The 72,089-nt window shown below is 40.8% G+C and overlaps 1 protein-coding gene across 7 annotated transcripts; it reads right to left on the reverse strand.

The window, feature by feature from the left end:
- Positions 1-11,786: 11,786 nt before the first annotated feature.
- Positions 11,787-59,801, reverse strand: ZNF235 (zinc finger protein 235). Of its 7 annotated transcripts, none has more exons than XM_068528089.1 (6): positions 59,686-59,801; positions 59,308-59,347; positions 41,609-41,671; positions 38,228-38,354; positions 37,337-37,432; positions 11,787-14,646 (listed from the first exon to the last, which is right to left on the reverse strand). In XM_068528089.1, the coding sequence occupies exons 3-6, from the start codon at positions 41,621-41,623 to the stop codon at positions 12,677-12,679; spliced, it is 2,208 nt and encodes a 735-aa protein (XP_068384190.1). In that variant the 5' UTR covers positions 41,624-41,671; positions 59,308-59,347; positions 59,686-59,801; the 3' UTR covers positions 11,787-12,676. The 7 variants fall into 7 exon arrangements, with proteins under 7 accessions (XP_068384190.1, XP_068384189.1, XP_068384192.1 ...); XM_068528088.1 differs by having other exon boundaries at positions 59,272-59,347; XM_068528091.1 differs by lacking the exon at positions 59,308-59,347.
- Between the last annotated feature and the right edge of the window lie 12,288 nt (positions 59,802-72,089).

Below are 72,089 nucleotides of genomic sequence, written 5' to 3' on the forward strand. Positions count from 1 at the left end.
GCAGGCTCTTAGTTACGGCATGCGGGATCTAGTTCCCTGATCAGGGATCAAACCCGGGCCCCCTGCATTGGGAGCGCAGAGTCTTAACTGCTGGATCACCAGGGAAGTCGCTGGTTTTGGATAGTTTTTAAATTAAAAAAATTTTTAAAAATATTTGGTGTAGAATTAATACTTGCTATGTGTTGGAGTTTTGGTACAGTAGGAACTTACTTGGTCAACACATTTAAAATACAGACATGAACAGACTGGTAGGTGACTGTATGGAGAAGGAATGGTGGGTAGTTTGATGACATGAAAATTAATGCTGGGGGGGTGGGGGCTGGAATTTAGGGAGAAGAGGGAGATAATAGTTTGGAAGGGGAAATAAACAAGACACCCACCCCATGTCCAAGCCTAGTGGTACAAGGAGTGTGAGAGAGAACACAGGAGACCATTTGAAAGAGAGTCCTTGAGGGGGGAAGCAACTTTCTTCATTGAAATTTCAGAGTATTTATTAAGAATGCCTCACTTACAGGCAGGAATATATAATATATAGTATGAATAACATATAAGTACATACTATTTTTTTAAACATCTTTATTGAAGTATAATTGCCTTACAATGGTGTGTTAGCTTCTGCTTTATAACAAAGTGAATCAGTTATACATATACAATATGTTCCCATTTCTCTTCCCTCTTGCATCTCCCTCCCTCCCAACCTCCCCATCCCACCCCTCTAGGTGGTCACAAAGCACCGAGCTGATCTCCCTGTGCTATGCGGCTGCTTCCCACTAGTTATCTATTTTACATTTGGTAGTGTATATATGTCCATGACACTCTCTTACCCTGTCACATCTCACCCCACCCCCTCTCCATATCCTCAAGTCCATTCTCTAGTAGGTCTGTGTCTTTATTCCCGTCTTGCCACTAGGTTCTTCATGGCCTTTTTTTTTTTCCCCTTAGATTCCGTATATATGTGTTAGCATACTGTATTTGTTTTTCTCTTTCTGACTTACTTCACTCTGTATGACAGACTCTAACTCTATCCACCTCATTACAAATACCTCCATTTCATTTCTTTTTATGGCTGAGTAATATTCCATTGTATATATGTGCCACATCTTCTTTATCCATTCATCTGTCGATGGACATTTAGGTTGCTTCCATGTCCTGGCTATTGTAAATAGAGCTGCAATGAACATTTTGGTACATGACTCTTTTTGACCTATGGTTTTCTCAGGGTATATGCCCAGTAGTGGGATTGCTGGGTCGTATGGTAGTTCTATTTGTAGTTTTTTAAGGAACCTCCATACTGTTCTCCATAGTGGCTGTATCAATTTACATTCCCACCAACAGTGCAAGAGTGTTCCCTTTCCTCCACACCCTCTCCAGCATTTCTTGTTTCTGGATTTTTTGATGATGGCCATTCTGACTGGTGTGAGATGATATCTCATTGTAGTTTTGATTTGCATTTCTCTAATGATTAATGATGTTGAGCATTCTTTCATGTGTCTGTAGGCCATCTGTATATCTTCTTTAGAGAAATGTCTATTTAGGTCTTCTGCCCATTTTTGGATTGGGTTGTTGGTTTTTTTGTTATTGAGCTGCATGAGCTGCTTGTAAATCTTGGAGATTAATCCTTTGTCAGTTGCTTCATTTGCAAATATTTTCTCCCATTCTGATGGTTGTCTTTTGGTCTTGTTTATGGTTTCCTTTGCTGTGCAAAAGCTTTTAAGTTTCATTAGGTCCCATTTGTTTATTTGTGTTCTTATTTCCATTTCTCTGGGAGCTGGGTCAAAAAGAATCTTGCTGTGATGTATGTCATAGAGTGTTCTGCCTATGTTTTCCTCTGAGAGTTTGATAGTGTCTGCCCTTACACTTAGGTCTTTAATCCATTTTGAGTTTATTTTTGTGCATGGTGTCAGGGAGTGTTCTAATTTCATACTTTTACATGTACCTGTCCAATTTTCCCAGCACCACTTATTGAAGAGGCTGTCTTTTCTCCACTGTATATGCTTGCCTCCTTTATCAAAGATAAGGTGACCATATGTGTGTGGGTTTATCTCTGGGCTTTCTATCCTGTTCCATTGATCTATATTTCTGTTTTTGTGCCGGTACCAAACTGTCTTGATTACTGAAGCTTTGTAATATAGTCTGAAGTCAGGGAGCCTGATTCCCCCAGCTCCATTTTTCGTTCTCAAGATTGCTTTGGCTATTCGGGGTCTTTTGTGTTTCCATACAAATTGTGAAATTTTTTGTTCTAGTTCTGTGAAAAATGCCAGTGGTAGTTTGATAGGGATTGCATTGAATCTGTAGATTGCTTTGGGTAGTAGAGTCATTTTCACAATGTTGATTCTTCCAATCCAGGAACATGGTATATCTCTCCATCTATTTGTATCATCTTTAATTTCTTTCATCAGTGTCTTATAATTTTCTGCATACAGGTCTTTTGTCTCCTTAGGTAGGTTTATTCCTAGATATTTTATTCTTTTTGTTGCAATGGTAAATGGGAGTGTTTTCTTAATTTCACTTTCAGATTTTTCGTCATTAGTGTATAGAAATGCAAGAGATTTCTGTGCATTAATTTTGTATCCTGCTACTTTACCAAATTCATTGATTAGCTCTAGGAGTTTTCTGGTAGCATCTTTAGGATTCTCTATGTATAGTATCATGTCATCTGCAAATAGTGACAGCTTTACTTCTTCTTTTCCGATTTGGATTCCTTTTATTTCTTTGTCTTCTCTGATTGCTGTGGCTAACACTTCCAAAACTATGTTGAATAATAGTGGTGAGAGTGGGCAACCTTGTCTTGTTCCTGATCTTAGTGGAAATGGTTTCAGTTTTTCACCATTGAGGACAATGTTGGCTGTGGGTTTGTCATATATGGCCTTTATTATGTTGAGGAAAGTTCCCTCTATGCCTACTTTCTGCAGGGCTTTTATCATAAATGGGTGTTGAATTTTGTCAAAAGCTTTCTCTGCATCTATTGAGATGATCATATGGTTTTTCTCCTTCAATTTGTTGATATGGTGTATCACATTGATTGATTTGCGTATGTTGAAGAATCCTTGCATTCCTGGGATAAACCCCACTTGATCATGGTGTATGATCCTTTTAATGTGCTGTTGGATTCTGTCTGCTAGTATTTTGTTGAGGATTTTTGCATCTATGTTCATCAGTGATATTGGCCTGTAATTTTCTTTCTTTGTGACATCTTTGTCTGGTTTTGGTATCAGGGTGATGGTGGCCTCGTAGAATGAGTTTGGGAGTGTTCCTCCCTCTGCAATATTTTGGAAGAGTTTGAGAAGGATAGGTGTTAGCTCTTCTCTAAATGTTTGATAGAATTCGCCTGTGAAGCCATCTGGTCCTGGGCTTTTGTTTGTTGGAAGGTTTTTAATCACAGTTTCAATTTCAGTGCTTGTGATTGGTCTGTTCATATTTTCTATTTCTTCCTGGTTCAGTCTCGGCAGTTTGTGCATTTCTAAGAATCTGTCCATTTCTTCCAGGTTGTCCATTTTATTGGCATAGAGTTGCTTGTAGTAATCTCTCATGATCTTTTGTATTTCTGCAGTGTCAGTGGTTACTTCTCCTTTTTCATGTCTAATTCTATTGATTTGAGCCTTCTCCCTTTTTTTCTTCATGAGTCTGGCTAATGGTTTATCAATTTTGTTTATCTTCTCAAAGAACCAGCTTTTAGTTTCATTGATTTTTGCTATTGTTTCCTTCATTTCTTTTTCATTTATTTCTGACCTAATCTTTATGATTTCTTTCCTTCTGCTGGCTTTGGGGTTTTTTTGTTCTTCTTTCTCTAATTGCTTTAGGTGCAAGGTTAGGTTGTTTATTCGAGATGTTTCCTGTTTCTTGAGGTAGGCTTGTATTGCTATAAACTTCCCTCTTAGCACTGCTTTTGCTGCGTCCCATAGGTTTTGGGTCGTCGTATCTCCATTGTCATTTGTTTCTAGGTATTTTTTGATTTCCCCTTTGATTTCTTCAGTGATCACTTCGTTATTAAGTAGTGTATTGTGTAGCCTCCATGTGTTTGTATTTTTTACAGATCTTCCTGTAATTGATATCTAGTCTCATAGCGTTGTGGTCGGAAAAGATACTTGATACGATTTCAATTTTCTTAAATTTACCAAGGCTTGATTTGTGACCCAAGATATGATCTATCCTGGAGAATGTTCCATGAGCACTTGAGAAAAATGTGTATTCTGTTGTTTTTGGGTGGAATGTCCTATAAATATCAATTAAGTCCATCTTGTTTAATGTATCATTTAAAGCTTGTGCTTCCTTATTTATTTTCATTTTGGATGATCTGTCCATTGGTGAAAGTGGGGTGTTAAAGTCCCCTACTATGATTGTGTTGCTGTCGATTTCCCCTTTTATGGCTGTTAGTATTTGCCTTATGTATTGAGGTGCTCCTATGTTGGGTGCATAAATATTTACAATTGTTATACCTTCCTCTTGGATCGATCCCTTGATCATTATAGAGTGTCCTTCTTTGTCTCTTGTAATAGTCTTTATTTTAAAGTCTATTTTGTCTGATATGAGAATTGCTACTCCAGCTTTCTTTTGATTTCCATTTGCACGGAATATCTTTTTCCATCCCCTCACTTTCAGTCTGTATGTGTCTCTAGGTCTGAAGTGGGTCTCTTGTAGACAGCATATATATGGGTCTTGTTTTTGTATCCATTCAGCCAGCCTGTGTCTTTTGGTGGGAGCATTTAATCCATTTACATTCAAGGTAATCAATCAATATGTATGTTCCTATTCCCATTTTCTTAAATGTTTTGGGTTTGTTATTGTAGGTGTTTTCCTTCTCTTGTGTTTCTTGCCTAGAGAAGTTCCCTTAGCATTTGTTGTAAAGCTGGTTTGGTGGTGCTGAACTCTCTCAGCTTTTGCTTGTCTGTAAAGGTTTTAATTTCTCCATCACATCTGAATGAGATCCTTGCTGGGTAGAGTAATCTTGGTTGTAGGTTTTTCTCCTTCATCACTTTAAGTATATCCTGCCACTCCCTTCTGGCTTGCAGAGTTTCTGCTGAAAGATCAGATGTTAACCTTATGGGGATTCCCTTGTGTGTTATTTGTTGTTTTTCCCTTGCTGCCTTTAATATGTTTTCCTTATATTTAATTTTTGACAGTTTGATTAATATGTGTCTTGGCGTGTTTCTCCTTGGGTTTATCCTGTATGGGACTCTCTGTGCTTCCAGGACTTGATTGACTATTTCCTTTCCCATATTAGGGAAGTTTTCAACTATAATCTCTTCAAATATTTTCTCAGTCCCTTTCTTTTTCTCTTCTTCTTCTGGGACCCCTATAATTCGAATGTTGGTGCGTTTAATGTTGTCCCAGAGGTCTCTGAGACTGTCCTCAGTTCTTTTCATTCTTTTTTCTTTATCCTGCTCTGCAGTAGTTATTTCCACCATTTTATCTTCCAGGTCACTTATCCTTTCTTCTGCCTCAGTTATTCTGCTATTGATCCCATCTAGAGTATTTTTAATTTCATTTATTGTGTTTTTCATCATTGCTTGGTTCCTCTTTAGTTCTTCTACGTCCTTGTTAAATGTTTCTTGCATTTTGTCTATTCTGTTTCCAAGATTTTGGATCATCCTTACTATCATTATTCTGAATTCTTCTTCAGGTAGACTACCTATTTCCTCTTCATTTGTTAAGTCTGGTGTGTTTTGACCCTGCTCCTTCATCTGCTGTGTGTTTTTCTGTCGTCTCATTTTGCTTATCTTACTGTGTTTGGGGTCTCCTTTTCACAGGCTGCAGGTTCATAGTTCCCGTTGTTTTTGGTATCTGTCCCCAGTGGCTAAGGTTGGTTCAGTGGGTTGTGTAGGCTTCCTGGTGGAGGGAACTAGTGCCTGAGTTCTGTTGGATGAGGCTGGATCTTGTCTTTCTGGTGGGCACGTCCACGTCTGGTGGTGTATTTTGGGGTGTCTGTGGCCTTATTATGATTTTAGGCAGCCTCTCTGCTAATGGATGGGGCTGTGTTCCTGTCTTGCTAGTTGTTTGGCATAGGGTGTTCAGCACTGTAGCTTGCTGGTCATTGAGTGATGCTGGGTCTTGATGTTGAGATGGAGATCTCTGAGAGATTTTTGCCGTTTGGTATTACGTGGAGCTGGGAGGTCTCTTGTGGACCAGTGTCCTGAAGTTGGCTCTCCCACCTCAGAGGCACGGCCCTGATGCCTGGCTGTAGCACCAAGAGCCTTTCGTCCACATGGCTCAGAGTAAAAGGGAGAAAAAATAGAAAGAAAGAAAGAAAGAGGCTATAATATAGTGAAGTAAAATAAAGCTATTATAAAGCAAAGCTATACAGACAAAATCTCACCCAGAAGCATATACATATACACTCACAAAAAAAAAGGAAAAGGGGAAAAATTAATATATCCTGCTCCCAAAGTCCACCTCCTGAATTTAGGATGATTCGTTGTCTATTCAGGTATTCAACAGATGCAGGCATATCAAGTTGTTTGTGGAGTTTTAATCCGCTGCTTCTGAGGCTGCTGGGAGAGATTTCCCCTTCTCTTCTCTGTTCGCACAGCTCCTGGGGATCAGCTTTGGATTTGGACCCGCCTCTGCGTGTAGGTCGCCTGAGGGCGTCTGTTCCCCGCCCAGACAGGACGGGGTTAAAGGAGCAGCTGCTTCGGGGGCTCTGGCTCACCCAGGCCGCGGGGAGGGAGGGGTACGGAGGAGGCGGGGCGAGCCTGCGGCGGCAGAGGCCGGCGTGACGTTGCAGCAGCCTGAGGCGCGCCGCGCGTCCTCCCGGGAGAGTTGTCCCCGGATCACGGGAGCCTGGCCGTGGCGGGCTGCACAGGCTCCCGGGAGGGGCAGTGCGGAGAGTGACCTGTGCTCGCACACAGGATTTTTGGAGGCGGCAGCAGCAGCCCCAGCGTCTCACGCCCGTCTCTGGGGTCCGCGCTGATAGCCGTGGCTCGCGCCCGTCTCTGGAGCTCGTTTAGGCGGCACTCTGAATCCCCTCTCCTCGCGCGCCGTGAAACAAAGAGGCAAGAAAAAGTCTCTTGCCTCTTCGGCAGCTGCAGACTTTTTCCCGGACTCCCTCCCAGCCAGCTGTGGTGCGCTAACCCCTTCAGGCTGTGTTCACGCCGCCAACCCCAGTCCTCTCCCTGTGATCCGACCGAAGCCCGAGCCTCAGCTCCCAGCCCCGCCCGCCCCAGCAGGTGAGCAGACAAGCCTCTTGGGCTGGTGAGCGCTGCTCGGCGCCGAGCCTCCGTGCGGAATCTCTCCGTTTTTCCCTCTGCGCCCCTGTTGCTGTGGGATCCGCGCTGATAGCCGCGGCTCGCGCCCGTCTCTGAAGTTCGTTTAGGCGGTGCTCTGAATCCCCTCTCCTCGCGCACCAGGAAACAAAGAGGGAAGAAAAAGTCTCTTGCCTCTTCGGCAGCTGCAGACTTTTTCCTGGACTCCCTCCCGGCTAGCTGTGGTGCACTAACCCCTTCAGGCTGTGTTCACGCCGCCAACCCCAGTCCTCTCCCTGCGATCCGACCAAAGCCCGAGCCTCAGCTCCCAGCCCCGCCCGCCCCGGCAGGTGAGCAGACAAGCCTCTCGGGCTGGTGAGTGCTAGTCGGCACTGATCCTCCGTGCGGGAATCTCTCCGCTTTGCCCTCCGCACCCCTGTGGCTGCGCTCTCCTCCGTGGCTCCGAAGCTTCCCCCTCCGCCACCCGCAATCTCCGCCCGCGAAGGGGCTTCCTAGTGCATGGAAATCTTTCCTCCTTCACAGCTCCCTCCCACTGGTGCAGGTGCCGTCCCTATTCTTTTGTCTCTGTTATTTCTTTTTTCTTTTGCCCTACCCAAGTACGGGGGGAGTTTCTTGCCTTTTGGGAGGTCTGACGTTTTCTGCCAGCGTTCAGTGGGTGTTCTGTAGGAGCAGTTCCACGTGTAGATGTATTTCTACTGTATCTGTGGGAAGCAAGATGATCTCCGCGTCTTACTCTTCCGCCATCTTCCCACCTCCTCCAATAAGTACATACTATTAATATATACTAACATAAGTAAATATAATATTTATAAATATGTATATTAGTAAATTGTCCAAGTCTCAAAGCAAGCACATCAACTACAGAGCTCTGCCATAAATTTTCTGACCCTAAATGTCTATACTCACTAGCTCTTTCTCTTTTTATTTTATATATTTAAAGTTCCTGGCATATCTCAAATATAAAGAAATACATAAGGATAAAACAAATATCCTTTTATAAGCCATCCAGCTTTTGTAAATCCACCCAGTTTCCACCATGCATTATAATCTCTCCATTCCTGTGGTCTGTCTACTCAAAGGAATATAATGCAGTCATTAAAGATTAATTTCATGAAGGATGTGGAACAGTGAAAGGCACTTACTGTGTATTTCCAAGGAGGTAAATAGAATACTTTAAATATCTAAGGAATCAATGCAAATGAAATATATTAGGGAATTCTAGTTTCACCTTAATTTAATCCATTTCCCAATTTTTGTAAATCAAAAGATGGGAGGGATGGGAACCTGAAAGAGACTATAAACATAAAAAAGAATCTAACTTTATTTCTAAATGAATCATATAATTGGGTTGAATGGGGATAAAAAGAACTAGGTGATGTAACTTTTAAACAGAGTACTTCATCTCTACATATGATCTAAAAAGACCTGTAAAAAAAAAAAAATTCCTGAACACAACCATGTGTGTGCTTTGCAGTGACATTATTTAGCAACTCTAAAGCTACTTGCTGCGTATCGGAGGACTGAACAAATAAGTACGCAGATTGATGACTGGGAGCCTGCTTCCAACTATTGAAGACCTAAATATGGAATAGGGAAAGACCAGAAAGCAATAGTTACTTGAAATGGAAGCTATCAGTATTTTACACACACACATGAAGGACTGCTATCCCAGTAACAAGGAGAACATACAGCCCCTAGATCTTGGTTTCCCCAAAGGATTCAGGGCTCCATAGAATCTGTGGTTGCAGCAGACAATATACAAGATAAACCCAATATCTTATTGTACCAGAAAACAAGAGTTCATACTGATGATAGAGACGTGGGGGAGAAGGCAAAGCTCTTCTAACAGTAGAAAGCCAATTGCTAAATATAGAAGGGATGATGGAGCAAGAAAGTCATCCTTTTGCAATCATGACAGTAATAATTGATTCACAGAAGAATATCCATGAATGCTAAGACTAGTAGGTGAAGGTTATAATGAGGCAGTTATTACATAGTCTCCAAGATTTCCCCACAAATTAGTTACTAATTTCAAAGGCAAACAGCAATTCTACTGTGGAGAAATCTAGTAACTATCAGTGTATCCAAGTGATCAAAGCCACCATCACCAATGAAACAAATACATCTTTCCTGTTCTAATGCACTGAGAAGTATGCATCATTCATGGAACACTCATGCCACAAACAGTTAACTTGAATCTAATCATGATGAGTCAAACCCCCCATTTAGGGACACCCTACACAATAATTAGCTTGTGTTCTTCAAAATTACCAGTTTCATGAAAGACAAAGAAAGGCTGTGGAACTGATCCAGAATTAAAGACTAAAGAAACATGACAATCAAATGCAGGTTATGACACACCTTAAGAGTAGATCCTGATATAGGAAAAAAAAAATGCTACAAATATATATATTGGGACAACTGTGGAATTTGAATAAACTGTAGATTAGAAAATATCATAGCAACGTATGACAGTCTTAAAACATGTTTGCAAATTCTTTCACACTCCTCTCATGAAGTAGGGTCCACGTCCCCTCCCCTTGCTCCTGGATAGGATTTTGTGACTGTCTCAATAGACTGGCAGATTGACTGTTACTTCCAAGGTTAGATTAGCAAAGGCCACAGTACTTCCGCTGGTTTTTCTTGGCAGACTTTTGAGCCACCATGTAGTGTCCAGTTAGTATGAAGTTGTCATGCTGGAGGCCACACAGATTTGTAAAGACAGGCCAAGGCTGTCTGGGTTCTCAGTTCAGGTACTAGATAAACAGGTCTGCTTGTAATCACATTAGATACCCAAAGGATATAAAGGAATTCTATTATTCTTACATCTTTTCTGAGTGTTTAGAATGAACTGAAACACTCTAATAAAAGCATTTCAAAAAATTTAAAATTTACTGTAATGGGGAATTCCCTGGTGGTCCAGCGGTTAGGACTCCACACTTTTACTGCCACTGGCCCAGGTTCCATCCCTGGTCAGTGAACTAAGATCCTGCAAGCCACGAGGTGCAGCCAAAAAAAAAAATTACTATAATGCCCTTAGGTATCTGATACCTATATATCTGATATATATACCTATATATATATATATATATATAAAATGACATACATGTATGATATTATATGTATGGCTATGATCTGGTTACTTTTACAGGGAGGGCATCACAGTAAATTTTATATACCATTTCATAAAAAATTCTATGTCTCTGCCCACTTTCCTCAGCATATTCTGGATATCTACTAATGTCGGTAACTATGAACTTATCTTTTCTCATTTGATTCTGCATAGTATTCCATGAATGGCTAAGCCACAAATTATTTTTGTCAGATCCAACTGATGAATGCAAGGTGTGCTATCACCAATAATGCAATAGTGAACATGCTTTATGTACATCCGTAACACAAGTTTACAGGCCATGAGATAAGGCAGTTAAGATTTAGCTGTAAGGGATTTTCATTCAGTAATTTTATTGTCCCAGTTTTACTGCTTTGGTAAAATGGATAATGGCCACTGTAAATAATTTTTCAAAAAGGTAAAGAAAAATCATCCCAACCCTCTCTGCCAGAGTAAACCAGGTAGCATATTAATCAATATCTTTCCACCTGGGACTTCCCATCTGGCACAGTGATTGAGAATCCGCCTGCCAATGCACGGGACATGGGTTCGATCCCTGGTCCGGGAAGATCCCACATGCCGCAGAGCAACTAAGCCCGTGTGCCACAGCAACTGAGCCTGCACTCTAGAGCCTGAGAGCCACAACTACTGAACCCGCGTGCCGCAACTACTGAGCCTGCGTGCCTAGAGCCCATGCTCCGCAACAACAGAAGGCACCACGATGAGAAGCCCATGCACCGCAACGAAGAGTAGCCCCCGCTCACCACAACTAGAGAAAGCCCACACACAGCAACGAAGACCTAATGCAGACAAAAATATATATATATATATATATCTTTCCACCTATTAGTGCTATGCACATAATTGCATCTTCAGGTACACATCCCCTTATTACTTGAATTATACCAGGAAGGCTCTAACCTAGTTTTCTCGTGGATGACAATTTTTTTCCTGTCATTATACATCTATATCATATTTTTTCATGGCTATATAATACATTTATGTAAATATTTTGCTGATACTTATTTCCTTTTTAAAAAATTCAGTATAAACATCTTTGTGTACAGTCTTCCTTACTGTTGCTATAATCTCCTAAGCAAAAGCTCTAATGCTAGGATTTGCCAGGGCAGACTATTTTGATACATATTGACCAGCAAATGTTCACTCCTACTAATAGGTGTTGAACACAGAATGCTGTGTATATGACAATTAATCTAAACTGATAACTTTAATGAAATCTCAATCACAATCCAACAGGTTTTTTGTCTACCCCACCCCATTTTTAGAGGCGGAACAATGGGGGTGGAATGTGACAAAATTAATACCCTTTGTTTCTGCCAAAGCTCCTGCTTAAAGAGGTCTGGATGAAGGACCATGCATAGAAAAGGCAATGTGACCTGAGCCTGAATAGAAATAATGCAAAGAAACCGATTATTAACAATTCAAGTTTACTAAGAAACTTTCTGTTACTAGTAACTACTTTTAACACTTTCAGAGTTTCAGTAAAACCCTACCTTAAGGAATTAATTAGGGTTCAAAATTTCCAATCATATAAGTTGCAGTATGTTATTAGATTAATAAAAAAGTCTTTCAGTCTATAAAATACAAACTAATGATGCTAAATATTACACTGCACACAATGGGTGATTCTGTACACATAACTGGAGCTGGATGGAGGGTGGCAGCCATTCATAAGCCTTGTCCAAATCTGTACTATTGTGGATGGCGATATTACATGATTCTGCTTTTAGGAAATATTAACTGAAGTACAGTCTCATTAAGGCGACTTGCAGGATTCCTCTTGAGTATGTTATGAATTTAGGATAGGAAGCCTACCAGAATTTTCAAATGTTTGTCCTAATTAGAGAGATTTTTCTCCCCTTGGTTCAGTAATTGCCAGGCACCTATTAGGAGCCAAGCACAGTTCTACATGGTAGAGACAGAATGGTGAAAAACAGCCCGCCCTACGTGGAGGGTACACTGCAGTTGACATCAATTGTTTGTCCATCATTACACTTTTGTTCAAGCCCTGCCCATAACCTTCATGTATAAGCCTTCTCTCCTGGGTGGATGCCAATGATTCTTCTCTTGTGTCACATCTTGAGAATTGGGGCATTCAGAGCTCTGGTATAACCACTGACCATATTTATAGACTATGTTTTCTCTCCTCTGTGAAACCTGATGTTAGTAAAGAGTTCACCTCCCAACTGGATCTTTAAAAACACAGCATTTTATAGAACTTCTTTCCCATGAAGATTCCTTGATGTTTCCAAGTTCTGCAGGAACTTCCCACAACTACCAGCACAGACTTTCCAAGAGAGATGAAGACGTGGATTATCTGGAGGCCATTCCTCACCTTCCAGTTCTACAGGTTCCCTCCAGTGTGGACCCTCTGATGGTAAACAAGATGTGACCTCTGGCTGAAGCCCTTGCAACATATATCACATATGTAAGGCCTCTCTCCAGTGTGGACCCTCTGATGGGTGTGGAAATGCGAGGCCTGGCTGAAGCCCTTGCCGCACTGCTGACATGTATAGGGTTTCTCTCCTGTGTGGACCCTCTGATGAGCACTGAGCCCGGCACTCCAGCTGAATTCTTTCCCACACTCCTCGCATTTGAATGGTTTCTCTCCAGTGTGAATTATCTGATGGACTTGGAGATTCGACCTCTGGCTGAAGGCCTTACCACACGTATCACATTTATATGGTTTCTCTCCCGTGTGGACTCTCTGATGGGCTTGAAGATGGGAGGCCTGACTGAATCGCTTTTGACACGCATCACATTTGAAGGGCTTTTCCCCCGTGTGGACGCTCTGATGAGCTTGAAGATTTGAGGCCTGACTGAAGCCCTTCCCGCACTCCTCGCATTTATAGGGTTTCTCTCCCGTGTGGACCCTCTGATGGTTGTGAAGATTCAGGCTCCAATTGAAGCGCTTCCCACACACCTCACACTTGTAGGGTTTTTCTCCAGTGTGGACTCTCTGATGGGCTTGGAAATAGGAACTTTGGCTGAAGCCCTTCCCACACACACTGCATCGAAACGGCTTCTCTCCTGTGTGAACCCTCTGGTGGCTCTGGAAGCTTGAGGCCGAACTAAAACCCTTCCCACACTCTTCACATTTGTAGGGTTTCTCTCCCGTGTGGACGCGCTGGTGACTGTGAAGGTTGAAGCTCAGGCTGAAGCACTTGCCGCACTCCTCACATCTGTAGGGTTTCTCCTCAGTGTGGACGCGCTGGTGCGTGTGAAGATTTGAGCTACAGCTAAAGCGTTTCCCACAATCTGCACACTTGTATGGTTTCTCTCCAGTGTGGATTCTTTCGTGGGCCTGAAGGTGGGACCTCTGGGTGAAGCCCTTCCCGCACACCTCACACTTATATGGTTTCTCTCCCGTGTGGACTCTGCAGTGGATGTTGAGGTCTGTGCTACGACTGAAGCCCTTCCCGCAGCTCTCGCATCTGTAGGGCTTCTCTCCTGTGTGAATGGGCAGGTGGGCGTACAGGTGTGAGGTCTGATTAAAGCTCTTCCCGCACTCGTGGCATGAATAGGGCTTCTCCCCCGTGTGGACTCTCTGGTGAGTTTGCAGGTTTGAGCTCTGACTGAAGCCCTTCCCGCACTCGTGACACCAATAGCGTTTCTTCCCTGGGAGGACACCCTGTTGAATGGGAATAGCAGAGCTATAACCACTGTCCTTCTCATGTGTCCTGTATGTAGGGGACTTCCTGCCCAAGTGTACCTGCTGATGAAGTTCAAGGCTGGTGTGGTCACTGAATCCTTTCTCACGTTCGTTACACTGGTAGGTTTTCGGTCCAGTTTGAATAATACTGCACGGGGCCAGAGGTGATGCCTTTAAGAGATCTTTACCACACTCTCTGTTGCCGTGAGCTTTCTCTCTTTTGTGCACCGTGTCATCATCAAGGTGGGGGGAGATACAACTGAAAATATCAGCACATGGAACAAACATACAGAACTTGTTTTTCACTGGAGTCAGCTTACAACTTCTCCGATAATTCTGAGTCCCATTCAGATAGAGTTTATTCCAGGAATTCTGAGCTCTCCCAGTTGAAAATTCTTGATTTTCAATAACATTAGAATGATCCTCTAGAAGAGTCATTAAACAGCTGTCTTCCACAGAAGCCTGAATGGACACTCCTGCAGAGGAATTATGTTGTTTGGCAGACTGAGAATTCTTTCCATGAATATTTATCACGGAGTCCTGTCTTTTGGTTAATTTGCTCACAACGTGTCTCTTGATGTGCCAGCACGAAAGCTCTCCCAATGAAAGAAATCTTACTCCTGTTTCATGAAGAGTCTCCATCTCATTGTGATTCTTGGCTCCTGAAAGGAAAACAGTAAGGAATTAAGGACGGAGAGAGTGACAGCACCAAGATGTTGGACTAGGAAGCTCCAAGCCTTTGCTCCTGCCACGAAAACATTAAATAAACAACTAGAGAGTAGTGAAAATGACTTCATAGGAATTCTGAAAAACAAAGGTCTACAGCAACCAAGAGAATGTCCAATCAAGAAAAAGCCAAATTTGAAAAGGTGGGATATTTGGGATCAGTCCAGAGTGAGGTTGCCCATATCCCTGGCAGATCTCTTAAGGATACAGACACGGGAAAGACTAAGGGCCTGGACTGAAAAGCAGCAGCTAAAAGCCAGCAGAGGCATGGAAGTGTAATACCAAAATATATTTGATCTATCCGAAAGAACACAGAAAAGGACAGAGATGAACAAAATAGATGAGACCTCCCCCAACAAAAGTAATTGCAAATATACCCGTTTCAATAAGTATATTATGTGGAAGTGGACTCCCCTAAAATCAAAAGGCAGAGATTGGCAGAGAATATAAAAAGCAAGATTCAACTACATGCTGTCAACAAGGGATATATTTTAAATACAAGTAAGTAAAAGAAAAAGGGTAGGAAAAGACGTATCATACAAATATATCATGCAAAGCCTAAGAAAGCTGGAATGGCTAAACGAATATCAGACAAAAAGACTTTACAAAATAGAGCACTTGTATTAGATACAAAGGCATTTTATGACAAAAGGATTAGCAGATGTAACAATTACAAATGTGTATGTATCTAATAAAGGCTCCAAAATACATGAAACAAAAAGAGGGAACTAAAACGAGAAATGGACAAATCTACAGACTTGAAGATTTTTTACACACTTATTAGACCATTAAAAAAAAAGCAGCAAAGCCATACAAGATCTGAACCACTATAACCAAAACGAAACTCATAGGTCACTGCACCTAACTGCAGTACATACATTTTTTTTCCAAGTACATATGCAACATCCATCAAGATAAACCATACCCAGAGCTATAAAACAAATTTCGAAAGACTGCAAAAGATTGGAAAATTAAAGACCACAGTAGAATTAAATTCAAAACCCCAGAATTAAATTCAACACCCAGAAAACTCCTATAAGAAATCACAAGGGAAATTAGAAAATATTTCCAAATAATAATGAAAGAAAATACTATCACAATTTCTGGCACGCAGTTAAACAGCACTCAGATTACTTATAACTTTAAATATTTATATTAGAAAGCAAGAAAGGCCTAAAGTCAATAACCTAAGGTTCCATTTTAAGAAGCCATAAAAAGAAGAGGAAATTAAGAAGGAAGGAAATAGTGAAAAGCAATTAAACAAACAAGGGGGGAAAAATCAAGGAAAAAAAAACGGAATCAAGGAAAAAAATAGAAAAGACAAAACACACCACTGTAAAGCAATTATACTCCAATAAAGATGCTAAAAAAAAAGACAAAAACTATCAACATCAGGCATAAAAGATGGGATATTACTAAAGATCATAAGAGGCATTAGAATAAGGGGATATGTTCAACAACTTAGACAAAATATACCAATTCCCTGAAACATACAAATCTGTTACAAGAAAAGCAAAAAATGTAAGTAGTTCATGAACTGAAATCATAAATAAAAACATTCTCACAAAAGGACCAGACAACTTCACTGGTGAATTCCATTTAGCACATAGGAAAGGAATAATACCAGTCCTACACAAACCCTTGCAGAAGGCGGAAGAGGAGGGTATACTTTCTGAGGTATTGTGTATAATAAGGCCTTGATATCAAAATAGGCAAAGGCATTAAGTACAAAGAAAATTACAGATCAAAATCCCTACTTAATGTAGGTGCAAAAATCCTAAACAAAGAGAAAATCTTGTTTTTTATAGTACACAATAAAAGGGTACTACATAATAAATAAGTGGGGTTAATCCCAGGAATGAGAGGTGGTTTTAACATGTGAAATCATCAGTGCTTCATGCTCCTTTAATAGCATAAAGGAGAAGGAGGAAAAGATGGCAGAGTAGAAGGACTTGAGCTCACCTCCTCTCATGAAAACACCAAAAATCAATTACTTCTCAACAATCATTAACAAAAAAGACTGGGACCTATCAAAAAAGATATTCTACATCCAGAGACAAAGAAGAAGCCACAACGAGATGGTAGGAGGGGCGATTTTGTGATATAACCAAATCCATACCTGCCAGTTGGGTGACCCCCAAACTGGAAACTAATTATATCACAGAGGTTCTCCCACAGGAGTGAGTTCTGATCCCCATGGCAGGTTCCTCAGCCTGGGGGGTCTGGCATTAAGAGGAAGAGCCCCCAGAGCATTTGGCTTTGAAGGCCAGTGGGGCTTGATTTCAGGAGCTCCACAGGACTGGGGGAAACAGAGACTCCACTCTTGGTCGCATGTGCACTGGGACCCAGGGCAAAGCAGTGACTCCGTAGGAGCCTGGGCAAGACCTACCTGTGGGTCTTGGAGGGTCTCCTGGGGAGGCAGGGGTCAGCTGTGATCCACTGCAGGGGCAAGGACACTGGTGGGGGAGCCCCCAGGGAATATTCCTCAGCGTGAGCTCTCCTGGAGGTCATCATTTTGGCACCAAGACCTGGCCCCACCCAACAGCCTTCAGGCTCCAGTGCTGGGATGCCTCAGGCTAAACAACCAACAGGGTGGGAACACAGCCCCACCCATTGACAGACAGGCTGCCTAAAGTCATCCTGAGCCCACAGTCACCTTTTGACATGTCCCTGCCCACCAGAAAGCCTGCACAAGCCCCTGCACCAACCCCACCCACCAGGGGGCAGAAACCAGTTGCAAGAAGAACTACAATCTGCAGCCTGTGGAATGGAGACCACAAACACAAAAAGTTGGACAAAATGAGATGGAAGAGAAATATGTTGCAGATGAAGGAACAAGATACAACTCCAGAAGAACAACTAAGTGAAGTGGAGATAGACAACCTGCCTGAAAAAGAATTCAGAATAATGATAGTGAAGATAATCCAAGATCTTGGAAAAAGAATGGAGGCACAGACCAAGAAGATACAAGAAATTTTAAAGGACAAACAGATGAACAATAACTGAAATGAAAAATATACTATCAGGAATCAACAGCAGAATAATAGAGGCAGAAGAACCAATAAGTGAGCTGGAAGACAGAATGGTGGAAATCACTGCTGCGAAACAGAATAAAGAAAAAAGAATGAAAAGAAATGAGGACAGTCTGAGACCTCTGGGACAACATTAAATGCACCAACATTCGCATTATAGGAGTCCCAGAAGTAGAAGAGAGAGAGAAAGGGCCTGAGAAAATATCTGAAGAGATAAGAGACTTCCCTGGTGGCACAGTGGTTAAGAATCCGCCTGCCAATGCAGGGGACACAGGTTTGAGTCCTGGTCCGGGAAGATCCCACATGCTGTGGAGCAACTAAGCCCATGCGCCACAACTACTGAGCCCACATGCCACAACTACTGAAGCCCACGCTCTGCAACAAGAGAAGCCACTGCGATGAGAAGCCTGTGCACCATGACGAAGAGTAGCCCCCGCTTGCCACAACTAGAGAAAGCCCAGGCTCAGCAACGAAGACCCAATGCAGCCAAAAATAAATTAATTAAATAAATTTAAAAAAAGAGAGAATAGCCAGAAACTTCCCTAAAATGGGAAAGGAAACACTCAAGTCCAGGAAGTGCCGAGAGTCCCATACTGGATAAACACAAGGAGGAACAAGCCGAGACACATATTAATCAAACTGACAACAATTAAAGACAAAGACAAAATATTAAAAGCAACAAGGGAAAAGCAACAAATAACATACAAGGGAATTCCCATAAGGTTATCAGTTGATTTTTCAGCAGAAACTCTGCAGGCCAGAAGGGAGTGCCAGGATATATTTAAAGTGATGAAAGGAAAAAACTTACAACCAAGAATACTCTACCCGGCAAGGCTCTCGTTCAGATTCGATGGAGAAATCAAAAGCTTTACAGACAAGCAAAAGCTAAGATAATTCAGCACCACCAAACCAGCTTTACAACAAATGTTAAAGGACCTTGTCTAGGTGAAAAAGAAAAGCCCACAACTAGAAACAAGAAAACTACAAATGGAAAAGCTCACTGGTAAAGGCAAACATACAGTAAAGGTAGGATATCATCCACACACAAATATGATATCAAAACCAGCAATTGTGAAAAGAGGAGAGTACAAATGGAGAATATTGGAAAAGCATTTGAAACTAATAGACCAGCGACTTATAGCAGTCTGTGTATATATACAAGATTGTTTTATCAAAGCCTCATGGTAACCACAAACCAAAAAATCTACAATAGATACACAAAAAAAGAAAAAGAAATCCAAAAACAACACTAAAGATAGTCATCAAATCACAAGAAAAGAGAACAAAAGAGGAAGGGAAGCAAAAAGACCTACGAAAACAGTCCCAAAAGAATTAACAAAATGGCAATAAGAACATACATATCAGTAATTACCTTAAACCTAAATGGATTGAATACTCCAACCAAAAGACACAGACTGGCTGAATGGATACAAAAACAAGACCTGGATATCAATATATGTTGTCTCCAAGAGACCCAATTCACATCTAGGGACACATAAAGACTGAAAGTGAGGGGATGGAAAAAGATACTCCATGCAAATGGAGATCAAAAGAAAGCTGGAGCAGCAGTACTCATATCAGACAAAATAGACTTTAAAATAAAGACTGTTACAAGAGGTAAGGAAGGACACTACATAATGATTCAAGGGATCAATCCAAGAAGAAGATATAACAATTGTAAATATATATATATGCACCCAACATAGAAGCACCTCAATATATAAGGCAAATGCTAATAGCCATAAAAGGAGAAATTGACAGTAACATAATAATAGTGAGGGACTTTAACACCCCACTTACATCAATGGACAGATCACTCAGCCAGAAAATCAATAAGGACCAGATGGACTTAACTGATATTTTTAGGGCATTCCATCCCAAAGCAACAGAATACATATTCTTCTCAAGTGCACATGAAACAGTCTCTGGGATAGATCACAGGCTGGGCCACAAAGCAAGTCTCAGTAAATTTAAGAAAATTGAAATCTTATCAAGTATCTTTTCTGACAACAATGCTATGAGATTAGAAATCAACTACAAGAAAAAAAACTACAAATGAAAGTGAAAGCACAATGATCCAAAACCTATGGGACACAGCAAAAGCAGTTCTATGAGGAAGTTTATAGCAATACAATCTTACCTCAGGAAACAAGAAGAATCTCAAACAACCCAACTTTGCACCTAAAGCAACTAGAGAAAGAACAAACAAAACCCAAAGTTTGTAAAAGGAAAGAAATCATGAAGATCAGAGCAGAAATAAATGAAATAGAGACGAAGAAAACAAAAGATCAATGAAACTAAAATCTGGTTCTTTGAAAAGATAAACAAAATTGATAAGCCTTTAGCCCGACTCATCAAGAAAAAAAGGAAGAGGACTCAAATCAATAAAAATATTTACACAGAAAAAAAACAGCATAAAGGAGAAACCCTTACGATTGTCTGAAAAAATGAGAATAAGCATTTGACAAATTACCATACCCATTCATGATCAAAATGTGCATTAAATTAGGAAGAGAAAGTAACTCAGTCCATTAAGGACACTAAAAAATCACCTCCAGTTAACACCATGCTCAGTGAGGAAAGACTGAATGCTGTCTACCTGCATTCAGGCAGAAGGAAACAAGAGGCATACAGATTGGGAAGGAAAGTAAAATAATGTACTTGCAGAAGTTATGAATCTATATATAGAAAAATCTTTAGGAATGTACAAAAACACTTCTAGAACAAGTGAATATACGAAGATTGCAGGCTACAAGATTGATGTACAAAAATCAACTGTATTCCGACATAGAAGCAAGTAACTGAAAAACAGAATTAATTCCATTTATATAGCATCAAAAAAATAAAACACTTCTGAAAAATTAGAGATACAATTCCTATAGGCTACATGCTATAAAAGGTGACATTGTGATTTATAATAAATGTTTCGTCTTCTTCCATGGTTCCTGGCTCACAGCTCCCAAAACCCTTGGAATTTCCTGAGATAAGAGCAATCGGAGCATCTTTTGTTCTAATATTTAGTCTTTTATCCTCTGTTCCTGAAATGGCTTCAGAGCCCTAAGGGTGAAATGGGTGTCTTCTTATTCATGATGAGCCCCGGGATGCTGAACCTATGAATAAGGCCAACCAGATCTTCAAATTTACTCAGTTGAATTTTGTTTTTTTTTTTTATCAGATTGGTGGCAGTGACAAGATCCCAAGTGGAACTTCTGAGCGCATTCAGAAGAAATACAGGCACGGCGCCCTGGAGAACGATTCTGAGTTCAGTCTTTCTTGCCGTTTCTGAGGGCTGCTGGTATGTGTTATAAGTGTTTCAGAAATTGTGTGATATCTCCTGGCATAAAATGTTGTCTGTCACCAAAATTGAGGCTCACACCAAAAGGACCGAACCCTAGCATCAGGGAACTGCCCTCGCTCTCAGGCAAAGGCAGTGGCAGTAGAATCTACAGATTGTGGGGCATGTGGATGAAGTCCATTCTGCTTCTGCAAAGAAAGACCCCTCAATGCCAAACTTTTGCCACGCCGATGTCCTTGTCACCTGGCAACAGTCTGCTCCTGTATCAGATAAACTGAGACGGGTAAACAATGGCTGTAAATTCAACGAACAGTCGGGGCTCTGGGAAAACCAAGATATATGGCCACTTGGTTCTTCCCAGCTCCCTGGCAAGCTCCATTTTTTGGTGTTTGCATTCCTTCACCCACCACGGTGCATTTAAGAAAAACTTTTTTTTTTTTTTAAAGTCAAAACTCTCTGTACAGCATGGCGACTATACTTAATAATACTGTATTGCATATTTGAAAGCTGCTAAGAGTAGATTTTAGAAGTTCTCATTACGAGAAAAGAAATTATAACTGTGTGGCGACGGATGTTAAAGAGACTCATCATGGTGATCGTTTTGCGACGTACACAAATGTTGATTCATTACGTTGGACATCTGAAATTAATGTTATATGTTAATTATATCTCAATTTTAAAAATTAAAAGAAAAAGAAAAACTATCTTTGTCCCTGGAGGCGTCCTCTTTCTGGACCCCTTGAACACTTTGCAGCTGGACTTCATTCAAGTGCCACTCACTATGGGTCATCAGTCTGGATGTTTTCCAGATGGTAAAGCCTTTCCCTGCTGCAAGACCAATGCCCTCATGGTGGCAAAGAAACTATTAAAGAAGGTGTTTCCTGCTTGGGGTACACCTTCCACAATCTCCAGTGATCGAGGTACCCGCTTCACCGGGTATATCACACGGAAACCTTGTAAACTTCTTGGAATGATCACTGCCCTATCGGCTTCAATCATCAGGCAAGCTCGAGAGAACTAATGGGAAAAAACAGATTCAAGCAAAATGAGTGTTAATTATGTGGGACGACATGAACTGGGGAGGATGCTGTGATGTTTTCGTTTTCCAGTTTTAAGGAGACCTTTTCTCTTAAGTTATATATGACTTACAGAAATCTGGTAAAACATACCTTTGTGAGCAAAGATGAAACATCTACTTTTTCTCCCTACCTGATCCTTCCAGAATTCAGAAAGTCTCAGTTGAGTACCCTTATTTTCCTGACAGTATATTTGTTCACATAAGTTCAGTAAGAATCTGCTCTCCTTGTGACAGGACACAATTAGAAACACTGGCTGTATTACCGAGGCTTTGACTGAAATGTCATATTTGAGATACACGTAGACTCATATATGACCACACAGCTTCAAGGAACTGCTTGGAAAAATCGAACTGGTACCTTGCTTACACGGTTCCAGGAAACCAATCCTAAAAGAGAGTTTAAATAATCAGGCCAAATTTAATACAAACCTTTGTTTAAAAAAAAAAAAAAAAAAAAGGGAGGTGGAGTAATTGTAGAGAAAAAAAATTATCTTTCCACCTCTTGTAGATATTAGATTCTAGTCCTGCTAATTGTCTTGGAGGTTCTGTTATCTGTAAACTGGACTGGATTCTGAATTTTTTCTAGTTTCCTCAAATATCTGGCTCTGACTCACCAAACTAACACTTCCAATTTTCTCCTACCCTTCTGATTTGGAATCAGGAAGAAGGCAGGCAGCCCTCAAGCTCCATCAGAAGGGACCTCACCAAGTGCTCCTGCCCACTGACACTGCGGGGAAACTAGAAGGTACTGAACCCTGGATGTACATCCCACAGCTAAAAAGACACCCCACCTGACACCTGGTCCTATACAGACACTGGGGACCTCCAAATCAAGGTGACAGGGGCGAGAAGTAGCTGACACCAAGGTAGACTGCTTCTGCCCAAGAAGCCAGATCCAGACTTTAACTAACTAAACGTGAAACCCTTTCTTTCCTTTACTCTGGCATTGGCCTGGAGAGATTATGCCCTCATCTGCATCCCCCAGGCCACTGCTAAGGGGGTTAACCTCTGGAATTTAGAATAGATTTTCTCCCAGCCTGAAATATAAGTTAACTGACCCCTGGCTTGAATAGGCACAGGCAACAATTCTTACAAATGAATCCATTAACAGTGCCACCTTCATGGAAGTAGTTTGTGCCCTGACAAGACTTATCTTTGTCTGTGGTGGTTATGTTTCTCCTTGGGCCTATGGATGCCTAGATGGCTGGTGCACAGCCGGGCAATGCCTCTTGGTTATCTAACCGTGCCCCTACCTGTTCTAGAAAGGACCTACCAGGAGGCTTTTCCTGATTCAGGGTTCGCTTCCTTTGGTAGGGACCTACTTCCCTGATTAGGAGTAGATATAAATGAGACTGTCATCAGAAACCGCTCCTTAACTCTTGAAGAGATTGCAGATTCCATTGCTAAGACATTAGCTGCCCAGCAGAAATATGTGGACCCTCTGGCCAAGGCCATTCCTGATAACAGGACAGCCCCTGATTATCTTTTAGCTGAAGGAGGAGGTGCCTGTGCTGTGGCCAACACCATCTGTTGTACCTGGGTTAACACTTCTGGGGAAGCTGAAACTCAGGTACAGAAGTTCATTGAGGAGGCCACTTGGCTTAAGAAGATGACTCTTTTGATACTATACATAGAAAACCCTAAAGATGCTATCAGAGAACTACTAGAGTGCATCAATGAATTCGGTAAAGTTGCAGGATACAAAATTAATACACAGAAATCTCTTGCATTCCTATACGCTAACAATGAAAGATCAGGAAGAGAAATTAAGGAAATAATCCAATTTACCATCACATCAAAAAGAATAAAACACCAAGGAATAAACCTACCTAAGGAGGCCAAAGACCTGTACTCTGAAAACTATATTTAAGGCACTAATGAAAGAAACCAAAGATGACACAAACAGGTGGAAAGATATACCATGTTCTTGGATTGGAAGAATCAATATTGTCAAAATGACTGTACTACCCAAGGCAATCCACAGATTCAATGCAATCCCTATCAAATTACCAATGGCATTTTTCACAGAACTAGAACAAAAAATTTTTTAATTTGTATGGAAACACAAAAGACCCTGAATAGCCAAAGCAATCCTGACAAAGAAAAATGGAGGACTTCCCTGGTGTACAGTGGTTAAGAATCTGCCTGCCAATGCAGGGGACACGGGTTTGAGCCCTGGTCCAGGAAGATCCCACATGCCGCAGAGCAGCTAAGCCTGTGCACCACAACTACTGAGCCTGCGCTCTAGAGCCCGTGAGCCACAACTACTGAAGCCCGTGAGCCACAACTACTGAAGCCCGTGCACCTAGAGCCTGTGCTCCACAACAAGAGAAGCCACTGCAATGAGAAGCCCACGCACCGCAACGAAGAGTAGCCCCCGCTCGTCACAACTAGAGAAAGCCTGAGCACAGCAACGAAGACCCAATGCAGCCTAAAATAAATAAATAAAATAAATTAAAATCCAACAAACCTATGGTTACCAAAGGGGAAACATGGGGGGTGAGAGGGATAAAGTAGGAGCTTGGGATTAACGTACACACACTACTATATATAAAATAGATAACCAACAAGGACCTACTGTATAGCACAGGGAACTCTACTCAGTATTCTGTAATAACCTATATGGGTAAAGAATCTGAAAAAGAATGAATATATGTATATGTATAACCGACTCCCTTTGCTGTACACCTGAAGCTAACAACATGGTAAATCAACAATACTCCAATAAAATTTAAAAAAAGGGGGGGGGGAGCTTCAAGATGGTGGAGGAGTAAGACGTGGAGATCACCTTCCTCCCCACAAACGCATCAGAAATACATCTACATGCGGAACAACAACTACAGAAGACCTACTGAACGCTGCCAGGAGACCTCAGACTTCCCAAAAGGGTCTTGGTGCTCCGGCCAGGTGTCAGGCCTGTGCCTCTGAGGTGGGAGAGCTGAGTTCAGGACATTGGTCCACCAGAGACCTCTTGGCTCCACGTAATATCAAATGGCGAAAGCTCTCCCAGAGATCTCCATCTCAACACTAAGACCCAGCTAGCTCCACTCAACAACCAGCAAGCTACAGTGCTGGACACGCTATGCCAAACAACTAGCAAGACAGGAACACAACCCCACCCATTAGCAGAGAGGCTGCCTAAAATCATAATAAGTTCACAGACACCCCAAAACACACCACTGGATGCGGTCCTGCCCACCAGAAAGACAAGATCCAGCCTCATCCACCAGAACACAGGAACTAGTCCTCTCCACGAGGAAGCCTACACAACCCACTGAACCAACCTTACCCACTGGGGGCAGACACCAAAAACAACCAGAACTACGAATCTGCAGCCTATGAAAAGGAGACCCCAAACACAGTAAGTTAAGCAAAATGAGAAGACAGAGAAACACACAGCAGATGAAGGAGCAAGGTAAAAACCCACCAGACCAAACAAATGAAGAGGAAATAGGCAGTCTACCTGAAAAAGAATTCAGAGTAATGACAGTAAAGATGATCCAAAATCTTGGAAATAGAATGGAGAAAATACAAGAAACGTTTAACAAGGACCTAGAAGAACTAAAGAGCAAACAAACAATGATGAACAACACAATAAATGAAATTAAAAATTCTCTAGAAGGAATCAATAGCAGAATAACTGAGGCAGAAGAACAGATAAGTGACCTGGAAGATAAAATAGTGGAAATAGCTACTGCAGAGCAGAATAAAGAAAAAAGAATGAAAAGAATTGAGGACAGTCTTAGAGACCTCTGGGGCAACATTAAACGCACCAACATTCGAATTATAGAGGTCCCAGAAGAAGAAGAGAAAAAGAAAGGGACTGAGAAAATATTTGAAGAGATTATAGTTGAAAACTTCCCTAATATGGGAAAGGAAATAGTCAAGTCCAGGAAGTGCAGAGTCCCATACAGGATAAATCCAAGGAGAAATGCACCAAGACACATATTAATCAAACTATCAAAAATTAAATACAAAGAAAAAATAGTAAAAGCAGCAAGGGAAAAACAACAAATAACACACAAGGGAATCCCCATAAGGTTAAAAGCTGATCTTTCAGCAGAAACTCTGCAAGCCAGAAGGAAGTGGCAAGACGTATTTAAAGTGATGAAAGGGAAAAACCTACGACCCAGATTACACTACCCTGCAAGGATCTCATTCAGATTCGACGGAGAAATTAAAACCTTTACAGACAAGCAAAAGCTAAGAGAATTCAGCACCACCAAACCAACTTTACAACAAATGCTAAAGGAACTTCTCTAGACAGGAAACACAAGAGAAGGAAAAGACCTACAATAACAAACCCAAAACAATTAATAAAATGGTAATAGGAACATACATATCAATAATTACCTTAAATGTAAATGGACTAAATGCTCCCACCAAAAGACACAGACTGGCTGAATGGATACAAAAACAAGACCCATATATATGCTGTCTACAAGAAACCCACTTCAGACCTAGGGACACATACAGACTGAAAGTGAGGAGATGGAAAAAGATATTCCATGCAAATGGAAATCAAAAGAAAGGCGGAGTACCAATTCTCATATGAGACAAAACAGACTTTAAAGACTATTACAAGAGACAAAGAAGGACACTACGAAATGATCAAGGGATCAATCCAAGAAGATATAACAATTGTAAATATTTATGCACCCAACATAGGAGCACCTCAATACATAAGGCAAATGCTAACAGCCATAAAAGGGGAAATCGACAGTATCACAATCATAGTAGGGGACTTTAACACCCAACTTTCACCAATGGACAGATCATCCAAAATGAAAATAAATAAGGAAACACAAGCTTTAAATGATACATTAAACAAGATGGACTTAATTGATATTTATAGGACATTCGATCCAAAAACAACAGAATACACTTTCTTCTCAAGTGCTCATGGAACATTCTCCAGGATAGATCGTATCTTGGGTCACAAATCAAGTCTTGGTAAATTTAAGAAAATTGAAATCATATCAAGTATCTTTTCCGACCACAATGCTATGAGACTAGATATCAATTACAGGGAAAAAATCTGTAAAAAATACAAACACATGAAGCTAAACAATACACTACTTAATAACCGAGAGATCACTGAAGAAATCAAAGAGGAAATCAAAAAATACCTAGAAACAAATGACAATGAAAACATGACAACCCAAAACCGATGGGATGCAGCACAAGCAGCTCTAAGAGGGAAGTTTATAGCAATACAGTCCTAGCTCAAGAAACAAGAAACAGCTCAAACAACCTAAACTTACACCTGAAGCAATGAGAGAAAGAAGAACAAAAAAACTCCAAAGTTAGCAGAAGGAAAGAAATCATAAAGATCAGATCAGAAATAAGATGAAGGAAACAACAGCAAAGATCAATAAATCTAAAAGCTGGTTCTTTGAGAAGATAAAATTGATAAACCATTAGCCAGACTCATCAAGAAAAAAAGGGAGACGACTCAAATCAATAGAATTAGAAATGAAAAGGGAGAAGTAACAACTGACACTGTAGAAATACAAAGGATCATGAAAGACTACTACAAGCAACTATATGTCAATAAAATGGACAACCTGGAAAAAAAATGAATAAATTCTGAGAAAAGCACAACCTTCTGAGACTGAACCCGGAAGAAACAGAAAATATAAACATACCAATCACAAGCATTGAAATTGAGACTGTGATTAAAAATCTTCCAACAAACAAAAGCCCAGGACCAGATGTCTTCACAGGCGAATTCTATCAAACATTTAGAGAAGAGCTAACGCCTATCCTTCTCAAACTCTGCCAAAATGTAGCAGAGAGAGGAACACTCCCAAACTCATTCTACGAGGCCACCATCACCCTGATACCAGAACCAGACGAAGATGTCTCAAAGAAAGAAAAGTACAGGCCAATATCACTGATGAACATAGACGCAAAAATCCTCAACAAAATACTAGCAGACAGAATCCAACAGCACATTAAAAGGATCACACACCATGATCAAGTGGGGTTTATCCCAGGAAGGCAAGGATTCTTCAACATACGCAAATCAATCAATGTGATACACCATGTTAACAAATTGAAGGAGAAAGACCATATGATCATCTCAATAGATGCAGAAAAAGCTTCTGACAAAATTTAACACCAATTTATGATTTAAAAAACCCTCCAGAAAGTAGGCATAGAGGGAACTTACCTCAACATAATAGAGGCCATATATGACAAACCCACAGCCAACATCATTCTCAATGGTGAAAAACTGAAACCATTTCCTCCAAGATCAAGAACAAGACAAGGCTGTCCCCTCTCACCACTATTATTCAACATAGTTTTGGAAGTTTTAGCCACAGCAATCAGAGAAGAAAAAGAAAAAGGAATCCAAATCGGAAAAGAAGTAAAGCTGTCACTGTTTGCAGATGACATGATACTATACATAGAGAATCCTAAAGATGCTACCAGAAAACTACTAGGGCTAATCAATGAATTTGGTAAAGCAGCAGGATACAAAATTAATGCACAGAAATCTCTTGCATTCCTATACACTAACAAGGAAAGATCAGAAAGAGAAATTAAGGAAACACTCCCATTTACCATTGCAACAAAAAGAGTAAAATACCTAGGAATAAATCTACCCAAGGAGACAAAAGACCTGTATGCAGAAAACTATAAGACACTGGTGAAAGAAATTAAAGATGATACACACAGATGGAGAGATATACCATGTTCTTGGATTGGAAGAATCAACACTGTGAAAATGACTATACTACCCAAAGCAATCTACAGATCAATGCAATCCCTATCAAACTACTGATGGCATTTTTCACAGAACTAGAACAAAAAGTTTCACAATTTGTATGGAAACACAAAAGACCCCGAATAGCCAAAGCAATCTTGAGAAAGAAAAACGGAGCTGTAGGAATCAGGCTCCCAGACCTCAGACTATACTACACAGCTACAGTAATCAAGACAGTATGGTACTGGCACAAAAAACAGAAAAATAGATCAATGGAACAGGATAGAAAGCCCAGAGATAAGCCCATGCTCATATGGTCACCTTATTTTTGATAAAGGAGGGAAGAATATACAATGGAGAAAAGACAGCCTCTTCAATAAGTGGTGCTGGGAAAACTGGACAGCTACATGTAAAAGAATGAAATTAGGGGCTTCCTTGGTAGCTCAGTAGTTAAGAATCTGCCTGCCAATGCAGGGGACATGGGTTCGAGCCCTGGTCTTGGAAGATACCACATGCCGCGGAGCAACTAAGCCCTTGCGCCATAACAACCGAGCCTGTGCTCTAGAAGCCACGAGCCACAACTACTGAAGCCTGTGCACCTACAGCCTGTGCTCCGCAAAAAGAGAAGCCACCGCAATGAGAAGCCTGTGCACCGCAACGAACAGCAGCCCCTGCTCACCGTAACTAGAGAAAGCCCACGCACAGTAATAAAGACCCAATGCAGCCAAAAATAAAATAATTTTAAAAAAGAATTAAATTAGAACACTCCCTAACACCATACACAAAAATAAACTCAAAATGGATCAAAAACCTAAATGTAAGGCCAGACACTATAAAACTCTTAGAGGAAAACATAGGCAGAACACTCAATGACATAAATCACAGCAAGATCCTTTTTGACCCACCTCTTAGAGAAATGAAAATAAAAACAAAAATAAACAAGTGGGACCTAATGAAACTTAAAAGCTTTTGCACAGCAAAGGAAACCATAAACAAGACGAAAAGACAGCCCTCAGAATGGGAGAAAATAGTTGCAAATGAAGCAACTGACAAAGGATTAATCTCCAAGATTTACAAACAGCTCATGCAGCTCAAGATCAAAAAAGCAAACAACCTAATCCAAAAATGGGCCGAAGACCTGAACAGACAGTTCTCCAAGGAAGATATACAGATTGCCAACAAATACATGAAAAGGATGCTCAACATCACTAATCATTAGAGAAATGTAAATCAAAACTACAATGAGGTATCATCTCACACCAGTCAGAATGGCCATCATCAAAAAGTCTACAAACAATAAATGCTGGAGAGGGTGTGGAGAAAAGGGAACCCTCTTGCACTGTTGGTGGGAATGTAAACTGATACAGCCACTATGGAGAACAGTATGGAGGTTCCTTAAAAAACTAAAAATAGAACTACCACATGACCCAGCAATCCCACTACTGGGCATACACCCTGAGAAAACCATAATTCAAAAAGAGTCATGTACCAAAATGTTCATTGCAGCTCTATTTACAATAGCCAGGACATGGAAGCAACCTAAGTGTCCATCGACAGATGAATGGATAAAGAAGATGTGGCACATATATACGATGGAATATTACTCAGCCATAAAAAGAAACGAAATTGTTATTTGTAGTGAGGTGGATGGACCTAGAGACTGTCATACAGAGTGAAGTAAGTCAGAAAGAAAAAAATAAATACCGTATGCTGACACATATATATGGAATCTAAAGAAAAAAAAATGGTTCTGAAGAACCTAGGGGCAGGACAGGAATAAAGACGCAGACGTAGAGAATGGACTTGAGGACACGGGGAGGGGGAAGGGTAAGCTGGGACGAAGTGAGAGAGTGGCACGGACTTACATATACTACCAAATGTAAAACAGATAGCTAGTGGGAAGCAGCTGCCTAGCACAGGGAGATCAGCTCAGTGCTTTGTGACCACCTAGAGGGGTGGGATGGGGGGGGGGGTGGGAGGGAGACGCAAGAGAGAGGAGATATGGGGATATACGTATATGTATAGCTGATTCACTTTGTTATAAAGCAGAAACTAACACACCATTGTAAAGCAATTATACTCCAATAAAGATGTTAAAAAAATAATAATTTAGAAATTTTTTTAAAAAGAAAAAAAAAGAAGACCCTTTCAATGGCGTTTCTTTGACTTACTTGATTTTGACTGGTTTGAGTCTTGGGGACCATGGTTCCAAGCATATCCAAACAGAGGGAATTATCCTGCATATAGTTATAAAAAAAAAAAAATCACTCTGGCTCGTGGGATTCTCTCAAAAGCTTTAAATGCGTGTTCACAGCTGCTGACTGCCAAGCAAATGATTTCCGTAAGATGAGAACATCAGAAAGGGAAGAAGAGGGGCTTCCCTCGTGATGCAGTGGTTAAGAATCTGCCTGCCAATGCAGGGGACACGGGTTCAAGCCCTGGTCTGGGAAGATCCCACATGCCGCGGAGCAACTAAGTCCGTGCACCACAACTACTGAGCCTGTGCTCTAGAGCCCGTGAGCCACAACTACTGAGCCCGCATGCTAAAACTACTGAAGCCCACACGCCTAGAGCCTGTGCTCCACAACGAGAAGCCACCACAATAAGAAGGCCGTGCACCGCAACAAAGATCCAATGCAGCCAAAAATAAAATAAATACATTTTAAAAAAAATTTAAAAGGAAAAGGAAGAAGAGTGACTGACTTAAGGATTATGTACCTGGAACCCATGACCTGTGAATGTCACAGGGATTAAATAAAACCACGACCTATGGACCCCACGTCAGGGATCAACAAAGTTGCAAGAATCACAGGGCAGTAGCAGAGAATGGCATTAATGCCTTACATTTTGATGACATCTCTCAGATAAGTTGAGACTTTGATTAAAAGGGGGAAAGGTTAAGAAATAACAAGCCCCAAATGGGGTCATCTGCCCCCATGACAGCAAACCAAGAAATAACTGCAGTTTCAACCCCTCTCAGGAAGGTGACCTTTAAACAGACACTCTGAAATCTCCACATCAGCACCAGTGAGGTAACCTGCATAAGACGCATGCCTCCCTAAAACGATGAGCTGGCCTAACACATTTCTTTTCTTTTGCTAACAACTTCCTTCTCCCACCCCCTTTCTGCCTATAAGAAACCTTCCATTTTGTACAGCTCCTTGGGGTGCCCTTCTAATTGCTAGGTAGAATGCTGCTCTATTCAAGAACGGCTGCAAACTATTATACATAGGCTGGATAAACAACAAGGTCCTACTGTATAGCACAGGGAACTATATTCAGTATCCTGTGATAGACCATAATGAAAAAGAATGTATACATATAACTGAATCACTCTGCTGTACAGCAGAAATGAACATAACATTGTAAATCAACTCTACTTCAATAAATTTAAAAAATTAAAAAAGAATTGCTTGATAGGGCCAATTAGATTTTAAAAAGTATTATACCAACGTGAAATTTGTAGTTTTGACAAATTTACCACGGTCAGGTAAGGTGTTAACAATGGGCAAACCGGGTGAGGCATTTGCGGGAACTTTCTACACTATCTATGTACCATTTCTGTAACTCTCAAATTATAAATTTTCAAAAAGGGTGAATTTTACTTTACGTAAGTTGTTTCTCAATAAGGTTGATTAAGAAGCATTTTGACTAAAAAGCATTTTGATTAGTGCACAGATATTACACCATTCTCCACTAAAAGGAACCAGGAGTCCTTGGGCAGATGGCTGATTCCAAGGCTGGGTAAGAAAAATACAAGATGACAGGGAGGACTTTGTAGAGCCAGAAGGAAAGGAAACGCTCCAAAAACAAAAGGATGGGGCGCGGCACAAGGGTATAGGAGCCAACCTGAATAGAGCTCCCAATGGTCAAAGCAGGAACAATTTGACAGCAAAATGAACAATGCCACGTTGGATATAACCCAAAGTAAAAATAAATATACCCGCATCCATACTGATCATAGGATAGGCATGAGGTGAGTTCTTGCTGTGGACAGACATTGATGTATCTGTGGGTGATGTGACATACTCCAGCAAAAACAGGAGTCGGAGGATACATAAAACGGGAATAGCAGAAAGTGACAACCGTTGAGACGGTATGAATATACAGACTACGCTATACTATTTTCATTACTTTTGCATTTTAATATTTCCAAAATAAAACGTTTAAAGCCATGGAGAGGAGAAAAACCAGATCATCCAGATGGTGTGTGTATGTGGGGAGGGCGGAGAAGCAGAGAATTAACTTTTTAAATCGTCAGTTCAATTTTCAATAAAAGACATGATGATGAATGTTAAAACTGAACTCCACTGTGGGGTTACACATGGGATCCCATTAGATCATTTTTTTGTTTTATCATCACGTATGCCCCCAGGTTGGTGGTTTATTACGTGATTATCTTAATGAAGCACATACACAGTTTTAGGATTAACTAACTTTCTACGTTTTATACGTTTTTGAAATTCTTCCACTTCTGCAGTAGATGCTGCACTTGCAGGAAAATGGCAAATTGGCAGTTTGGGGGTCCACAAAAACGTTAACAGGTTTAAATCAGCGCCTCTACTAAGAGCAAACAGGCTTTAAGGCCTGACTCACCCACTTACAAGCTCTATGACATTTTCAAAGGCATAAATTTCATCCCATAAAAAACAGATAATCACCCAGGTGGTCAGGACTATTGAGAGGATTAAATGTATAAGGTACTTCGTCTTTTTTTTTTTTTTTTTTTTTTTTTTGCTGTGCTGGGCAGCTCGCAGGATCTTAGTTCCCCAACCAGGGATTGAACCCGGGCCCTCAGCAGAGAAAGTGCAGAGACCTAACCCTGGACTGCCGGGGAATTCCCAAGGTGTTTCTTCTAATACTTATGATAAATGAGTTAAGAGTAATACCAAATTACACAAATTAAACTTACTCAGAATTGCAAAAGGTTCATTTCAGTAATTTCTTCTCTTTTCCTACACAGATTCTCCTTGTCTACACAGCCACATCTGTGACGTCTATAAATATCACATTTGAAATGTCTACCAGAAAACTTCACCTAGGTCATGTGATTGTTTAAGTATCAGGGGAGAGGGGCAGAGAGGATAAGATAAATGGCAGAGAAGACGACTGCCTGGCTGGGAATATGGATTCCACACACAAAAAACTGTTAAAAACCAGTAAATGAATTAAAAGTAGCAAGATACAATGTCAACATACAAAAATTAGTTGCATTTCTAGCCACTGTGGAAAACAGTATGGAAGTTCCTCAGAAAACTAAAAACAGAGTTGCCATATGATCCAGCAACCCCACTCCTGCACATATATCCAGACAAAACTACAATTCAAAAAGATGCATGCACCCCTATATTCACAGCAGCACTATTCACAATAGCCAAGACATGGAAACAACCTAAATGTCCATCAACAGATGACTGGATAAAGAAGATGTGGTATATGTATACAATGGAACAGTACTCAGCCATAAAAAAGAACGAAATAGGGGCTTCCCTGGTGGCACAGTGGTTGAGAATCTGCCTGCCAATGCAGGGGACACGGGTTCGAGCCCTGGTCTGGGAAGATCCCACGTGCCGTGGAGCAACTGGGCCCGTGAGCCACAGCTACTGAGCCTGCGCGTCTGGAGCCTGTGCTCCGCAACAAGAGAGGCCGCGATAGTGAAAGGCCCGCGCACCACGATGAAGAGTGGCCCCCACTTGCCGCAACTAGAGAAAGCCCTTGCACAGAAACGAAGACCCAACACAGCCATAAATAAATAAATAAATAAATAAATAAAATTAAAAAAAAAAAAACACGAAATAATGCCATTTGCAGCAACGTGGATGGAACTAGAGATTATCATACTAAGTAAGTCAGAAGGAGAAAGACAAATACCATATGATATCACTTATATGTGGAATCTAAAAAATGACACAAATGAACCTATAAAAAAAAAAAAAAAGAACCTATCTATGAAACAGAATGACAGACACGGAGAACAGACTGGTGGTTGCCAAGGTGGAGGGGTGGGGAAGGGACGGAGTGGGAGGTTGGGATTAGCAGATGCAAACTATTATATATAGAATTGTAAACAGCAAGGTCCTACTATATAGCACAGAGAACTATTGATATATTCAGTACCCTGTGATAAACCATAATGGAAAAGAATATTTTCAAAAAAGAATGTACATACATGTATAACTGAATCACTTTGCTCTACAGCAGTAAATTAACATTGTAAACTATACTTCAATTAAAAAAAATTAATAGCATTTCTATACACAGTGAACAATTTGAAAACGAAATAAAACAATTCCATTTACAATAGCGTCAAAAAGAATAAAATACTTAGGAATGAACCAAGGAGGTGAAAGGCTTGTACACTGAAAGCTACAAAACACTGGTAAAAGAAATTAAAGACATTTAAAAAAATGGAGTGACATCTCATGTTCACGGACAGGGAGACCTAATATTACTTTGTCAATGCTACCCAAAGGGATCTACAGATTCAACTCAATCCCTGTCAAAATCCCAACACAGAAATAGGAAAACTCATCCTAAAGTTCATATGGAATCTCGAGGGAACCCAAATAGCCAAAACAAACAATCTTGAAAAATTAGAAAAAAGTTGGTGGACTCACACCCTGATTTTAAAACTTATAAAGCTAATCAAAACAGTGTGGTACTGGCATCAAGACAGACATACAAACAGACCAAGGGAACAGAGCAGAGAGCCCAGAAATAAACCACTGAATGGATGGTCAAATGATTTTGGACAAGGGGGCCAAGACCATTCAATGGGGAAAGGACCATCTTTTCAACAAATGGCTCTGGGAAAGCTGGATATTCACGTGCAGAAGAATGAGGTTGGACCCCTCCTTACACCATATACAAAAATCAACTCAAAATGCATCAGACCTAAACATAAGAGCTAAAACTATAAAATCCCTAGAAGAAAACAGTAAAAGCTGCATGACGTTGGAGTTGGCAATGGTTTCTTAGATATGACACCAAAGGCGCAGGCGACAACAAAAATAATTGACAAATTTCACGTCATGAAAATTAAAAACTTTTGTGCATTAAAAGACCTTCTCCATAAAGTAAAAAGGCCACACACAGAATGAGAGAAAATACTTGTAAATCATATACGTGATGAGGGATATTCAAAATACACAAAGAACTCCTAAAAACAACAAACACCCTGATTCAAAAACGAGCAAAAGACTTGCATAGACATTTCTCCAAAGAAGATAGACACGTGGCCAATAAGAATATAAAAAGATGCTAAACATCACGAATCGTTAGAAAAATGCAAATCAAAAACAATGGGATACCACTTCATACCCATTAGGATGGCTACTATAAAAAACAAACAAAAAAATAACAAGTATTGGCGAGGATGCTACAAACTGTAACCCTTCTGCATTCCTGGTGCGAATGTAAAATGCTGCAGCTACTATGGAAAAAAGTATGGCAGTGTCTCAAAAAATTAAGAGAATTACCACATGATCCAGCATTTCTACCCAGGGTATATACACGAAAGAATGAAAAGCAGAGACTTAGATATCTGTACACCCACGTTCACAGCAGCATTATTCACAATCACCAAAAGGCTGTGAACAACCCAAATGTCCATCGACAGATGAAGAAGATGTGCTATATACATACAATGCGGTATTATTCAGCCTTAAAAAAGGAAATTCTGACACACATTGTAACACGGACGAACCTCGAAGATACCATGCTAAGTGAAATACGCCAGACACAAAAGGACAAATACTGTATGACAGAGAGAGACAGAAGGTAGAACAGCGGTTACTAGGGCCTGGGGGTAAGGAGAGAACAAGGACTTGTTTAATGGGGACAGTTTCTGTTTGGGAAGATGAAAAAGTTCTGGAGATGAATAGTGTTGATGGTTGCACAACAGTGTGAATGTACTTAACGCCACTGAACTGTATACTTAAAAATGATTAAAATGATAAATTTTATGTTATGCATGGTTTGCCACAATTAAAAAATATACATATGCTAGGAAGTCTGGAGGTGTAGTACTTAGACACAAATGAAGGTGATGGAGCGAAGACGGTATTTTAAAAGGAGTGGTCAAGGAAGGCCGTGGGTGAGATGAACTCCCGAGCAGAGACACGAATGAATAAGAGAGAGGGGTTGGAGGTTTGTGGGGTAGCAGCCTCCCAGCCAGAGAGAAGAGAGGAAAAGGTCCTCACGCAGAAGCGTAATCCTCATATGTGAGGAACCAGTGAGGCTGGCAGAGGGCAAGGCAGGGGGAAATGACAGGAGAAAAATGCAGACCGTTAAGGCTGGGTGAACGGACACCACTACAGGCCCTCAGGGGCCCCTTAAATACACTGGATTTTATTCCGAGTGAAATGGGGAGCCAGGGGAGGGCCTGAAGTAGAGGAGTGTGACGTGACTGAGGTTTTCAAAGGGCCTCTTTGCCTGCTGTACAGAGAAGAGACAGGTGATCCAGAACAGAGGCAGGATAATGGGACTCTGGCGGCAAGGTCCTCCTCACCTGAATGCCCACCTCTCTGGGTCTGGACCTCCATCATCCAAAGCTTTTCCTCTCTCTCCAACTGGGATATCATATCTGGCTTGGAGGACTGGTGCCCTGAGAAAACATTAAAGGGAGAAAACGTATTGAACAATTTTGGTTCCAATCCCATGACGGAAGAAGGCCCCACCCCCTCCCCCAAAGTTTATTGAACATTTTTGATCAGACCTGTTGTGAGAAATACATTCTCATTAGAAACACGTGACTACCCCCACGAATCACTGAAACAAAAGACTAAATGACCTGTGTCATCACCTCCTCTGCAGAGTCTCACTATATTTACTGCAAGCGCTGCAGTTATTGCTACGACGTGCGCCGTTCTTGCTAAGGAGCTCTGACACTGCTACTTTCTTCTACATTATTACAAGACTTATTACTAAATTAATTTCATGCCCCACCAATTTAAAAAAGACATAATATGTAAAGCAACTATACTCCAATAAAAACTAATTTAAAAAAATAAAAAAAGATATGAAAGTGGGGGAGAGAGGGATAAATTAGGAGATTGGGATGAAAAAAAAAAAGATATAATATGAAATAAGGAGCCAGGTGCAGCCAAGCTCAACTGTTCACTTATAGTGCAGTTACAAAAGACGAATGTTTGCCTTGGAACAAAGACTAGAAACATCTTGTCTCTATGCTCCCAAGGGATTGGAAAACTCTGGTCTCTAAGGAGTCCCAAAGCCTGGAAGTCGTGGGCAGAGGCCAGGGATAATACTAAACATCCTATAATGCACAGGAGAGTCCCCATGACAAAGAAACCATCTGGCCCCAAAAGGCAGGAGTACCGAGGCTGGGAAACCCTGCCCATGGGGGATGAGGCCAAGTCACAGGGAGGGCGTCCGTCCTCACCCACTGAGAGCAGGTTCCGGAAGTTCTCCAGCATCACCTCTCGGTACAGCTTCCTCTGGGCGGAGTCCAGCAGCCCCAGCTCCTCCTCCGTGAAGGTCACGGCCACGTCCTTGAAGGTCACCGCCTCCTATGACACCAAAGACATGTAGCCTCAATCTTACAACCAACCTCCCCTGGGAGAAGGGCAGCACTGGGAAGGTGGAGGAGGCCCATGGGAGGCTGTTCCAGACTCTAAGCGACCTGAACCACCCTTTTCAGGACACCGTCTCCTCTTCCCCTTCCACAATCACACCAAAGATGCTGGAGTGGTGGGGGACGGTGGAGGAAGGAACGACAGGAAAAAATTTTAAAACCTTATATACATGCAATATGGTGCCCTTTATAGAGCTGTGTCTCTAAAACTGTCACGGTTACATCAAGGCATACACGCATTTTACAATTTCACTGAAAGTGCCAAATTTTGTAAGAAATGTTGAGTTAATTTAGTCCCAACGGTATTTACAATAATAGTGCCTATCTCCTTCTCTCACTGGGCAGTACCACTATTTTGTCAATGACTGCCAATCTAACCAGCCTTCGGTACCTCCGTGGGGGCAGGCAGGTAGTTCACTCTGTCTCAGGTACATGCTGTACCTGTCAACTGTGGCAGCATTCAGTGTCAAGTTTAAGAGCACAGGCTTTGGAGACTGACTGCCTCAGTTCACACTCTAAGGCTCTGTCCATTACTACCTTTGTGACCTTGGACAAGTCACCTAACTTCTCAATACCTCAATTTCCCCATCTGTACAAGGGCACAGCATCATAGGGTACTTGATGGGATTAAATGAGAATATGCGAAGGGTTTAGGATATTACCTGACACTTTTTTTTTTTCCCCACCTTGCTGCACAGCATGCAGGATCTTAGTTCCCCGACCAGGGATCGAACCCATGCCCCATTCAGTGGAAGCGTGGAGTCTTAACCACTGGACCTCCAGGGAGTATCACGTTAGATACTCAAAAAAATGTCAGCCATCACTATTACTATTTATCATCATTATTCACGGCTGCATGGTATTTCATAAAAGTGAAAAAAAATATACATTTAACCATTCCAAATAATTAAACAATACAATAATTTAAGATTTTAAACTTACTAATAATGCTGCAAAAAACGCATTTTCACATAGATCTTAGCCAACTTGTCTGGTTATTTCCTTAGGCTAAGTTCCAAGAAGCTGCAACTGCACTGTCAAAAAAATATGCACCTTTGCTAGTAAAATGGCAATTTTCCCAATTAACTCTTCCTGTCACAGATCAAAAGTGTTCCTGATTGTCCATACTCTGGCCCAAAGCGGACATTATCTTACTTCTTAAATCTTGGGTAATTTGGTAAGTGATAAAAACAGCTCTTTTTAAAAATTTCCATTTATTTAACTTCATCAAAACATCTCTTTCAGTATTTTCCCCCCACATATTGCTTGTTCATTTGCCCTGGTCGATAATCCTATTGAGGTAGCTGATGCATCAGTAAGATTCCTGTGAAGACTATTAAGCCTTTTCTAGCGTGTACAAATCCCCACCTTCACCCCTCACTCCTGTTTCCTGTGTCTCATGCCTTAGTATATGGTGTTTTCCTTTATGACAATGAAAATTATTTCCCTAGGGAATTTCCTGGCGGGCCAGTGGTTAGGGCTCGGGGCTTCCACTGCCAGGGTCCCGGGTTCGATCCCTGGGCAGGGAACTAAGATCCCACAAGCTGCTCAGCCAAAAAAAAAAAAACCAAAAGTTATTTCTCTAAAGACTTCGCCCATCTCTACATTTGTTCTGACTGGAGTCCTGAGCATATGTGTATTAAACAACCAGTTGACACATCTGGCAAAGAAGAGACAGGCACCTAGAGAAGGAACAAACTGAGGGCAGTGTCATTTTTGGAGTCCTCCGGCCACGCCAGGCATACACACAACGTGGCCGCAGGGCCCCAAGTGGAGCAGTCCCTTCTTCCGGGTCTCTCCACTCATCCTCACTGGGCACCTGCAAGTCCTGGCTCGGGCAATGGAGACTTTAGTGTCAGCTGAGGACTGAGTGGATTTTCACAGGTATCCGAAAGTTCACAAAATCTGTTTCTGTTAAAATGCACATAAGACCATCTATATCCTTACACAGCTGCTCCATGGAGTAAATGCCCGGCAAGTCCCTGCTGCTACTAGACTTTTCAAAATCAGTGTGTACCTCTTCAAAATACACTAACATGGCAGTGAACAAAACTTTTATAATACTTTTATAATACATCCGTGGTGTGACTTAGAATTAAAGAATCTAGTTCTTGTTTGAAAACAAAATATTTTCTCTTAGTTCAGCAGCAGCTGGACATTGTGGCCCGAAACCACGCTTTAGACATTCCAGCCACAAAACGTGAGGCTCCCCGTGAGAAAACAATTGAGTTCCCAAACTTTTAGGAAGAAAATGGCAGAGCTCTCAGAATTCCTGTTTGGGAAGAAAGGTTGTATGTAGGAAAACGGTCACTGCAAACATCTTAAAATGGGAAAATTCATAAACCACATAAATATGGACAATAGAAAAAAATACTAGGTAAACTATGGAAAATGATGTGACCATTTAAGTTGTGGGAGCTATACAATTTTAAAAATCCAAAATGTGGGGCTTCCCTGGTGGCACAGTGGTTAAGAATCCGCCTGCCAAGGCAGGGGACATGGGTTCAAGCCCTAGTCCAGGAAGATCCCACAAGCCGCGGAGCAACTAAGCCCGTGTACACAACTACTGAGCCTGCACTCTAGAGCCCGTGAGCCACAACTACTGAGCCCGTGCACCACAACCACTGAGCCTGCACGCCTACAGCCCGTGCTCCACAACAAGAGAAGCCACCGCAATGAGAAGCCCGCGCACCACCACGAAGAGCAGCCCCCGCTCGCCACAACTAGAGAAAGCTCACGCACAGCAACGAAGACCCAACGCAGCCAAAAAGCAAAATTAAATAAATTAAAAAAATAAAAATCCAAAATGGTATTGAAAACTGTGATTACAAATCAACACACGTAAACACTAATGAAAAGGAATGTGAGGAAGTGAAAACTGATTTGTAAACATGTTTATAATGTGGGAACTTTTTTTTTTTGGGTAATGAATTCATTTTTTATTTTATTTTTTTTAACTTTTTGTTTTATATTGGAGTATAATTGATTATGGGAACATTTTTAGTTTTAAAAATTATCTATTAATTTTCACATCCTTATGTGGAAATAAACAAAAAGCAAGGGGCCGCCATACAACAATTCCTCAAGTGACTTTGGCTCCCTTCACCCTTCCCGAGCAGGAGAAAAATATGTCCAGTCTTTGTGAAATGAGATGTCATTTTAAGAAACAGAAAAGCAAACCTGACTTACCTGGAATTTGGTCATTTTCTTCCTCTTCCTGCTGGGGAAAGGCCGAGTTCTGGGAAGGCAAAACTGGGGAAGGGAAAGAAAGCCATCATGAGAGAGACGCCGGGAACAGCGCTAGCCCACGTGGTACTTCATGTGATCTGGAAGAGGGGCCCCCTTCTCTAGGCAAATGCAGTGACAACATAACCCAGTGAGAACAGGGGCTGGATTCCAGCTTCCCCTGGGCCTCCTCGGCCAGCTGCCTTAGTTCATGAACAATCCATAAACAGCCCTTACCCACATGTTTCTTGTAGCTCCCAGAGTATTCCCGAGGCTGGCTATTAGAGGAAATGAGAGGCAGACAGGAAGTACCAACAACTTAATGGGGCTGATACCGAGCAGGGCCCTGTGGGGCTCCTGGGCACAAAGCCTCTCTGTGTCCCCCATTTCTTTGACTACAAGAAACTGCCTTCATTCAGCCTCCATGACCCTGAGTTCCAACAGGCAGATTCAAGCAGCTGTTCATTAGGGAAGGGAGGGGATGTGAGAAAAGGGAGAAACAAACAGTCGAGAGAAACAATAATGCAGCCTTGGGGCAAGGTCCTGGTTCCCCACCAATGGATACACACAACAATATCTTTGAGCTGTTTTGCAGATACTGAAACCCCCTCCAGGTGGGAGAAGTTAACGATGGTATGGTGCCCACAAGCATGTAGACCCCAGTCCAGTCGAAACCTGAAGGTTGATGATGCCGACTCCTACTTACCTCACCACCAACCCATCAGGAGAATGTCCACGAGCTGATCACGCCCTTCTGGAACAATTACTATAAAACTTCCCACTATCCTCTCCAAGTGGGGACACAGTTTTTCGAGGCAGGAGCCCACCATGTCCCCCTTTGCCTGGCAAAGTAATGAAGCTATCCTTTTCTACTTCACCCAAAATTCTGTCTCCAAGATTCAATTCCACACCCGTGTACAGAGAAGCTGAGCTTTCGACATCAGGGCCAAAATGCCTGGGTTCAAATTCTGGTGTTTCTACTTATCACGTTCTACTTACTAGTCGCATAAACCTTGAGCAAGTTATTAATCTCTCTGTGCCTCAGTCCAGTCTACCTGTAAATGGGTATAATAATGCCAGAATTCCCTCCTGCAGCTTCAGACAAGCAGGTGCTCTTAAGATTCATAAAACTGCCTTTGCGAATCTGCTTTACAGAAGATGAATCTTAGGAAACACAGAATTCAGAGATGATGACTGTCCCTTTACTTACCCTTACTCTCCAAAAAAAGCCTAATTCTAACTGGTGGGCTCACAGATGATTTGTGCTGTTGTTAATGAACGTTAAATTACCATGGATTTTTTTTTTCCCTTAATAGGTGTAACCACTTGCACGTGTTACTAAGCTGAAAGAACAAAGTTTCTTCTCGCATATGCATGAAGGTAAACAATGATTAATAAAAACCTAAGACTAAGAAATCGTGTTGCATTTCAATTAACAATACGGGGTTGTTATACAATACTGAACATTTTTAACTTAAGCCTGGCTACATCGCAGGCACTGTGCAAAGCCGTGACCACAATCATTTCTCTGTCTGGGATAAACCACAGAGGACTTTTCCCAGGATCCAGCTGAAGATAACTCTCCTTCCTAAACAAGCGTCCAGAAAGAATCCAGGAATCCAAGAACAAACCCACGTCAGTGATCAGGGAAGGGACAATGGGTCTGCAGCTGGAGCTCCGACCCCATCCCGGGCTCGCAGGAGCTTCCCAACAACAGGGCGCCTGAGTATTATCATTGAATTTATGGTAACATCCAACATTTTACCATGCACTAGGCACTGTTTTTAAGCTTTTAAAATATAATCTCACTTAATCCTCAAAAGAACATCATTGGGAAGGAACTAACTGCAAGAAACTGAGGCAGAGAGAGATTAAGCAACCTGCTCAATAATTTACCGCAAGAAACAGACAGAGCTGGCCCATAGTTGCGGTAGGAGGGCTGGGGGAGCAGAGAGCGCGGGAGACCGTCAAACTCAATGTAGGACGCGAGCCCGCCCCCGACGCGGGAGGTTCGCCGAGGGGATGCACACCGCCGCCGCTGCCCCCTCCCGCCCTCCGCCGCTCGCCGCGGCTTCCCTGCCCCAGGAGCGAGGACCGGGTGGCCCCACGCAGAGGCCGAGAAGGCTCGGAGGGATCACAGGGACGCTGGGTTAACTCACCGCCCTGGGAGTAATCTCGGCCCCGACCTCGCCTTCCCGGAGCGGAAGCGCCTCGGGCTACACACAGTTCCCGGACTACACTTCCCAGAATCCCCAGGGGGAAGCGTCTCGGATTTCACGAACCTCCTGGACTACATTTCCCAGAATGAAGTTCGCAGAACCGCTCTTCCCACCAGCTGTCTCGGGTTTTGACTGTGGAGCGGGCTCGGATTTAGTCACTGTTGGCGGAACTGTCAGATTCCTTTTGTTTTACTCATTTCTTAAAGCTCATGAGAAAATAACGTAAGCAGATAGTTTTTCGGGTACCAATTGCGAATTTTTAAAAAATGCGGCCGTATAAGAGAGAAAAGAGAGGCTTGTATTACGAAAGTAAGTTAAAACCTAACATTTTTAGGGGAGGCAAAGGGTAGACTAAAAAGTGGGAAACGTGAAAGTGACCTAGGCTGAACTGCCTAACACAGAACTTAAGGAACACTGGATTTCAAACTTGTTTTCAATGCTGACTCCCCAAATATCAGCAATAAGCCTTGTAATGAGACAAAAACGTAGTTTATTGCTACGTGGTGACACCATTTCCACAGAGCTTCCGCACCTTGACACTGTCCGCGGAGCCAGGAAGACAAGGCTGGAAGTCACTGAGAACTGGAAGTTTGGTTTAAGGCGGGGTCTTTCAGTGCAAAAGACGAATGGGACTGCATGGCGGTCATGATGCTGCAGTCCAGGATTGGTGGGAAGAGCAAGGATTTTTGTAGGCGAGGAGCCTACAGGTGCAAACTGCTGATGTTCTTTAAAGAGATGGAAGAGTTGATGGGTGCTTGTGGAAGTTCCTTTAATGAACAATCAAGCAATTTGTTTGGGCAGGAATCTTCTGGAATAGTAAAGGCATGCTAGTAAAACTGACCAGTTATGTTAATGTACACAGTAAGTTGTGGGAGGGAAGGTAGGTAGGTAGGAAGTCTCAGTCTTCAGTTTCCAAGCTGCCTTGGGGGGAGGGGAGAGGTTGGAATAAAGTGTTTTGACTCCTTTGCTTCCTTTATTCAGCAAGGCACCTAAGGGCTCTTGAGAGCGTTCTGTGGAATGAGCGGTTCATTCCAATATGCTAAGAATTTGCAAAAAGTCTATACCCACATCGATTAGGCTGTAAAAGCGAAGTATCTTGAACTTCATTTAAAAAAAAATAGTGGTTGTTATGGCAAACAAAAGCAGCTCCATTGCAGGGAATGTAAAAAAATATTGTGATGTGTGCATATATAAAATCCTCAATTGTTTTCTAATTCATTTGGCTTCAGACATTTCAGTACATATTTCTATTCTGCTCCTGATATAAATAGTGTCTGGTGAGTAAATAAGCCAAGTGAACCAGGAAACCATGGTTTTTCTCCTAGGCAGGGAATATATTTTGTAGCTTTTTATTATGAAAGTTTTCCAAAATTGACAAAAGTAGGGGGGGATGGGGATGACAGAAAGGCATTTGTGCCCAGGAGGACCCCAGAGGGTCCTGCTCAGTTTCACTCCATTGTTCATTTTTTGTGTCATTAAATAATTTCTTCTTCTAGCCTATGTGTTTCCTATCAAGTAAAATTTAAATCTAAAGGCCTGATTAGACTTTTTTTTGGCAGTTCACATTTTGAAAAATATTTATTAAATGGCCTGATAAGAAATGTCCTAATTTTTTTTTAACATCTTTACTGGAGTATAATTGCTTTACAATGGTGTGTTCATTTCTGCTGTATAACAAAGTGAATCAGCTATACATATACATATATCCCCATATCTCCTCCCTCTTGCGTCTCCCTCCCACTTTCCCTATCCCACCTCTCTAGGTGGACACAAAGCACCGAGCTGATCTCCCTGTGCTATGCGGCTGCTTCCCACTAGCTATCTATTTTACATTTCGTAGTGTATATATGTCCATGCCACTCTCTCACTTCATCCCAGCTTACTGATTAGATTTAAGTTCATCTCTTTCGACAAAGAGACCACTTCATAGGTAGAACTGGAAACATCTGAACAAAGACCAAATGAAGCCAATACAAATCCTGGGTAAAACACCTTTGAATAGGAAAAAAAAAAAAAAACAGCAAATATGTGAAAAACAGTGGTCTTATTTTATTTTTTTGGCCACGCGGCTTGCACGATCTTAGTGACCGGCAGTGAAAGTGCCGAGTCCTAACCACTGGACGGCCAGGGAATTCCCTAAATTGGGACATTTTTGAAAGTGAAAACGGGTACAGTTCCTAATTACACTAAGGCAACAGATATAATTTGGCACTATTATACAGACAACTGGGAGATAGGGTCACCGCACTAATGGGGATTGATATAATTCTATTTTCTAGTACCTAGATGTCCACTGTCACCTAGGATGTCCCAATAACCAAGCCAGAAGACTAACTGGAACAAAAAACACACACCTGCAGAAACTGAGCTGCAAGAGGAGAGGGATGAAACTTGAATTTAAAAAAAATGATAATAGGATTATTTCAGGAAACTGAAGTTCAGCATGGTATGTGTGCATAAGTGCATGAGCAAGGGCCCACACACTCATCTAAGTCCCATCTCCAATTTACCAATTAAAAGTCTCAGTAGATGAATTTAAGGGGAGGATTACCAATGATAAGGGCAAAGATAGTAATCTCAAAGACTAAGTGAAAGAAATTTCTCAAAATACAGCACAGAAATACCATCAGTTGGAAATCAGTGATGGGAAGAGAGGAGATATGAAACGTATATCCTGGAAATCTATCATGTGAGTAAAAGGAACTCTGAAAATTGGAGAAGGAAACAACAGAGGCCAAGAAAATAATGAACTAGATAATGAACGAACATTTTCTTGATCTGAAGAAACAACGCTGCAGACTGATAAGGCTACCAAAGGTCATGCCTGGATTGACGAGAAAAGGAAAAATTCCCATCTTGGCAGAATTCTGGAATTCTAAGATTAAAGTGAAAATCTTAGAACCCTCCAAGCAGAAAGAACAAGCTACTCATAAAAGCAAAAGAATCCATTGATATTGAACTTTTCCTCTACAAAACAGGAACACAGAAGTAAGTAGAAGCACTTTCTACTTAGAATAGCAAGCCAACAGTTCTGTACTGAAGCTAGACATCACTTACTTGTCAGGGCAAAAGGAAGGATGAGCATGAATTCAGACAGTATTGCCCCACAGGAGGAAAATACTCAAAATGGAACAGAATTGCTAAGCAGCAAATGCTGTCGCTCCTAAGAGCTATAAGCCTAAAGAGAATGAGCAGCCTCATGACCTCGGTGGAACCAAGGTGCCCTCTGGTTCTGTGCTGGTTCCAGTTATTTCCATATCATCAGGAAGCAGCAACTCCAGAACATCGTTTTATCAACCAGGAGAGGCTGGCAAATAAGACCAGTGCAGTATCCTGCTCATCCAGCAGAGGTCGCACTCCATGAGAAGCGGGTCACTGTCCCAGCCCCCGATTCTAGGCAGTGGTGAGATTCTCCCCAGGAGGAGAGGCAGCCATAAGAACACAGCTCTGTAGCTCTAAGGGGGGATAACCTCACTTGAAAGAGTGTGGGTGAGTTTACTTGATCATTTCAGATATCCCATCTTACATAGATTTATTGCTTGAGTAAACTGACATTCACTGCAAAATCTAAAAAGTAGAAGAAACATTCCATAAAATCCTCCTTATCAGAACAAGTTGTTGTTTATACAAGGTGTCCTTCACATGCTATCTGATGCACATATACACACGTACATATGTTCATATGTTTTTGATATTAATCTGTAGACAGAACCTATTTTCCGTAAAGCCGATTATGTCCCGTCATGTTTGTGCCATCATTTTAACAGCTCCATGTTATTAAAAGCATATCAAAGCATATCAAATCTTACTCAAATTCTTATTGAGGAACACTCGTTATATCCATTTGTTGAAAACTTAGTGACATCATTCATGGTACTTATCTTTTCTATGCTTTAAATTTCCTAATTTAAATTTAAATTCCTGTTCTAAGATTTGCAGATCGAAGAGAGATACACATTAAACATTTCAAAATATACTAACTCCTCTCTGAAATTTATACATTTTTTTACAGCTACCCATAGAGAAAACTGTGTAAGAATGTCAAGCCTACACCAATAATGAAAACATCTGAAAATAAAATGACCACATGCAACAATTAAAAAAACATTTTTTTTTCTTGAGGATTAGGAGGGGGAACTTTGGATAGGGAACTTGACAAAATTAATATTCTTCAAATCCAACACAGCCCTACCTAACAAATGTTGATGGGAGAAATGCTATAGCACTCTGAATATAATCACATCAGAGCCTCAATGAAAAGATGAAGAATAAAAAAACTAATCACTTTAAAAGTTTACTGTGACAACTTTTGTCATTAGCAACTACTTTTGACACTTTCTAAGTGTTACAGAAAAATTCTACTTTAACACTCTAGTGGGGTCAAAAGATTTAAGTGTTACGGAGTATTCAGTTAGTGAAAGATTAACAAAAGTAATTTTTTAGCCAGGCTATACCATCACAAAAATCATAAAGGATAGCTGAATTCAGATTGTTTACAAGAGATGGAATATGAAACAGAGTCCCAAATACTAAGAACCCAATTTGAGAACTGTTTTGTAAATTAGCCAACGATAGCCCCTGTTTATTGGCCCTATGTTGTTTACTTTTTTTTTTTAATTTTGAGTTTATTCTTTTTTTAAAAAATTAATTAATTAATTAATTAATTTTTATGGCCGTGCTGGGTCTTCGTTTCTGTGCGAGGGCCTTCCCCAGCTGCGGCAAGCGGGGGCCACTCTTCATCGCGGTGCGCGGGCCTCTCACTATCGCGGCCTCTCCCGTTGCGGAGCACAGGCTCCAGACGCGCAGGCTCGGTAGTTGTGGCTCACGGGCCCAGCTGCTCCGCCGCATGTGGGATTTTCCCAGACCAGGGCTCGAACCCGTGTCCCCTGCATTGGCAGGCAGATTCTCAACCACTGCGCCACCAGGGAAGCCCCTTACGTTTTTTTTTAATTGAAGTATAGTTGATTTACAATGTTGTGTTAATTTCTGCTGTACAGCAAAGTGACTCATATATATATATATATATATATATATATATATATATATATATATATATATATATATATATATCTTCTTTTTCATATTCTTTTCCATTATGGTTTATCACAGGATATTGAATACAGTTCCCTGTGTTATACAGTAGGACCTTGTTGTTCTATGTTATTTACTTCTTTATAGCCGCCTGGGACCATGAGCTCAAAAGCCTGCTGGTGCCAAACTGAAATCCTCACGTAATCAATTATTTTAATACAGCCCAAATGAGCACATTTTAAGTCATTTGGAGCCTGCTTATTTTGTACACTCTGACAAATTGCATCCAACATCTGCTAGCCAGAGATTAAAACAAACCCTGGAGCTGTAACAGACCCTAAGCAGCTGCTGCCTTTCGGAGTTCTCTGACCCCAAGGCTCCGCCTTGTACTGCCAAGCGACATCACTTAGACCTGTAAGCCCCCCCCCCAACCCCGCTCCAATCCCCACCTCCCCCGGAAGTTCCCTTGCCCTCTTTCTCTTCTCAGTGGTGGTAGTGGCCACCTACTGTAGTCTCTGGAAGGTCTCATGCTCTGAGACTTCCCTTCACACATGCGATCTTATCAAAGCACCAACCCAATGAACCTGATTGGGTACCACTGCCACTTCCTGGTCCTATCTTTTTCCTTGATCAGCCCCGAAATCTTCTCACTCACTATAAGAACAAAGGCTGGGGAGAGAACAGGAGCCAATCACACACCAGTGTAAGACCAAATTAGATGATGAATTGTAGTACTATTGGTCTTCTGCATTTTGACTATCTACTTGAATTAGTTTTATTAAGACCATTGGATTCTTCTGAATATATTTTATATGAAAATTTTCAGATGAACTTAATATAATTTTCTCCCTTTTATATACATTTTCTCTCTTTAATCATAAAACAAACAAGTTCTGAGCACACCTACAAAGCACTAAGCAATGCTTAGTAAGGCTGTGTGGCTTCAGCAGTGAACAAAAGCTCTGCCCTCATGCAGCTTACATCCTAGTGGAAATCAATCTTGGCATGTCTATGATCACACTTTTAAGGACCTGATCATAGTCATCCTTTCTAAGGCCTCCCTCCTGAGTAATGTGTGATAAATGCCACCGTTCTGACTGACGTCCTTAGTGTACCACTTACGAGGGTTCTCTGCTGTGCGGGCTCTTAACCACTGGAATGTGTCGAGCTATGGCTGAAACACAGACTTTATTTTTTTTTTTGGCCATGCAGCATGCGGGATCTTAGTTCCCCGTCCACGGACTGAACCCGTGTCCCCTGCAGTGGAAGCGCAGAGTCTTAACCACTGGACCGCCAGGGAAGCCCCTGAAACACAGACTTTAATGAAAATATTTTCTCTTCTATTTGACCAGAGGATTAGATGAATTTAGACCTCACTGAAGTCTTTGACAGATACCATTTCATAGAACTGTTTCCCTACGTGGATCCTCTGATAAAGTTCCTCCCACTCTCATCACTTCTTCAAAATTCATCTTGGATAAATGTGATGATTTACAAAGTGAGATCTCCAACTGAAGCGCTGACCGCATAGCTCATAATGGTAAGGTTTCTCTCCTGTGTGAACAGTCTGATGATTCTGAAGTCACAAGAACCATCTGAAAACCATACTGTATACACTTTCATATTTGTACGGTTTCTCTCCAGAGTGGAGACTATGATGAAGTTGAAGTCTTGAGGTGTAACCGAAGCACTTAGTACACATCCCCTATTTATAGTGTTTCTCTTCCACGTGGATCCTCCAATTAATCCAGAGAAGACTTTCCCACACGCCTCACAATTTTATGGTTTTCTCCCCACGCCCCCAACCCCGAGTATGGGCTCTCTGGCAGGCTTGAGGCTGTAGATTCTGACATAGTCTTTACCCTTTACTTCTCACATCTGAACGTTTTCTCTTCACTGCTGTCTCTCTGATGGACCAGAATGGCCTGACTGAAGCCCTTTCCACAGTCCTTGCAATTACAGGGCTTCTGTCCTGTGTGGATCCTACAATGAATTTTAAGATCTTCGCTATGACTGAAGTCTTTTCCACACTCCTCACATTTGTATGGTTTCTCACCAGTAGAAAACTGAACCTGACATCACAAGCTCCAACTTCAAGCCCTGCCCATACTCCTCACGCTTACAAGGTTTCCTTCAATTGGGTGCCTTCTGATGAACTTTAAAATATGAATTGATAGAAGCAGCTCTTTTTTAAAAAATAGGGATTCTCTCCTGTATGGACTACCAGATGGATTTCAGAATGGGAGTTTCTCCCAAAGTTCTTCCCACATGCTCATATTTGTCTTGTTTCTCTCCAGTGTGGACTCCTTGACGGGCCTGAAGACTTGAAGACTGAAGCCCTCATCATGTACTTAGCATACACACGGTTGCTCTCCAGTGTGGATTTTATGATAGGCTTAGGAGTGTTAGAGCTGGCTGAGCCCTTACCAGATTCCTCACATTTACAGGGTTTCTATCCTGTGGGGAATCCCCTGATGAATGTAAAGATTTGAGCTACAGATGAAGCCTTTCCTGCTTTCCTCACATTTGGACAGTTTCTCTCCCACGTAAACTTTCCAGTAAGCATTCTGTGCGGGTGTACGATGGAAGCTCCTCCCACATACATCAGGGTTGATGGGTTTCTCCTCAGTGTGGATTCTCTAATGGCCCTGAGGATGCAAGGTGTGAATAAAGGCCCTACCGCACTCCTGACAGTTAATAGCGTTTCTCTCCTGTCTGGATTTTGCAATGAACACTAAGCGCTGATCTACAGCTGAAGCCTTTCCCATATTTGTGAGCTCTGAAAGAAGCCCTTGCCACACCTAAAGCATTTTCCTCCCATGTGAAGCCTCCAACAAATACAATGAGCTGAGCTGTAACAGAAGCCTCTCCCGCATTCATTACATGTGTAAAGCGTCTTTCTGAAGTCGACTCGCTGATGAAGATGAAAGTCGGAGACATTACTGAAGGCTTTTGCACACGCAGGACACTGGCAGCTTTTCTTTGCTGTGTGAATTATTCTACGTTGATCACTGGTTAATAGCTTCATTCTGGCTTTCCCATAATTACTGGAGTAATGAGATTTCTCTCTTTTGCAAACTCTCTGAATGTCATAGTGGTCTAAGATACAACCAAGCTGCCAACACACCAATCATACTTCGTGGTTCTTTTTTCATGGGAACTTGCTGACATCTACTCTGATTACCCTGTGCTTTGGTCAAATATGTTTTCCCCCAAGAATGCGAGCCTCATGAGGAGGGAAGCTGCATTTTTTACATTATTGGAACCACCCCCTTTATGGTTCAAGATATAATTTTTGTCTTCAGAAAACTGAGCTAGTGCTCCTGCCTATACTTACAGGAGGAATTGCCTCGTTTCTGGAAATGAGAACAATCTATCATAGACTTCTGACACCTGGTTAAATCACTGGCAATCTGTTGCTAGAATTGCTAGGAGGAAAGCTCTTCGTTTACACCTCACTTTCTTTGTTGCTTCCTATGAGGACAGAGAATTCAGAAATGTGGACAAGTGACTGCCTTGTTCAGAGATTTCAAGATTTCACACTTAGGACACAAAAGGAAGCTTTAATAAACTCTGGGAAGGTTCAGCTTACGTTTTTCACCATGTAACATGTTCTCTGATTTACAAGGCTTCAGAAACCAATAAGTGGTCCACTAGGCTCCACTCGGCATTAAGTGAGACCCATTGAAGACCAAATTAGAAATCAGTTGGCTGCAAAGTGACAAAAAAGACAACACTAACAAACAACTAAAAACCAAAACAAACAAATGAAAAAAAACCAACCAAAAAATTCCACCTCAATGAAGACTGAAACTTCACAAGTTTTGGCAAAAGAATTCACTCCTTATGGTAATGGAATTATAATGAGAAAAGCAGATGGAAATACCATGTATTTAGAGGTTGTGCTTCTTCATGGAGAATACTTTGAGGCAGAGTTTAGAAGAGTTTGTGTTATAGAAAAGATTAATCACAAGGGAGAATTAAGTATTATGTGTGTCAGTTTTAGACTGAGAGAGGTTTTGGGTTTGATACATACTGATAACTTGTTGCTTTTTTTTTTTAACTGAGTTTCACTAAAGTCTGTGTAGAATCTTACATAATAAATGATGTAGTTGCATTAAGTGGAAATTTTAAGGAAAACTAATAACATAGTCAATACTCTAGCACATTTGGGCTTATGTTATATAGTCTAAATATTCAATATTTAAAACTAGAAGTTTAAAATCTAGATATTTAAAACATGTCTGGAAATTTCTGCACAACCTAGATTTCTGGACACCTAATATTATTTTTCTAGATTGATATTGACTACGAGTTGTCTCACAACTATTTTGAGTTCTTGATAACCTCCAAAATAATTTTAGGTTTAGAAATTTCTAAACTGTTTATCGTTACTATGATTCCTAAGTTTCTAAATTTAGACAGACATCTAAACGTTTGAGATTTTTTTTTCAATTTTTCAATTCACTGTTACATGACTTCAGAGGAATTGTTTTGAGAACTTCACTTCCCTCCCTGTAAGAACAGTCAATTAAAAGTTGTCTCTCCTGGGGACTTTCCCAGTGGTGCAGTGGATAAGAATCTGCCTGCCAATGCAGGGGACACGGGTTCGAGCCCTGGTCCAGGAAGATCCCACGTGCCACGGAGCAACTAAGCCCATGAGCCACAACTACTGAGCCTGTGCTCTAGAGCCCGCGAGCCACAACTAATGAGCCCGTGTGCCACAACTACTGAAGCCCGCGTGCCTAGAGCCCATGCTCCGCAACAAGAGAAGCCACTGCAAGGAGAAGGCCGTGCACCGCAACAAAGAGTAGCCCCCGCTTGCCACGACTAGAGAAAGCCCGTGTGCAGCAATGAAGACCCAATGCAGCCCAAAATAAATAAAATTAAATCTTTTTAAAAAAAAAAAGTTGTCTCTTCTGGAACAGACTGGTGGTTGCCAAGGGGGAGGGGGTTGGGGGAGGGACGGAGTGAGAGGCTGGGGTTAGCAGATGTAAGCTTTTATATATAGAATGGATAAATGAGATCTTACTGTATAGCACAGAGAACTATATTCAATATCCTATGATAAACCATAATGGAAAAGAATATTTTAAAAAAGAATGTATATATAGGTACTACTGCACAGCAGTAATTAACGCAACATTGTAAATCAACTATACTTCAAAAAAAAAAAGTTGTCTCTTCTGTTGTCGTGGCAGGGTCTTGATGAACAGGCTCTACATAACTCTGCCGGGCTGAATGTTTCAGAATCAGGGCCACGCCGCCCAACCTACACACCTGGACATCAGGGCCCTACTCGAAATAGTTAACAAAATGTTCACAGATGGGATTAGCAGGGGATTTTTCAGACAGAGTTTAAAGTCATTTTTGCCTTAGAACATCACACTGGAGAGTTATGCTAATGTCTGAGGGGCTGTGAGGCCTTGGAATGGTTGGAATAACTCGCAAGCTTGGGAGAAAAGTATCTTTATCACCCACTGCCTGGAATGCAGTGTGAAAGCAGAGAGTGGTCCTTCAGCTCTTGCTGGGATATTTCGTCCATGAGAATTAAGAGGAAAGAAAGCTGATGTGGTAATATATGTGGTTTTAAAACCTAGCAGTAATTCAGAGCTCCATAAATTCTGGGAAAAAAAGAGTAAAAACCTGGAAGCTAATCTTTTACAACAGAGACAGAGCCTGGGAGAATGAGGAGAACAGGGCAAAACGCAAACTCTGAAAGCCAACCCTGGAAATGGATTTACAATGTGTCTGGAACCCTCGTATGGATGACCCTTCCCTTCCTTCAAGTTCCCCACTCAAATGTCAGCCCATCAATATAAAATTGGTTACTTTACATTGGATGGCCATATTCATCATTCAATGTAAAATAAGAAATCCTCCCCATACCCAACTGACTCCTGGTGGTCTCCATCCCATAATGAAATGTAGGCATTAACAAAATTCTGCCATTAATAATTACAGCAGCTGACATCTATTGAGGACTTATGCATATTAAGGCACTAATTTAAGCACTTTACATGTAATATCTGATTTAATCTTCACAACAGTTAAGACAGAGATAGGGACAATAAGGAAATTAAGACACAGAGTTAAGTAGCTTCTTCCTGATAATCCAGTAGCCAACAGAAAAACCAGGATTTTCACTCCAAGCCTTAACTTCCCAGATAGTAGCTCTCGACCCTGGCAGCATGTTAACATTGCAGGAGAGCTTTAAAAAATGCTTAGGCCCTGCTAAAACTAAATTAGAATCTGTCAAGGCATCCGTAATTTTGGAAAGCTCCCCAGGTGATTTCAGGATGCAGTCAGGGCTGAGAACCACTGCACTAGGTGATGAACCCAGATGATTTGTGGCCTGAGTCCTTGCTCCCAGCCCTTACACAACCTGCCTCACTAGGAGTAAGGGAACTAACTTCCCAAGGGCTCCCAGTGAGCCAGGAAGGGAGCTGAGCCCAGCATCCAGGCCTCCTGACTTCCACCTTCCCTCTTCTCTCCATTATAGATACCAGTGGAGCAATCTCTAAGAAGAAAGAGAAGCATCATGGTTTCTTAGTGCCACTGGAGGCAAATACCCAGAGTGGAAAGGCAGACCTGATTTTAGATCTACCAGATCAACTTTAAAAAAAAAAAATAGAGGCAATTCTTATAAGCCCCTCCCTGTGCCGAAACATTCTGAATTCAAAGGATAAAGGAATCATGTTAAACAGATTTTTTTTTTTTTTTTGGCCGTGCTGTGCAGCTTGCGGGATCTTAGTTCCCCAACCAGGGATTAAACCCGGGCCCTCGGCAGTGAAAGCGCAGAGTCCTAACCACTGGACCGCCGGGGAATTCCCAAGCAGATATTTAAAAAGTAGTCTTCAATAGGCAAGACATGGAAACAACCTAAATGTCCATCAACAGATGAACAGATAAAGAAGATGTAGTACATATATATACAGCGGAATATTACTCAGCCATAAAAAAGAATGAAATAATGCCATTTGCAGCAACACAGATGGACTTAGAGATTAACATACTAAGTGAAGTAAGTCAGACAGAGAAGACAAATACCATATATCACTTATATGTGAAATCTAAAATATGACACACATGATCTACAGAGACAGACTCACAGAGAGAACAGACTTGTGGTTGCCAATGGGGAGGGATGGATTGGGAGTTTGGGATTAGCACTTGCAAACTATTATATATAGAATGGATAAACAACAAGGTCCTACTGTATAGCACAGGGAACTATGTTCAATATCCTGTGATAAACCATAATAGAAAAGAATATGAAAAAGAATGTATATATGTATGTATGTATAACTGAATCACTTTGCTGTACAGCAGAAACTAACGCAACATTGCAAGTCAACTATACTTCAATTAAAAAAATAAAAGAAGCCTTCGTATAGAATATTGATGTTTGTTCAAAGGTAAGATAGCATCGAAGTTTCAAAGTGAAGGGGGTGAGAGAGAAGAGGATACCTTGAAATATCTCTATGTGCTCTACGTATTCCTTCTGAAAACTTCTTGCTTTTGTCATGCTTGATATTACAAAATAAAATGTCTTACATATATTTAGTTTTTGCCACACTCTAGCACTTATATATAATCCAACCGATGATATATAGTCTCTTTTAACCCATACAATAACCTCATGAAATATGTAATGATATTGTCTGTATTTTACATCTTTGACCCTGAGGCACAGAGAGATTAAGTAACTTGCCCAAGGTCACTGAGTAAGTGTTAGAGCTCAAAACTAGCGGTCTGGATCTGGAGTCTGAGCCTTAAGTGCTCAGAATATTATCCCTAATCAATTAGCTCTCCTTCTCGCTGTCAGGGTTCTGCCTAAGATGGAAATGTGGTTATGTTCTTGCATGACATACCTCCATGGCTCCCCTGTGCCTTTAAAATAAACACACAATTCACAGAAACTTTCCAGGTCAGACCTTTTCTCTCCCTCTCACCACACGAAATTTCTGGCCTTAGTATTCCACTTGCTTTCCCACAAAAGCCTCCAGGCCTCTCCTTGGGCTGTTCCTCTTCTACCATGGCCCCTTCCTGCTCATCTAGCTTTTAGACTTTAATTATTCTCAGTTTAAATATCCTCTGCTTCAATATGTTTTCTCCTGGTTTTGACCTCATCCTCAAAAACTTCTAAGCCTACTTGACATCCTAATGAAAGCAGAATGTGCTGGCCAAGAGCCCAGGCAATGGAACCAGGCTGCTGGGACTTAACTCTGGCTCTGCCATTTCCTGACTGTGTGACCCTCAGCATAAGCCACTGTTCAAGGAACCTCTCTGTGCCTCTGTTCCCTCATCTGTAAAACAATAGGGTCTTATGAGGAATACGCAAATTGATACGTGCAAAGCATTGGAGTCTCTGCCTGTTAATAAGTGCCCAATAGATGCTAATAATTATCATCATTATGATTAAAGTTACCATATGATACATATAGGACCACACATTAGTGCTGGTTTGTTTCTAAAGACATGTGTCTTAGACCATGAAAATATTATCAATAAATATATGTCAACTTTTGAATATTCTGAAGAAGTTGGCAGATGCTCCAAGAAATAAAGCAGCAGTTCTCAAGGGATAGCCTGTGGACTCCTGTGGGTCCCAGAGACCCCTTCAGAGAGTCCGTAGGGTCAAAACTATTTTCCTAATAATACCAAGGCACTGGTTGTCTTTTTCGCTGTCTGTAATCACAATGATGGTGCAAAAGAATGTTGTTGAAAATCGCTAGCACCTTGGCATAAATCACAGCAGTGACACCAAAAATGTAAGCAGTCACTGTATTCTTTATTGCTTTTCACTCATAGTAAAAACAGTGATAGTTTCACTTAAGAAAGTTCTTGATGAAACAGTAAAAGTTATTAATTAAAAAAAAAAGTTATTAATTTTACTGCATCTCAGTCCTGGGGTATACGTCCTTGTGATAGTCTGCAGTAAAATTTATGCTTACTTACTGCATATGCTTATGCTTACTGCATATGCTTACTGACAACAATGGTTGTCCCAAGAAAAGGCAGCTGTGGCCATTCTTGGAGTCACCAGGAATACTAGGCATTTCTTTCTGGAGAACATCCCTTTTCTTGAAAGAACAACTGACAAACTATGGTTGCTCAGATCTAGGTATCTGGCAGAACTTTTGGAAATGAGCAAAACAAGCCTGTCAATTCAAAGAAAATTACTGGCAGCAAAGTATCAGAATTTTGGAAAACTTGTATCACTGAGAGCTTGACAGACTTAAGGTCTTTAGAGACAGGACTTTTCTGATGAGACCGGTGATGGTATTGACAAATATGATTTTTTAAAATCTTGTAAAATCAAATGTGTCAATATTTGAAATATCTGTAAAACTCGGCCATTAATATTTTCCAAATGAGCGATGCATAATTTCATAAAACCATTAATGGATAAAAGACTCAAAGTACACAAAATACAAAACGGACCAAAGGGTTGTAATGTAATGTAGTACAAAAAGTACTCTGGGGGCTTCCTTGGTGGCGCAGTTGTTGAGAGTCTGCCTGCCAATGCAGGGGACACGGGTTCGAGCCCTGGTCTGGGAGGATCCCACATGCCGCGGAGCAACTAAGCCCGTGAGCCACAACTATTTAGCCTGCGCGTCTGGAGCCTGTGCTCCGCAACAAGAGAGGCCGCGACAGTGAGAGGCCCGTGCACCGTGATGAAGAGCGGCCCCCGCTCGCCGCAACTAGAGAAAGCCCTCGCACAGAAACGAAGACCCAACACAGCCAAAAATAAATTAATTAATTAATTAATTAATTTTAAAAAAAAAGTACTCTGATATGGTTTCAGATTCCACATTGCAATAACCTTAAGAAACTACCACTTGTGGATCTTGGGTGCAGTATCAAAGGAGAATATTATCTGTAAAGTCTATTAAAATAATCCTTTCTTTCCTAACTATAACTGTGGGAGGCTGGATTTTCTTCATTACTTCAACCAAAACAATATCTCACAACAGATAGCACAGAAGAGGATATGAAAATCCAGCTATTTTTCTTATAAAAAGTCAAGAATCAGAGATTTGCAAAAATGTAAAACATCGCTACTCTTCTCATTAAATATGTATATGGAAATACAGTTTTCTCATAAAAGCTAGTTCTGCTATACGTTTATTTTAAAAAATAGATTAATAAAAAATTTTAAAGTAATTTTTTAAAAGTATTACTATTCCTGAACAGTAAATACACTTTTCATAGGGCCACTCTAAATGTAATTTGTACAAAGCCCCTAGACTGGAACTTAACAACTAAGGCTTAATTACTGGCATCGCTCACAACCAAATAAATACACAACCTACCTTTTCTCCCATTTATGTGAATATCTTTTACAGAAGAAGAATGCCAAGTCCTACTCACGTGGGGCCCTGGGCCAGGAGCCAAGGGGTTACTTACTCCCTGCACTTCGGTGCAAGTCCTTCTTGTGAAGTCAGGGCTGGGGAAGGAAAGGAGGCTGTGAAATATCACCATCGCCCAAATGAACCACAGAGGACATTCCAAAGCTATTAGGAAGGTACTGCTATCAACCCATTTAACAGATGAGCATACAGAGGCACAGAGAGATTAAATAACTTGACCAATGTTATACTGCCAGAAAGTGGCTGACAGGTGTGGAAGGCGAATTGGGGGAGCTGAGCGCGGGAAAGACTGCAACCCGGGCCCGCGCCCAACTCCGGGACAGGAGAATCTCCCCAAACTCGAGACGACTTCGCCTAAGTGAACTAAAACTGTATTCCTTACACCTCAAATATCCGCTTTCCCCCTTAAACTCACAACCGGGTTGCTGTTGCTCGAGAGCAACTCGAGGAAGTTCCGGAAGGTTGCGGGACGCGAAGCTGACAATCATTACGAGAGAAAAGACGGTCATAACCTCGCCCACCTGGGCCGGAAGTGCCTGCAACTACCAGGAGCCCTAGATCAACATTTCCCAGAATTCCCCATCACGGCCCTTTGGGAACGGAAGTGCCTGGGACTACACGGCGTTCCTGGACTACACTTCCCAGAATGCCCGAGGAGGACAACATCCACAGCCCCGCCCACCGGGGCGGAAGTGCCTGCGAGTACTCGGAGCGCCCGAGCCGTGTTTCCCAGAATGCCGAGGGGGAGCGCTGTCCACGGTCCTGCCTGCTTGGGGCAGAAGTGCTTGCGGTCATTGGGAGCGCCTGGACCACACTTTCTACAGTTCCCTAGGGCAACAATGACTACAGCCTCGGCTTCCTGGGCGGAAATGTAGATTACTACACTGAGTACATAGATTAAATTTCCCAGAGTCCTGGAGGGGAAAATATTCTATAGGCATGTTGTTCTGGAGCCCAAATGTCTCCAAAAGAACCCAGAGCTTCAGTGGACTGAGCGCCACTGACCTGCTTGCCTGGACAGAAGTTTCTTTTTCTAGATCTGGATCTTCTACATTAGTTTCCAGAGTGGCTGCATGGTGGTGCTTCCTGCCATGCAGCCCTTTGGTGTTACCAATAATTGGGTTCAGTTTGGATGAATTCTGTGCCGCTGGTTGAGCCCAGTTTTCCCTTTTCTTTTTCTCACTTCCCCCGCCCCTTTCTCATATAACTATACTAATAAGCGGTTGTCAAGGAAATATGTTGTATAGGAGAGAAAAGTGAAGCTTGAAATATGGAAAGAAAATAAAAATCATCATAGAGTGGGAGCGACTTGTGGGTTAAAAACGGAGATCTTGAAAGAGAATTGGCCTGAACTGCACTGAACAAATTTAAGGAACAAAAGATCTCAGTCTTACCTTGACTGGATTGCCTTCTTTGTTCCATGTGTACCTGGATGCATCTGGAACTCTTAACGGTGTCAGCTGAGGTGGGCTGTTGATTCCGAAGTACCAAGAAATCACAAAAAGGCAAATGTTCATCAGGTCATAATGCAGAAACATTAAAAACTTCCAGCATTTCCTTGGTTTTAATTTCTCACTTTAAAAGTGAATGAAGGCTGCACTTGCAGGGAACTGGAATAAACACTGCAATATTGAAAGGGGTAAATCCTATATAAAATCTTGAGAATATTTCTTTTTTGAGTTTATCTTCAGATATTATATCACCTACTACCAACCTGCTCTTTGCACAGTAAATCCAATAAATTAATAACGTGCTTTAGTATTCCACAAGCCAGTTGAAATCAGAAAGGCCATGATTTATCCTGTGAGATATGGGCTCAAGTCCAGAAAAACTGTAGAACAACAAAAACTACCACCACCAAAACCAAAACCAAACCAAAACAAACAAAAAACCCCACAAAACCCCAAACCCAGAAAGGTTGTCCTGTCTACTTTTCTCTTGGATAAGAATGAAATATTCTATTATGAAAACTTTAAAAAAACACCAGTGGAGAAAAAAGTTAAATGTGCATAAACTCATCTTACAGATTAAACGTTATTGATGTGTTGCCCCACATGCTTCATCTAACACTTTTTTTCTTCCTTTTTTATTACTGAAATAAAGTACAAATCCATGACATCTTGTCATTTCTCCCTAAAATATTTTCATATATTTCTCAAAACATAAAGACATTTACTTGCATAACCACAATACTATTACCACACTGAACAAAATTAATAATACCTCCTTAATATTAACTTATTCTACCCTTATTTGAAGTTCCAAATTCTTTCAAAAGTCTTTCACACTTGGTTTGTTTGAATCAATATCAAAACACGTCCATTCATTGCATGATTGTTGCATAAGTCTCGTGACTCTCCTGCATCCTCTTGACCTACTGAAGAAATTTTATCAGTTGTCATGTAGGATTCCCATATAGTGGATCTGTCTGACAGCTTCCTGGGTCTGTCATTTAACTTTTTCCTCAATTGTTGTTTTGTGTGGAGGACTCCAAAGCAATGCACATTGAGAGTAAGAGTGAAAAGGGAAGTAGACTTTCAGCCCAACTCTGAGTCATCTTTATCCCCTGAGAGTGTATTAAGGAAATCCTGGATTGCTGACGGCCTCACAGCTAACTGTCGGAAGAAAATGACATTTTCTATGGAAGAAAGACATTATCATCCCTGGCTACAAATTATCACTACGTTAAAAACTACAACATAGGGACTTCCCTGGTGGTCCAGTGGTTAGACTCTGTGCTTCCACTGCAGGGGGCGCCAGTTCGATACCTGGTGGGGAAACTAAGATCCTGCATGCCGCATGGCAAACAAAACAAAACAAAAAGACAAAAACAAAAACACAAAAAAACTACAACATAAATAATGGACAAAGTAAATTTTAACACCAAAAAACTATGCTGGAACTACTATAGGATACATCATAGTGATAAAAGATTAAATTATCCAAGAACATAACACAAATATATATCTACATACATGTAACAAACATCCTCAAATATATTTTTAAACTGGCAAAACTAGAAGGAGAAATACTCTCTGATTACCTAATAAAATACACACACGCATACACACACACACACACACACACACACATACACACAGTAAAAAACAGTAAGTATATGGAAAAATTAACCCTATTAGGAAATTTGATCTAATTATATGTAGAATACACATCTGCTCAGGTACATATAGAATGTTTACAAAATTTGACCATATGCTGGACCATAAAGCATAAATAGCAAATTTCAAAACACTTTAAAAATATAAAGTATATTTTCTGGATAAGGTGCAATAAAGCTAGAAATCAGTAATGAAATCCTTACTAGACAATTGTAGCATGTCTGTAAATTAAGAAAATCAATCTTAACCATGAATTCTTTTTTCTTTTTAATTTTTAATTTTTGGCTGTGTTGGGTCTTCGTTGCTGCCCACAGGCTTTCTCTAGTTGTGGAGAGCGGGGTCTACTCTTCGTTGCGGTGCATGGGCTTCTCATTGTGGTGCCTTCTCTTGTGGAGCACGGGCTCTAGGCACGCAGGCTTCAGTAGCTGTGGCACGCAAGCTCAGTGGTTGTGGCTTGCAGGTTCTAGAGCGCAGGCTCAGTAGTTGTGGCACACGGGATTAGTTGCTCTGCAGTGTGTGGCATCTTCGTGGGCCAGGGCTCGAACCCATGTCCCCTGCATTGACAGGTGGATTCTTAACCACTGTGCCACCAGGGAAGTCCCAGGCTAAGCATATTCTACCCTATTCCCCCTCTATTTACAAGTAAAACCCCTACACAAAAAACATAGGTAAACTAATAAAATTCTGAAAGGTGGAAAGAAGATTCAGACTGGCTAGGGACATCAGGACTTGAGGAATAATCTGACGGTGAGTTCCGTGGTGTCTGTCGGTGTGCACATCCCTTGCAGGACAGAACCCTTTTGACTAAGTCCATTCTCCTTCAGGTAACCACAAAAAGCTGCACTACTTCCCCTCTTCACTCAGCCCTACTGTCCTGGAGACTGTGGGCAGAGCCTTGTTTTCCATTCCTGCCCTGCACTAATGAGGGGCTACAGTCCCCTTCCTACCAGGGATTTTGGAGACTGTGAGGTGGAGCCCTGTTGACTATCCTCCACATCATGCACATGCACTGAGTAAAAGTCAGCAAAGAGGCAGCACCTACCACATCCCAGCTAGAAAGGGAGAAGGATTTCAGAGAGGATGGAGCTGGAAAAGGGGACTTAAAGTACCTCAGGGGAAAAAAAAAGCTAAAGATATAAAGAAAGAAAATTAAGGGTAAGAAGGGATAGATTAAGCAAATGTGCAAATGTGGCAAAAATCTTTATCGTGGTGGAATCTGATGGGAACAGGAGAGTCCACTTTACTACTCTTTTTGAGTGTTGGAAAATTTTACAGCAAAAACTCAAAAAGTAATCAGAGCCCAATTAGTTCAAATTCTTCTATTTTTGTGAAATAAAGCAGCCATCTTTATCTCCCTCAGCCTGTTTTTTTCACTTCTGCAATCAGGATGTGTCCACTTCATGAGAATAGGAATACCGTATTCAGGAAAAATAAAGCAAATCCCAAGTTACCTGGAACTTGGTAACATATCCTATTTTTGAAGAAAAACATAGTTGAGGGAGAAGGAAAAACCCATGACATCACTGTTGCCTGCCCAACCCAGGTTAGTTAGGTAGGGTCTACACAGGTAGGATGAGAACATTTAACTAGCTGGGCCTATTTGATCTCTCTCATCTGTATAATTTCTTCACACATGCTTCTTCCCAAGTTTCCCTTTCCTCTTTTCTCACCTTCCAGCCACCTCATGCCCCTATCCTGGACTCTTACATGACTCTCACTTGCTACTGAGGCTTTCGGGTCATGTTCTTTCCCTTTTCTTAATTTCCCAAATGCCATGACATCAGCTAGTCGTAAACAACTTGAACAGGAGGCTACAGAATTGTTTTCTTAGAGACATCTCAGGGAAAATTCCTGTTAACAAAGAGTGGTGTCTTTTCTTGCTTTCATTTTCTAGAACTCTACTATTGTTCTGCTAGTTCTGTAGCCTGAGGAGAAGCTTTAAATTAGCTGAAATCTTAAATCTTGGCTTTCAAAAATCTCCACCAAAAATTTGATACTCAGGTTGTCTAAACTTTTTTTTAGAAGAGTGACAAACATTCATGAGTAGGACATAAGCAATAATACATAAACATAGTAGAATACTATGTATGCAGCCCTTAAAAGGATGTAGCAGATGGGACTTCCCTGGTGGTCTAGTGGTTAAGACTCCACGCTTCCAATGCAGGGGACCTGGATTTGATCCCTGGTCGGGGAACTAAGATCCCACATGCTGCACAGCGCAGCCAAAAAAAAAAAAAAAAAAACAAAGAAAAGAAAAGCAGAGGTTTTAAATTTTGATGAAGTCCAATTTATCAAATCTTCTTTTATGGATCATACTAAAAACTCCTTGCTTACTTAGGTGACAAAGAAAACTGTCCCATGTTTTCTTCAAGAACTTTTATTGTTTAGGATTGACTTTTAGGTTTAAGAACCATTTTGAGTTAATTTTTATATGGTGTGATGTATGTATAGGTTGAGATTCATTCTTTTGCACATTGATGTTTAATTATTCCTGCACACTTTAATGAAATACTATTTCTCTCATTGAATTACCTTGGCACGTTTTTCAAAAAACAATTAACCATACATGTGTGTCTATTTCTGGACTCTATCATGTTCTACTGTTCTATGTGTTTATCCTTTTAACAGTAACACATTGTCCTGATTTACGGTAACTTTGTAGTAAGTCTTTTTTTTAAATCATATGTTCTCTTTTCTTTAATCTACATGTACAATCTTTGATTCATGTTTGTTTATTTATTAATTTATGGCTGCATTGGGTCTTCATTGCGGTGCGTGGGCTTTCCCTAGTTGTGATGAGCGGGGGCTACTCTTTGTTGCGGTGGGTGGGCTTCTCATTGCAGTGGCTTCTCTTGTTGTGGAGCATGGGTAGCAGGCACGCATGCTTCAGCAGTTGTGGCCTATGGGCTCAGTAGCTGTGGTGCACAGGCTTAGTTGCTCTGCAGCATGTGGTATCTTCCTGGACCAGGGCTCAAACCCGTGTCCCCTGTATTGGCAGGCGGATTCTTAATCACTGCACCACCAGGGAAGTCCCCGTAGTAAGTCTTGAGATCAGATATTATGAGTCTTCTAACATTGTTCTTCATTTTAAAATATTTTTAAAGCTACTCATTTCATTGCTTTTTGTATAGATTTTAGAAATAGCTTGTCAACTTCTGCAGTAACTCCTGCTGGGATATTGAGTGGGACTATGTTGCACTTATAGATCAACTTAGGATAAATGGCTTAACAATATTGAGTCTTCCATTCCATGGAACAGGTCACATCTCTTTGAGTAGTCTCTTAAATCTTTCATCAGTATTTCATAGTATGCAGCATAGAGATCACACACACTCACCCCCACCCCACCTACCAACACACACACAAATTATATATTTGGGGCTACTGAACTGGTACTGCTTTTTTCTTTCACAATCTCAGTTTCCAGTAGTTTAAGACTAACATAGTGATTTTGTATATTGACCTTGTTTCCTATGACTTTGCTAAACTCACCATTTCTACTAGCTTTTCTGTTGATTCTTTGGACTTTTCTACATAGAGAATCTTGTCTTTTGCAAATAGTTTTATTTCTTCCTTTCCTATCTGTATATCTTTTCTTTTTCTCACTTCAGTGCACTGGCTATTAGCTCCTGTATGATGTTGACATGATGGTGAGAATAGAAATCTTTGACTTGTTTCCAAACTTTGGGTGAAAGTATTCAATCTTTCACCATTAAAAATGATGTTATCAGTATTTTGTCAACATTCTTTATCAGCTCGAGGAAGGCTCCCTTTGATTCCTAGGTGTTTGTTTTTGGTTTTGTTTTAAGTCATAAATGGATGTTCAATTTTGTCAAATGCTTTTCCTTCATCTATTTCTTCTTTTTTTCTGTGGATACAGTGAACTAGGCAGTCTGATTTTCATATATTGAAACAATCTGCATTTCCAGAATCTATACCACTTTCATGATGCATTTTCCTTTTTATAAATTGCTGAATATGATAATATTTCATTGAGGATTTTTGTGACTTTGTTCATGAAGGATATTAGTCAATAGTTTTCTGTTCTTATAATGTCACTGTTGGATTTTGTTATCAGGGTAATGCTAGCTTTGTAAAATAAATTAGAAAGGTTTCACTTCTATTTTTTTTTTTTTTGAAGCTTTTTTGGGTAGAATTAGAATCATTTTTTCCCTTATGTCTGGCTAGAATTTGCCAGTAAAACCATCTGTCCCTAAATTGTCTTTGTTGTTTTTTAATCTGTAAATTCAACTTCTTCAGGAGATACAGGACTATTCAGGTTGTCTACTTCATGTGTATGCATGGGTAATTTGTGTCTTTCAAGGAACTTGTACATTTTGCTTAAATTGTCAAACTTAAAGGCACAAAGGTGTTCCTAATATTCACGGGGACCTCAACACCTAGAAACCATGCAGTGGGTGGACACTCTGGGACAGCTGCTCCAGGTGGGAGGCAACAGGTATCACTTGCTCAATATAGTTTAATTACTTATGGGTCAGAGAACATTGTATAGTTTTACTTCTTTTAAACTTGGCATGGCTTATTTTATGGCCCAGAATATGATTTATCTTGGTGAATATTCCAAATGCACTTGAAACGAATGTGTACTTGATTACTGTTGGATGAAGTGTTCTCTAACTGGCAAATAAGTCAAGTTGGGTAGTAGTGTTGTTCAAGCCTTCTCTGTCTTTACTGATGTTCTGTCATCTTGTTTTTATCAGTTACTAAGATAACTACTGAGGTCTCCAACTATACTTGTAGTTTTCTACCAGGTTTTTCTTCATGAATCTTGAAGCTCTGTTAGATGCATACACATTTGGCATTGCACGTCTTCCTGGTATATCCTTGGTAATATTCCTTGTATGAATTCTTTGTTGATATTAATATAGCTAATCCAGCTTTCTTTTTCTTTTCCCTCCTTCCTTCCTTCCTTCCCTTCCTACCTCCCTCCCTTCCTTCCCTTCCTCCCTCCCTCCCTTTATTGCTGTGTTGGATCTTCGTTGCTGCACGCAGGCCTTTCTCTACTTGCAGCTAGCGGGGGCTACTCTGTTGTGGTGCGCAGGCTTCTCATTGAGGTGGCTTCTCTTGTCGCAGAGCACGGGCTCTAGGCACGTGGGCTTCAGTAGTTGTGGCACACGGGTTTAGTTGCTCCACGGCATGTGGGATCTTCCCAGACCAGGGCTCGAACCCGTGTCCCCTGCATTAGCAGGCGGATTCTTAACCACTGTGCCACCAGGGAAGTCCCCTCCAGCTTTCTTTTTTTTTTTTTTCCTCTATATTTTATATTTTTTATTTTTTATTTTTTTTCACACACACACACACTGTATTTTATTTTTACAAGAGATAAATAGACTGACACCAAGCATTGTACATGGATGACCACAACAAAAGCAACAATGATTGCAATTACCAAACATGAAACACACTCATACTATGTCATAGTAATGACATTCAGTCCAGTAATCCTCCACTGTAACAGCTCCCTTACTTTGCAGTGAAAATTGATTTGTATATTCTTTGCCTCTGAGTCCTTGTGGGATTTTTTTTTTAATTCAGACAGAAAGTCACAAAAATTATACTCATCCTCATCAGTTCACTCAGTCCCATGTAATTAATTTTTTTTTCATCTTGATCTTTTGTTAGCACTTTTATGAGTTCATCAGTTTTTCATTAGAGTTCTGAAAATGCTTGTTCATTCAGTTCAGCAGTACAGTCAGTTACCAGAAACCTGTACTTGTCAGAGTCTTTTCCATGAATTTCTTGAAGATGAAAGCCTTTTATAGGAACATATTTGCAAAAGCATCAGAGTACACCCAGAACTCTCTGTAAATGACAAAAGACTTAAAAATGACCACAGTTAAAGATTTGATGAAAGTTCATAATAATGCAGTTGACAAGAAAATTAGTTATTTCTGAGATATACATTTTAAAGTAATAACTAGGATTATGACTTATAACATTATACCAGAACATATAAGATTTTTAGAAATTTCATGTAATGTCTGAAACATTTATATTAACATATTTCCATACATATTTCCATACAAATACAAATATAAGATTTTTAGAAATTTCAGATAATGTCTGAAACATTTATATTAACATATTTCCATACATATTTCCATACAAATACAAATATAAGATTTTTAGAAATTTCATGTAATGTCTGAAACAGTTATATTAACATATTTCCATACAAATAACCCAATGAAAGTTTAGTATTAGTTGTTTTGTTTGTTTGTTGTCTTATACTGCAGGTTCTTATTAGGCATCAATTTTATACACATCAGTGTATACATGTCAATCCCAATCGCCCAATTCAGCACACCACCATCCCCACCCCACCGCAGTTTTCCCCCCTTGGTGTCCATATGTCCATTCTCTACATCTGTGTCTCAACTTCTGCCCTGCAAACCGGCTCATCTGTACCATTTTTCTAGGTTCCACATACATGCATTAATATACGATATTTGTTTTTCTCTTTCTGACTTACTTCACTCTGTATGACAGTCTCTAGATCCATCCACTTCTCAACAAATGACTCAATTTCGTTCCTTTTTATGGCTGAGTAATATTCCATTGTATATATGTACCACCTCTTCTTTATCCATTTGTCTGTTGATGGGCATTTAGGTTGCTTCCATGACCTGGCTATTGTAAATAGTGCTGCAATGAACATTCGGGTGCATGTGTCTTTTTGAATTACGGTTTTCTCTGGGTATATGCCCAGTAGTGGGATTGCTGGGTCATATGGTAATTCTATTTTTAGTTTTTTAAGGAACCTCCATATTGTTCTCCATAGTGGCTGTATCAATTTACATTCCCAGCAACAGTGCAAGAGGGTTCCCTTTTCTCCACACCCTCTCCAGCATTTGTTGTTTGTTGATTTTCTGATGATGCCCATTCTAACAGGAGTGAGGTGATACCTCATTGTAGTTTTGATTTGCATTTCTCTAATAATTAGTGATGTTGAGCATCTTTTCATGTGCTTCGTGGCCGTCTGTATGTCTTCTTTGGAGAAATGTCTATTTAGGTCTTCTGCCCATTTTTGGATTGGGGTGTTTGTTTCTTTAATATTGAGCTGAATGAGCTGTTTATATATTTTGGAGATTAATCCTTTGTCCGTTGATTCATTTGCAAATATTTTCTCCCATTCTGAGGGTTGTCTTTTCGTCTTGTTTATGGTTTCCTTTGCTGTGCAAAAGCTTTGAAGTTTCATTAGGTCCCATTTGTTTATTTTTGTTTTTATTTCCATGACTCTAGAAGGTGGATCAAAAAAGATTTTGCTGTGATTTATGTCAAAGAGTGTTCTTCCTATGTTTTCCTCTAAGAGTTTTATAGTGTCCAGTCTTATATTTAGGTCTCTAATCCATTTTGAGTTAATTTTTGTGTATGGTGTTAGGGAGTATTCTAATTTCATTCTTTTACATGTAGCTGTCCAGTTTTCCCAGCACCACTTATTGAAGAGACTGTCTTTTCTCCATTGTACATCTTTGCCTCCTTTGTCATAGATTAGTTGACCATAGGTGCGTGGGTTAATCTCTGGGCTTTCTATCTTGTTCCATTGATCTATGTTTCTGTTTTTGTGCCAGTACCATATTGTCTTGATTACTGTAGCTTTGTAGTATAGTCTGAAGTCAGGGAGTCTGATTCCTCCAGCTCCATTTTTTTGCCTCAAGACTGCTTTGGCTATTCGGGGTCTTTTGTGTCTCCATACAAATTTTAAGATGATTTGTTCTAGCTCCGTAAAAAATGCCATTGGTAATTTGATAGGGATTGCATTGAATCTGTAGATTGCTTTGGGTAGTATACTCATTTTCACAATGTTGATTCTTCCAATCCAAGAACATGGTATATCTCTCCATCTGTTGGTATCATCTTTAATTTCTTTCATCAGTGTCTTATAGTTTTCTGCATACAGGTCTTTTGTCTCCCTAGGTAGGTTTATTCCTAGGTATTTTATTCTTTTTGTTGCAATGGTAAATGGGAGTGTTTCCATAATTTCTCTTTCAGATTTTTCATCATTAGTGTATAGGAACGCAAGAGATTTCTGTGCATTAATTTTGTATCCTGCAACTTTACCATATTCATTAATTAGCTCTAGCAGTTTTCTCGTGGCAGTTTTAGGATTCTCTATGTATAGTATCATGTCATCCGCAAACAGTGACAGTTTTACTTCTTCTTTTCCAATTTGTATTCCTTTTATTTCTTTTTCTTCTCTGATTGCCATGGCTAGGACTTCCAGAACTATGTTGAATAATAGTGGTGAGAGTGGACATCCTTGTCTCGTTCCTGATCTTAGAGGAAATGCTTTCAGTTTTTCACCATTGAGAATGATGTTTGTTGTGGGTTCGTCATATATGGCCTTTATTATGTTGAGGTAGGTTCCCTCTATGCCCACTTTCTGGAGAGTTTTTATCATAAATGGGTGTTGAATTTTGTCGAAAGCTTTTTCTGCATCTATTGAGATGATCATATGGTTTTTATTCTTCAATTTGTTCATATGGTGTATCACATTGATTGATTTGCGTATATTGAAGAATCCTTGCATCCCTGGGATAAATCCCACTTGATCGTGGTGTATGATCCTTTTAATGTGTTGTTGGATTCTGTTTGCTAGTATTTTGTTGAGGATTTTTGCATCTATAGTCATCAGTGATATTGGTCTGTAATTTTCTTTTTTTGTAGTGTCTGTCTGGTTTTGGTATCAGGGTGATGGTGGCCTCATAGAATGAGTTTGGGAGTGTTCCTTCCTCTGCAATTTTTTGGAAGAGTTTGAGAAGGATAGGTGTTAGCTCTTCTCTAAATGTTTGATAGAATTCACCTGTGAAGCCATCTGGTCCTGGACTTTTGTTTGTTGGAAGGTTTTTTAATCACAGTTTCAATTTCATTACTTGTGATTGGTCTGTTCATATTTTCTGTTTCTTCCTGGTTCAGTCTTGGAAGGTTATACCTTTCTAAAAATTTGTCCATTTCTTCCAGGTTGTCCATTTTATTGGCATAAAGTCGCTTGTAGTAGTCTCTTAGGATGCTTTGTATTTCTGCAGTGTCTGTTGTAACTTCTCCTTTTTCATTTCTGATTTTATTGATTTGAGTCCTCTCCCTCTTTTTCTTGATGAGTCTGGCTAATGGCTTATCAATTTTGTTTATCTTCTCAAAGAACCAACTTTTAGTTTTATTGATCTTTGCTATTGTTTTCTTTGTTTCTATTTCATTTATTTCTGCTCTGATCGTTATGATTTCTTTCCTTCTGCTAACTTTGGGTTTTGTTTGTTCTTCTTTCTCTAGTTTCTTTAGGTGTAAGGTTAGATTGTTTATTTGAGATGTTTGTTGTTTCTTGAGGTAGGATTGTATTGCTATAAACCTCCCTCTTAGAACTGCTTTTGCTGCATCCCATAGGTTTTGGGTCGTCGTGTTTTCATTGTCATTTGTCTCTAGGTATTTTTTGATTTCCTCTTTGATTTCTTCAGTGATCTCTTGGTTATTTAGTAACGTATTGTTTAGCCTCCATGTGTTTGTCTTTTTAACGGTTTTTTCCCTGTAATTCATTTCTAATCTCATAGCGTTGTGGTCAGAAAAGATGCTTGATATGATTTCAATTTTCTTAAATTTACTGAGGCTTGATTTGTGACCCAAGATGTGATCTATCCTGGAGAATGTTCCGTGCGCACTTGAGAAGAACGTGTAATCTGCTGTTTTT

The sequence above is a fragment of the Eschrichtius robustus genome, chromosome 19, assembly GCF_028021215.1.
Source record: "Eschrichtius robustus isolate mEscRob2 chromosome 19, mEscRob2.pri, whole genome shotgun sequence".
In the NCBI taxonomy this organism is placed as follows: domain Eukaryota; kingdom Metazoa; phylum Chordata; class Mammalia; order Artiodactyla; family Eschrichtiidae; genus Eschrichtius; species Eschrichtius robustus.

What these genes read in the sequence shown, in the direction of transcription:
- ZNF235 (XM_068528085.1), bottom strand. An exon ending in AGAAAATGACCAAATTCCAG is followed by an intron (nt 38,355 to 41,608) that starts GTAAGTCAGGTT and finishes TTGGTGTCATAG; the next exon opens with GAGGCGGTGACCTTCAAGGA. An exon ending in CCAGAGAGGTGGGCATTCAG is followed by an intron (nt 14,647 to 37,336) that starts GTGAGGAGGACC and finishes TTTTCCTTTCAG; the next exon opens with GAGCCAAGAATCACAATGAG.